Source organism: Acomys russatus, chromosome 2, assembly GCF_903995435.1.
Source record: "Acomys russatus chromosome 2, mAcoRus1.1, whole genome shotgun sequence".
Lineage (NCBI taxonomy): Eukaryota > Metazoa > Chordata > Mammalia > Rodentia > Muridae > Acomys > Acomys russatus.
The window spans coordinates 80,856,904-80,926,675 of NC_067138.1; the positions used below are offsets into that span (position 1 = coordinate 80,856,904).

Genomic DNA, 69,772 nt, shown 5'->3' on the forward strand with positions numbered 1-69,772 from the left:
TGTGTAGCAATGTACTATGAGATAAAGCAGTCTACCTTGGATGTAAGGCATCCTATTGGGACTCTAAATGAGAGACGCATGGGAGAATAGCAAAATAAAAGGATACAGAGGGTCCTAGAAACCTACAAGTAGAACAATATGATAGGCAGATTTGGGCCCAGGGGTCCCGCTCAAACTAAGGCACCAGCCAAGGACAATACAGGAGGTAAACTTTAAACCCCTTCCCAGATCTAGCCAATGGTCAGAATATTCTCCACAGTTGAGTGGAGAGTGTGATATGACTTTCTCACGTACTCTGGTGCCTCACATTTGACCATGTCCCCTGGAGGGGGAGACCTGGTGGCACTCAGAGGAAGGACAGCAGGTAGCCAAGAAGAGACTTGATACCCTATGAGAATATATAGGGGGAGGTGATCCTCCTCAGGAACAGTCATAGGGGAGGGGAATAATGGGAAAATGGGGGGGGGGGGCGAGGAATGGGAGGATACAAGGGATGGGATAAACATTGAGATGTAACAAGAATAAATTAATAAAAACCTTCTATCTCCTGAAAAAAAAAAAAAAAGACACAGGGTTTTAATGGGGTGGTAAAACAACAGGATGGTTTAAGACAGTGGTACTCAACCTTCCTAGTGCTGTAATCCTTACCCTTTAATATAGTTGTTCTTGCTCTGCTGACACCACTGATAAAATTATTTACATTGCTGTTTCATAGCTGTAATTTTGCTGCTGTTATGAATTATAATGTAAATATTTGTGTTTTCTGATGATCTTATGTGAATCCTGTGAAAGTGTCACTTCACCCTCCAAAGTCTTTGTGATCCACAAGTTGTGAACCCCTTGTCTAAGAGGAAGTGAAACATTTCATCGTACAGAGAAGCTCATTAATCTCAGGAGCTCATTAAGCTCACAAAATAACTCTAGAAAGTACCTAGAACTGACCATATTTACTAGTCCCCCTCCCTCCTCAAGCACATATAAGCAGTAAGAACTGCTGTGAGACCTTCTCAGACAAGTGAGCTGCTGGGAAAAAGAACAAATAAACTTTAATGGTTTAAATAGTCTCCATACCTAATGTATTTGAGTGCCTGGCCCACATTTGTAAAACCATCTATGCAGGATAAGGAGGTGTGGCTTCTTTGGCAGAGGTATGTCACTGCAGGTGGGCTTTGAGGTTTCAAGAGCTCATACCATTCCTTGTTTTTCCTCTCTTGGCCTTGTGGGTTTTGTCTCAACATTTAAGCTCTCAGCTGTTGCTCCAGGATTATGTCTTCCTCCTCCTGTCTTGATCCTCACCATAATGGTCATCGACTATGAAATTATAAACAAGCTGCCAATAAACTATTTATTTTATAAGTGGCCATGGACATTGTATCTCTTCACAGCAATAGGAAAGTAACTAAGACATCAACTCCCTTGGAAGAAACAGAGACCAACTAAGCTGCCTAGGCAGGACACTCTGAAATCATTGATTTAACTGAAAATTTTGTAAGCTATCATCTATGTTTTTGGTGGGCTTTGATGATACAACTATCTTTGAGTCATTTCTGCTGCTGTAAATTACCCCAATAAAAACTCACTGGTACACGTAGTTGGATTTTGGTGGTATCTGTACTTTGGTCTCCCGTCAGTTTCCACTGTGATGGGAGTGGATGTTTGTTCATGTCTTCCCTAGAAGAGTGTAAGACAGCACTGGCTAGTCTGTGATTTGAACAAAAATTCACTCTATGTTAAAACCAATTTTCTGAATGTTAAGAAATTTTTTTTCTAGAAGGCTAGAGTAACAACTCCAAAGATTATTTTAAAATGTAGTTTCAAGGTTGTTTTCTATGATTAAAGAGCTTTTATAACTTAATAGAATCTATATCTAGAAAGTTAAGAATTAATGCTAGAATTGCTTATGAAATTAATACCATGCTCTCCTTCTCTCTCCCTCCCTCCCCCCCTCTCATTCTCTCCCCTTCTCTCTCTCTCTTTGTGTGTGTGTGTGTGTGTGTATGTGTGTTTGCTAAGTGATCTAATACTTAAAAGTTTTGCTGTTGATTACAGGAACAGACTGACTATCAAATTTCAGAATGCATAATACATAATTGAATAGATGGTTTTTTTCTTGTAGGCTGGCATTTGTGTCCAATAGTCTGAGTCCTAGTTCTCTTAATGCTGCAGGCTATGAATAAATGACAGCTTAGTATAACTCGGTTCCCTAATAGCATACAAGTAGACAATCCACTGCTGCATGCTATTTCCTTTCCTGCACTTGCTGTCCACATTTCTGTGACAGAGTGTGTACTTTAACTCATGCTTGTATCTGGTTCTTCACAATGTATATTTATTCCAGAGATCCATGACCAGTCTTATCTCTTCCAACTTTAACAATAGAATTGTCACTTTAACTATCTCCTTTACAGTGGAGTGTTCTTCAGCCTCCGTGGTAGTCAGTATTTTTTTTCTTTAAACTAGATATATTTGACAAGTGTCTATGGTATCACCTAGCCAGAAAGACTCAGACTGTGATTTATATATAGTATTTGATTCTTAATGATCATGTAATACAAGTTTGACATAATTTAGTCGATTATACTGACACAAATTAAGTGTAACACCAAAAGGTTGCATAATAAACCGCTATTTTTTCACCAAACTTTATTGTAAATCCCATTAAAATCTTAGCAAACCCTGAGGGACTTATTATCTAGACTTCGTTCCATAATTTCTGATCCATGAAGAATCTAACTTTAAGAATTCTATAGTATAAAATAACATTAAAGTTAATATCTTTCTCCACAGTTGAGTGGAGAGTGGGGTCTGACTTTCATATTAACTCTGGTGCCCCATATTTGACCACGTCCCCTGGATGGGGAGACCTGGTGGCACTCAGAGGAAGGATAGCAGGCTACCAAGAAGAGACTTGATACCCTATGAGCATATACAGGGGGAGGAAGTCCCCCTCAGTCACAGTCATAGGGGGAGGAGAGTAAGGGGAAAATGGGAGGGAGGAAGGAATGGGAGGATACAAGGGATGGGATAGCCATTGAGATGTAATATGAATAAATTAATAAAATAAAAAAGGAAAAAGTTAATATGCATTAAATTATTTAATTTAAAATATTCTGCATTAAATTAATTATACATGACTTTCAACTGGATAAACTGTGAAATATAAAAGCACTAAATGTGCAGTTTAAGCTCTATATTTTAAAATCATTAATCTAGAAATCTTAATCTGCCATAGTTTTCACCACTCAGTGCAGCTTCTCAGAGGCAGACGCTGAATATCAAAAGCTACATTTAGAATTAACAATAGCTCTTTACCCCATTTTAATTGGATTATTTGATTTTCTGGCCTTTAATTTCTTGATTATTTTACATATTTTGGATTTTTATCAGATATAAGGTTTGTGAAGATCTTTTCCCATTCTGTAAGCTGCTGTTTTGTTCTGTTGACAGTATCCTTTGCCTTACAGAAGCTTTTCCATTTCATGAGGTCCCATTTATTAATTGTTGATTTTATTGCCTGAACTATTAGTGTGCTGTTCATGAAGTTGTTTCCTGTGCCAGTGAGTTCAAGGCTGATTTCCACTTTCTCTTCTAATAGATTTAGTGTTTCTGGTTTTATGTTGAGGTCTTTGATCCACTTAGACTTGAGTTTTATGCAGGGTGAGAAATATGAATCTATTTACACTTTTCTTCATGTAGAAGCATCCAATTAGACCATTTGTTGCAGATATTTTCTTTTATCCACTGTATGGTTTTGGCTTATTTGTCAAAAATCAAGTGTCTGTAGCTGTGTGGGTTTATGTCTGGGTGTCCGATTCAAGTCCATTGATCAAGCAGTCTTGGCGGGAGACTCCACTTTTCAGAGTGATGGGAAAAGGAAAGGAAAAAAGGGAGAGACTGGAAGGAGAGGAGGGAGGGGCTATAAATTAGATGTAAAATAAATAACTAAATAAATTAATTCAGATAAATGTAAAAAAAAAAAAAAGAATGAGCAGTAACTGGACATGGTGGTGTGCACCTTTAATCCCAGCATTCATGAAGTCAGGGCTAGGTGGATGTCTATGACTTTGAGGCCAGCCTGTTCTACAAACTGAGTCCAGGACAACCAAGGCTACACAGAGAAACCCTGTCTCAAAAAACAAACTAAAGACTTAGTAATGACAACTCATGTCAACAGAAACACACCTGATCTTCCTGCTTCCTCCATGACTTGCCTGTTAATGCAAACAACTGGGCTCAAGGAGCATGCTATTGCAATCGTATATCTCTGTAGAATCATAGGGGAAATTTTTTACAAATTTGACTATATGCAGTGTTTTATTCAAAGATCCTATTCCCTTCATAAACCACCTATTTTGTATATGAAACCAGCACAGTTACTTATATTTCTGTAGCCTTGACAAAGCTACATCTTAATGGAACATGGAAGTCAAAGAGATTAATATGTTCTATTAAATTTATAAAAAAAAATTATTTTCTATCTTGTTATAAGATTTACCTTTACATTAGAAAGTTCAATATAATTATTTATTCTTCACAAATAATCTGCATGAATAAGATTTTATGGCTTAAAAAGATTATATGGCTTATAATAATTTCTATTGTGAAATAAAATTATTACCAAAATAAGTGTGAGACTGAAAAACTTAAGTTAATTTTTTGTCAGGGACTTGGTAAACTTATCAGTGCTTCGTGTTTCAAATTTCTTTCATTCTAGAGTGTTTTTCTTTTGACATTCCTTTTAATTAAAATATAATGGTAAGGAGGTCCCCCTAAGTCACAGTCATAGGGGAGGGGAGTAAGGGGAAAGCAGGAGGGAGGGAGGAATGGGGGAATACAATTTAAATGCAATATGAATAAATTAATAAAATATATAAAAAGAAAAAATATTATTCATAGAGGGTACAAATATATATAATGGTAAAATTCTCCCCTTTCTCTCCTTTTTCTACCCCTCACATATCTAGTGTCTCCTCCGGGGTAAAGTCATAGCCTCCTCTTTTTTTAAACAATTTTTGTTACATATACATGTAAATGAGTAAACAGAAATATGGTCTGCTATGTCCCTTCAGTGTTGCCTGCATGTATATGATTATAGGACTGATCACTTACTATTGATTACTCAATCAAGGGTCTCATCCTTGATGAAGACTAATAATCCCTTTCTCAGCAGTTTGTTAATTGCTTGTCACTCTTCATATAGAGGTAGGGCCCTGTGAGATTTCCTCCTTCCATGTTGGGATGGCAGGTTTTTTTTTTAAGTCAGACATATTGTTGAGATTTTATGAATATAGCTCCCTTGTCACAACTAAGACACACAACATCACAGAAACTTTCTGGTCCTCTGGCTTTTTACAGTAAGTCTAGCCTCTGTTCTGGCATGTTCTCTGAGCTTGGATGGAGAAGCTGTGTTGAGGCAAGGTACTCTTGAGACAGTGCCAGTGAAATTGGGTATTGCTAGTATATCAATCCAGCCTTAGCCCATTTTGACAGCCTGTCCCCTTAGAACCCTATATGTCTATGAACTAGGGAAGGAAAGTAGTGGAGCATCTGAAAAGTCCCAGGCAAAGATGTCTTGATTTCCTGCTGTTCTTACTTAGCATTCCACTCTTCAAAAACACAAATAGTTTTCATAATATTATCTACAGTCATTTGAAAGAAAAGACTTGAAATGGAAACCATAATCTGATATTACATAAAAAGTATTTTTAATACTGTGTGTGTGTGTGTGTGTGTGTGTGTGTGTGTGTGTGTTGGGCTGTTCTGATTTCCTTTAGCTGTAGTTGGAAATCTCACATATACACATATTAGAGGTTTTTTTCTCCCTCAATTTTCTCAGCTTCTTTCCAAGGATGTCCTTGGCCAACTGCTCAGATTTCTATGGTTCATGAGCTAGTGCTTTTATATTTTCCTTTTCTTCTCTTATCGTCCCTATGAATGTTTTTCATAGAGGTTTTTCTATATAGTTTAAGATTTCTCTTACTCTCTTTGGTTTTGCCACAGTACTTCTGTCTTTGAATTTTGATTTTGTTTTAGAAGTCACGAAACTCAAACACTGGACTTTGGACATGCTAGGCCAAGACTCTGTCATAGTGTTGCAGCTCTGGCTCCCTTTGTTGCTTAGGAAATGGATTTTTATTATCTCCTTTTTACAGTCTGGGCAATTGCTTCCATTAATATTATCTTTCAACTTCAATTAGCTACAGTTAAAATACATCTTTCTTAATTTTCTGAAGCTCTTGCAGTTTTTGAAAATAGAAGGGCTTCTCGATATTTTTTCTGATAACATCTTATTTTATATTTTGTTTGCATCTTTAAGCAATAAATATTTTATTTCTTAATACTACATTTACATAAAGTTTGTGCACACTTATCCTTTAATAAAGATGCCTGACAATTGCCAGATAAGAGGATCCATGTATTCTTGGACTCTCTCGATTCAAGATAAAACCTAAAAGTACAATAAATTTGCAAGTTTGTAGCTTTAAGTTATAAAGTTTGAAAGACATTTTTCCATCTCCAATCTACTTTATTGAAAAAAAATCACCTTTCTAACTGTGAGCTATTGTATTTGAATCAGGATGCAACTTTCCCAATGTGGCGAGCCAGAGTAGGACAGGAACGGGCTGTAGCTCAGGGGGAGCGTGCTTCACTGATATATAGGAAGCATAGAATTTAGGGGGAAAAATCAAAACAAATTAACTACAGAAATAGAGCCTGTGGATATGTAAACTCGGAAGTGTATCATTTCCTGTTTCTGCTCTCCATTTATAGGGAACTTAGTATCACAAGGTACCCGACATTATTGCGTATACAGAGCCTTTGACCTCACACTCAAGATCAGTGACTGGGTATTAAAAGACTTGGAGGAGTTCTCAGAGTAAAAGATCACCACAGAAGCAAGTGTTTAATGTCATGGTAATTTCTTGTGGCTGTGCAGCTCCTTAGATTCTCATACACGAGATTGTTGACACAAAAACACAACTCTTACTAACAAAGAGGATAAAGGCTAGTTTATTCTGGCATCAGATATGAAAGATCATGGCCCAAATATACAAATCCAAGTCATCAGGGTAACAGTTTAATTTTTTATAGTGACTGAACACAAAAGTTATAAAGTAAACCACCTTAAAATATGTGGGTTGAAACATTGGGTAGCTTGGTCTAAAGAATGTAGGGAAAGTGCTACCATTGGCCTCAGATGCTATCAGATGACATTTTTAGCTGTTTGGATGGTGGAAATTAATGTGTTTTTAAGGTAATCCATCTCAAGAGCTTCTACCTTTCAGTCACATGGACGTAAGATTAGACACAGAGGTAAGCAGGGAATGGCTAATAAGGGGATGAAGACAAACCAAGATAAATTGAAGTTAGGTTCCAGATCTGCAATATTCCCAACCTTCCCACTAGCACTGATTTTCTTTTTCATATCGATTTTATATTTAAATGTAAAACTGATTTTATATTTAAAGCAAGCTAGAAGTACCATACATTCTGTTGCTCTCATCAGATGAGTGCTATGAAGCCTTTCGTTAATGAAATGCTTTAACTAAAACTGACATAAACCTGTATGCCCATATTCTTTAATTCCCTTATAGAAATACTTTAAAATATATGTATTTTATTAATTTATTCATATTACATCTTAATTGTTATTCCATCCCTTGTATCCTCCCATTCCTCCCTCCCTCCCTCCCTCCCTCCCTCCCATTTTCCCCTTACTCCCCTCCCCTATGACTGTGACTGAGGGGGAACTCCTCCCCCTGTATATGTTCATAGGGTACCAAGTCTCTTCTTGGCAACCTGCTGTCCTTCCTCTGAGTGCCACCAGGTCTCCCCATCCTTGATTCATGGCTTCAGGTGCTAATTCTAGGAACTGTGTGATTATTTAATGGACTACTTCCTATGGGCTGCAACAAATGGAACATTCTTTTAAGGGAAGAAACATCACAAAATGTTTGCAGTAACAAAAGAGTGATAACTTTTTAATTAAAAAGTGAATAAAGTAGATAGGCTAGTGTCATGCTATGGGAGCACATTCTAGTCCATTGAAATCTAACATCAGAAAGCACTAAGGATTGCCCCTTCCTACTATGATGGGGCAAAGGTGCTAAGTTACAAGCAGGTCCTAGCACATTTACACTGACCATTGCTTTAACTACTACCATTCATGTTCAAAGAAACTGTTCCCTTTGCCCAATATCTGTGAAAGTTCTGAGAGTGTGTGTGTGTGTGTGTGTGTGTGTGTGTGTGTGTGTGCGCGCGCGTGTGTGTCTGTGCATATATGTTTACATATAACTTGAAGTGCATATTTATAACATTCAAAGCGAACAACCCATTTCATCCCTGTAGCTTTCCCATTGTGTACAATTTTTAAATTTTTATTCACTTTATATCCTGGTCATAGCTCCACCTCTCCTCTCCTCCCAGTCTCACTCTCCCTCCCCTCCTCCATCCCTCCTTCCCTATTCCTCAGAAAAAGGGAACCCCTCTTCCCATCCACCCCAATTCATCAAGATACATCAGGACTTAATGTGTCCTCTTCCCCTGTGACCTGACATGGTGATCAAAAAGCTGGCAACAGAGTTCATATCACAGAGAGCCCTATTCCCCTTACTAAAGGACCCACATGAAGCCTGAGCTGCCCATTGGCTACATCTTTGTACGGGTCCTAGGTCCAGTCCATGATGCATGGTCCTTGATTGGTGCTTCCATCTCAGCAAGCCCTTCAGGGCCCTGGTTAGTTCGTTCTGTTGGTCTGCAGAAGCAGTTTTTAAGTGAATAAATATTTGTTGAATGATATGTCAGTAAAACTTAAAAACGTTAAATTTCAAGATTGCAACAAAAATTAAGTTTTTCACATGCATATTATTCTAAAATATAAATGAGATTGAGCCTAAATATGACATATATAGCACAGAAACTACCATTTTTAATTAAAACTAATACCACAGAAAAACAATATTCACCAAAAATTTGCTTAATTATTTTTATTCTAAAAATGCCTGCACTAAATTGTGTCAGATATTCAAAAAGATTCTTTTTAACATTTTTACACAAAAGAGACCAACATAAACTAGCCAATTTGATTTCTAAAAGTTCAAGTTTTTTTATTATATATAATAACATTAATAAGGCTCTGTTGAACTCTGAGTGTTTCCTGAGTGGTACTAGAAATTTTTAACTCTTAAAATCCTATTGGATCTAATTTCTTACATAAGTCAATGGCTTACTCAAAAAACTAGCACTGATTTTTCTAATAAGTAAATCATCAGGATAAATTGTATAAGAAAAGAATCTATTTTTAATGAAAAGAAAATACAAATTTGCAAACAGTTTAATAAATAGTAACATTATATGAGCATATGAACATTATGTGTAAAAATTAAATAAAGTATATTTCTATCAAAAAAAAAACTTCAGTGGAAGGCGCAACTATTTGTGTGTGGTAGGGTGTTGGGGCTTCACTTTTGTCTCAGTTTCTATTGCTCTTTTGGTTTCTCCACTATTTTAGGATTTAAAGTGGGAGAATGGAAATGACTCAGTAGTTTTCATATACATTTCAGAAAAGTCCATTTTCTACCCTGATTTAAAAGAGAAAGATCTTGGAAGAGTGTGTGCTAGACTTCTGATCTCATTTTTTCCATGTATAGCACTCCTCAAAGTTGAACAAAATCCCCTTATGCCTTCTAAGATGCACGTAATGAGTTTCCAACAAGTTCCCCAGTGATGGTGACACTGCTGTTATGAAGAGGATAATGTGTGCAAAGGGTGTGTGCTGGCTTGATAAGCTGAAGTTCAATTTGCTCTTTTGATTGCTATTCAGGAAGAGTTAAAGTGATCACATGCTACACCACTGACGTTGCTAGGTACACTGAGAACCTTGGGTTTAGTGAGCTCTGCCATCGAAGCAGAAACTGTCACCCAGTGACTGCTCTGATAATTGTGTCACTTCATATTCAGAAATGTATGGCCATTTTATCTGGAAAGATATTGTTAGAGCCAGGAGGTGGCAACCACATATAATGATAATATTACAAGCAGTTAAAACAAATGTTAGGGTCAAAACATGGAGGTTAGGAACACTGAGGAAATAAACAAGAATAATTCCGACAGGCTACAAGATAACCAACCTGACCAGATTATAGAAAAGAAAGAACATTGCATGGGGTGTGGCTAGGGGAAGTTTCTTTCAATAGATTCAAGTGGGTACCCATGTATCATGTCAATATATATATATATATATATATATATATATATATATATATATATATATATATACACATACACACACACACACACTTGGTTTTTTTGTTTTTGAAGCTAGGGTTTCTCTATGTAGCCTTGGATGTCCTGGACTATCTTAATAGACTAGGCTGGCCTCATCTATCTCACAGAGATCCACCTGCCTCTGTCTCCACAAGTGCTGGGATTACAGGCCTATGCCACTGTGCTGGCAACAATTACACCTTTATAAATATGTTTGTATCTAATTGTAACAGACTATTGTAAGTAAGGACAGATTCCATGAAACTGTATTTCTATTCCAGGAATTAGATCATTCATGACAGCCTTAGAAAATAAGTGGTAAGTCATGGTGCTGTTCCTCAGTCCCATGCAGCCTCCACTCTGGAGGCTACACTTCACTTTTTATTAACTGCTGTTCAATACGAACCTCAATGGTCTCTTTCTTCTACCCGTGTGCTGGTGTGAATTCTTCTCTTTCTGAAGACAAGAAACAAAACTACTGTCAAGCTTGGGCTCTGGTAGAAGACAAGAGTAAGTGTCTTCTCATCCACTTCAATAAGACTTCTGTCTCAGGACACAAGTCATAAAATAAGAAAGAAATAATTATAGAATTTGAAGGTGTGTAGAGAAACATTAAGTTATCATTATAGTCACCAATAACTTTCAGTAATGTTTAATTCTGAGAGAAAATTATTCTACAAATACAACTGTCATTGGAGCTTTTGGGATATTTTATAGACTCCAATGGATTAGAATAAATGTCTGAAATTTATTTTGAACTATTAATTTTATTCCAACTAGAGCTTGTGATTCCTAGAGAATTTCTTTTAAATTAAAACTATATTTACAAATCAAAATAAGGTGGTATAGCCATATTTACATCTAACAAAATAGACTTCAAAACAAAACTGATCAGAAGAGATAGGGGAAGTCACTATATACTCATCAAAGTAAAAATCCACTAAGAGGACATTGCAATTTTTAGCATCTACGAACCAAATACAAGGGCACCTGAAGGGAACCCCAGAGACTCTAAGAGACCTCTTGGAGACTCCACACTGTTTGACTAATCTGATCCCATGACAGGTTTCAGTTCTGTACCCTGCCTGATTGGCCTGAATTTCTGTTTCTTACGATTCAGAAAAACAATTCTTAAATAAGCCACACAAGGGCAGACAGGTCAGGTTGACTGAAAACTATGTTTACATTAATTATTTTATTGCCTGTTATTCCTTGAAAAGAACATAGAGGGCCTAACCAATCAAATTAATGGTCATCATCTGACTAGAAGCCAAACCTCCATGACTCAACAGAATCCTCAGTAACTAGGAAAAGTCCCCAAACTAATAGCCTATCCTGAATACCTCCATGTACTCTCACTTCTAATCAATCAGTTTAAAGGTTACCACAAACCCTCCTAGCTGTCTAGAAATTGAGCCTGAATGCTCACATCCGGGTCGCCGTTTTTAAAAGAATGGCGATCCCTGCAAGCTGGGATTTTTTTGCAGAATAAACACTCTTTGCTTTTGCATACTACTTGAGTCTGGGGTACTCCTTTAGTGATTCTCGGACCCTTACATTTGGGGGCTCAACCGCGATCACTAGAGACCCTCTACTCAAGTTGGTGGAGCATTGGAGGGGACTGTTTTTTCTCCTGGACAAATTGGTAAGCATTTTGGACACACCTTCTGTCTTGTATGATGTCTTTGTGTCTCTAACTTTGAATAATAGCTCAAGTTCAGTAAAGGGGCCATAAAAGACTTGACATATTCGTGCAAAGTCCAAAGGACAGGGGACACCAGAGGACACTCTCTGCTCCAAAGAGAGTCTCTCAACTCTTGGCAGAGTTTGGCAGAGTCCGATGCTCCAAGCTCACAGAGAGAGCTGTTTGTCTCCCTGCAGGTTCTGGGAGAGTCAGACGATTCTCATGTAGTTTTTGAACTGCTTCGCCTGCACACAGTCCGAGACCAACTGAAGCTGCGTTCGGATTTGGCTTTTGTTTTCCCTGGAACGTTCCTCTGTGTCTGTTTGTGTGTACGAACATCTTGTTTGTTGTATTGTTGCTTTGGCATTTGGAGTGAAGTGTTTAACTGTGGGTCAAATTACATCTACCACCTTGATTCTAGTAGTAGATCACCACAAAGACTTCTGCCAAATTGCGGAAGATTAGGGTTTGCATGTTTGCCCAAGTAAACTAACCATCTTTTGCAGAAACGAGTGACCCACTTTTAAAGTGGCATAGCAAGAGGAGGGAACACTTCAAGTACCCGTTATTTACATGGTTAAGGCTCTCAACTATGACCATCCAGGACACCCAGACCTGATTCCATACACCACCACCTGGCAATATCTAGTAGAGCACCTTCCATCTTGGAATAAACATTTCCCAGCCCCTATTCCCTCTCTCCTTCCCATTAAGAAGGTGCCTCTCAACTGTGGAGAATGTCCTGTCCATTGGCTAGATCTGGGTACTGGTTTGAAGTTTACTGCCTGTATTGTCCTTGGCTGGTGCCTTAGTTTGAGCGGGACCCCTGGGCCCAAATCTGCCTATCATAATGTTCTACTTGTAGGTTTCTAGGATCCTCTGGATCCTTCAACATGGCCATTCTCCCATGCTTCTCTCATCTAGAGTCCCCATAGGATGTCCTCCCCTCTGCCCCTTGGGCTAGTATGCAGATATAAGTGAGTATATACCATTTAACTCTTTCTGCTACTGGGTTAACTCACTCATTATGATCATTTCTAGTTCAATCCATTTGTCCACAAATTTCGGGAATTCCTTGTTTTTAATAGCTGAGTAGTATTCCATAGTGTAAATGTACCACAGTTTCTTTATCCATTCTTCTACTGAGGGACACTTAGGCTGTTTCCATATTCTGGTTATTATGAATAAGGCTGCTATGAACATGGTTGAGCAAATTTTCTTGTTGTGTGCTGGAGCATCTTCTGGGTATATTCTGACTTTCACACGTACTCTGGTGCCTCATATTTGACCACGTCTCCTGAATGGGGAGACCTGGTGGCACTCAGAGGAAGGATAGCAGGCTACCAAGAAGAGACTTGATACCCTATGAGCATATACAGGGGGAGAAGTCCCCCTCAGTCACAGTCATAAGGGAGGGAAGTAAGGGGAAAATGGAAGGGAGGGAGGAATGGGAGGATACAAGGGAGGGGATAACCATTGAGATGTAATATGAATAAATTAATAAAATAAAATTTTAAAAATACTTTTAAACTATAAAAAAAAGGTGCCTCATACCTCCCTCACTCTTGTTTCCACCGTCAACCCTGGAAGAGGAGGATTTTCATCCCTTATCTTATGCCCCTACCCTGTCGGTTAACCCTGCCCTTCCACCAGCTTTTGGCAGGCCATTGCTACAGGACTTGGAAGGCAGGCTCCCCCACCAGACCCCCTTAGTGAGCTCACCCCACACCAGGTCTCAAACAGCTCATCAAAGGGTATCAGACGTTTTTGATTTTAGCCATTCTGATGGGTGTAAGATGGAATCTCAGAGTTGTTTTGCTTTGCATTTCTCTGACGACTAAAGACATTGAGCATTTCTTTTTTCTCTCTTTTATTTTTTTTATTAAGACGCTACAGCACACAAAAATGGCATATGCTCAACCATGTTCATAGTGGCCTTATTCATAATAGCCAGAACCTGGAATCAACCTAAATGTCCCTCAGTCGATGAATGGATTAAAAAAATGTGTACATTTACACTATGGAATACTACTCAGCTCTAAAAAACAAAAGAAATTCCAAAATTTGTGGAGAAATGGAAGAAACTAGAAATGATCATACTGAGTGAGTTAATCCAGAAGCAGAAAGACTCACATGGTATGGAAGTCTACACTTAGCTGGAGATTGGGATAGTTGTGAGGACATCCTTTTGGGACTCTAGGTGAGAGAAGTATGAGAAAATGAGGAAGTAGAAGGATCCAGAGGGCCCTAGAAACCTACAACAAAAATATCATGATGGGCGGATCTGGGCCCAGAGGTTCAGCTCAAACTACTGCACCAACCAAGGGCAATACTTGCAGTAAACATTGAGTCCCTTCTCAGATCTAGCCAATGGACATGACATTCTCCACAGTTGATTGGAGCTTGAGGACTGTCTCGCACACGAACTCTGGTGCCCCATATTTGACCACTTCCTCGTGGTGGTGTGGCCTGGAGGCACTCAGAAAAAGAATAAACAGGTTACCAAGATGAGACTTGATAGCCTTTGGCCATATAGTGAGGGAGGAGGTCCCCCTTGGTCACAGACATAGGGGAGGGGTATAGGGTGAAAGTGGGAGGGAAGGAGGAATGGGAGGATACAAGGGATGGGATAACTGTTGAGATGTAATATGAAGAAGTAATTAAATAAAATTTAAAAAAATAATATCAGAAGCTGACTCTATATGTCTTCCTTTGCGGGCTATGGGGCCTCCCAATGGGGATGGGAGACAATATTATACTCATTTGCCTTTTGCTAGTAATGACTTATATAAGTTAAAATTGCAAAACTCTACTTTTTCTGAGAAGCTGTCTAAATTATTGATCTCTTAAATTCTGTCATGGTCACCCACCAGCCTACATGGGACGAATGCAAACAAATGCATCAGTTCCTTTTTATGACTGAGGAGAGAGACTGTATCCTGATGGCAGCCCAGAAATCAGTTCTGGGCACCAACAGAATACCCACTCAGGTCCAGACTGAAACCGATGCAGCTTTTCCACTCACTTGCTCCAATTGGGACTACAATGTGGCAGGGGGTAACGAGAAGCTCAGGTTCTACTGCCAGATTCTTATGGGGAGGTCTCCAAAAGGGCATTAGACAGTCTCTAAATTTAAACAAAGTTAAATAGATAGTATTGGGCAGATAGGAGAATCTGGACACCTTCCTGGAAAGATGATTAGAGTCATGGTGCACTTACAAACCTTTCAACCAAGAAAATCACACTGCCATCACAATGGACTTTGTCAACCAGTCTGCAATGGACATTTGCAGAAAGCTCCAAGGTCTGGATGGATTCCAAGGAAACGATTAACTGAGTAGGTTGCCATAGCAGAAAACGTTTATAATAATAGAGAGACTCCAGAGAAGAAACAAGATCCTGCTGAAGATCCTGATCGTGGCTCATTGTGACGTGGACACTGAGGCACTGAAGAATCTGATATATATGAGAGAAAAATGTAGGCAGGCCCCACTCTGGGTCTAGTCCAAGCTGAAGGATAAACCCAAAACCCACCTTCCCAAAGGGAAAAAAGCAATGCTACAATTGCAAGGAAAGAGGACATTGGAAGAATCAATGTCCCAAGAGAATCCAGGCCAAGAAATTGAAGGTTTATTGGAGTCAGAAGATCTTAATGGGTGAGCATGTAAAGGCGCCAGCCCCCTCCACAAGCCCTGGTTAACCTTAAAGGTGGAAGGGCAGTAGATGGCCTTCTTGGACACTGGAGCTCAACATTCAGTTTAAAGCAATCGATGGTCTCTATTTCAGATAAGGGGCAACAGGCACTAAACTCTACTAATGGACTGGAAGAAATGTGGACTTTGGAATGAGTCAGATAACCCAATCATTTATGGTTATACCATTGTGCCCCAACACTCTCCTTGGGCATGATCTTTTAAATAAATGGGAACTCAAATCTACTTTGGGCCTGAGAGAGTACAGGTCATGAATGAAAATGGCCTGATTTATGTTTTGACCCTGGCCCTGGAAGATGAATATAAATTGTACACTTTACCACCATAGCCTCCCAACCTCGATACCTTCTTACAAGACCTAAAATTGACTATGCCTGTAGTATGGGCTAAAATGAATGCAGCTGCCCTGGCCAAACACTGGCCACTAGTTATAGTGCAAGTGAAGGCAAATGTCCTCCCTGCCAGAATCAATCAATACCCCATGCCTCGGGAGGACAGGGCAGGTATTACACTCATATTAACTGCCTTTGGGGATAGGGAATCTTGGTCCTTTGCTAATAAGCTTGGACACTCTGCCCCCATTGCTAGTGAAAAAGCCACAATCTAGTCTACCCCATACTGCAGGACTTGAGGCAAATTAAGAAAAGGGTAGAGACTATCCTCCCTAGAATGCCCAATCCATATACCTTGCTAAGTAGCCTGCCACATATACGGACTGTGTATACAGTGCTGGATCTTAAAGATGCTTTCTTCATCCTGCCACTGGCCCCTGTCTATCAGTCTCTCTTGGCCTTCAAGTGGTATAAGCCAGAACAGGGCTTTCACCCACCATTTGTTGGGGGTGATGTTCAAGACAGGGTCTCTTTTGTAATCCTGGGTTCACTTTGTAGACCAGGCTGGCCTCAAACTTACAGAGATCCACCTGGCTCTGCCTTCTGATTGCTGAGTATTAAAGGCATGTGACACCATGCCGGGCTTACCCACCATTTTTGGTGAATCATTACATGAAGAGTTGGGTGGGTACAGGTGTGTCCACCCTAACATTAGTCTCCTGCTTAATGTGGCTGACCTCTTAGTGTCTGCTTCAGATCTGGATGCCCATCATCAAGCTACCATAGACCTGCTACAAGAACTGCCCAGACTCTGTCATCTAGTATCGGCTAAGAAAGCTCAACTCTGCCATGAAGAGGTAACCTATTTCTAGTATGTTCTTAAGGGGGGAAGGAGAATATTGTCTCACATTCAGAAGAAGAACATCTTAAACATACCACCCTTTCCATGAGAAGACAGGGATGTGAGTTCTTTGGGGTCATCAAGCCTCTATAAACTTTGGGTACTGGGATTTACTGGAATTGCCAAGTCACTTTAGGAGGCCACTAGAGGGCAAGAAAACACTTTAGATTAGAGACTTGAAATGAACAAAGCTTTTAAAAGATGTAAAAGGGATTTGCTTGAGGCACTGGCCCTGCCAGACATTTACAAACCCTTTCATTTGTTCATAGATGAAAATAAGGGTAAAGCAAGAGGAGTCTTAACTCGGGCCTTAGGCCCTTGATAAAGACCAATTGCATACTTTTCTTAACAGCTGGACCCAGTGGCAAAGGGTTGACCACCATGCCTCCACATAGTAGCAGCTACTGCCCTATTAGTTAAAGATGCAGACAAGATTACCATGGGGCAAGAGTTTGTCCTAACTACCTCTCATGCCATTGTAAGGATTTTGAAGACTCCTCCAGGCTGATGGCTTTCTAATGCCCAATTAGTCCACTATCACTCCTTATTTCTCAATCTACCCTGCAGCAGCAGCAGCAGCAGCAGCAGCAGCAGCAGCACTTAACCTAGCCACACTTTTGCTGGATCCAGACATAACTATCCAACACAGCTGCACCATTGTACTGCAACATGCCCAAAATCTCCAACCAAATCAGACTGACATCCCATGACCAGACAGGAGCAGCTTCATCCGGAATGCCACAAAGTGTGCTGGGCAACAATTGTAGACTTCAAATGGAAAAGCGTGGGCAGAAGATGCCCAGAAAGATGAACTCATTGCTCTAACTAAGGCCTTGCAGTTGGCTAAAGGGGACATTGCTAATATCTATACAGACAGCAGATATGTGTTTGCAATGGCACATGTGCATGGATCCATTTATAAAGAAAGAGGCTGCCTCACAGCAGAAGGAAAGACTGTCAAAAATAAAAAAGAAATTTTAGCCCTTTGAGAAGCTTTATGGCTCTCTCTCATTATTCATTGTCTGGATCATCAGAAAGGAACTTCACTAGTAGCTCAGGGAATTCAGGAGGCTGATCAGACAGCCAGAGAGGCCACATTAAACCTTTCCCAAACTTTGGTAACCACAATGCTGCCCAAACTCCTAGTCTCACTACAATATGATGAGAAGGACAAAAATGGATATGGCCAAATGCCAAGCAGTCTATCGAAAGGATGGAGGGCTTCACACTGACAATGATTGGATCATCCTCCCGAAATACTTTGCTCAACAGCTTATCCATAAGATTCACCAGAATACTCACCTGGGCCAAAGTAAAAGCAAAGAATTATTAAGAAGGGTCAAATATAAGATTTTTCATCTAAGAGAGATGGCTGATAAAATCGTCTCTCATTGTCCTGTATGCCAGGCTATTAATGCCACTGATTCAAATCAAGAACTCACTCGGACTAGAGTAAAAGGCCAATACCCAGGGGCCAATTGGGAAACATATTATACTGAAATAAAGCCAAGAAAGTATGGCTGTAAGTATTTGCAAGTCTTTATAGATACCTTCTCAGGATTAGTAGGAACTTTTCCCACCAAGAGGGAAACTGCCAACACAGTGACCAAGAAGATACTGGAAGACATAGTACCGAGGAATGAATTGCCCACTCTCATAGGATCATACAATGGACTGGCCTTCATCTCTCAGGTAACCCAGCGACTTATAAATACATTGGGAATAAATTGGAAACTTCATTGTGCTTATTGTCCCCAAAGTTCAGGTAGTTAGAGAGGATGAATCAGGCATTGAAGGAGGCACAAACCTAATTAACCCATGAAACTGGTGGTGACTAGGTGGCCTTGCTTCTGTATGAATTGTCCAAGTCTAGAAATATCCCTTCTTTATGCCTCACTCCTGTTGAGATGTTCTATGGAAGAGCCCCCTCCCCTTCATCCCAATATTCAGTTTGAGATTCTTGCTGAATTTGATAGCCAAAAATGTTTGGAATCTCTACAAGTATTGCATAGGACTCAGAAGAATTGTTGGCCTTTCATGAAAGAGATTTATGAGTCTCCTCACCTCCTAAGGCACATTGCTTTGAGCCAGGTGGTGAAGTCTGGATTAAGAGACACAACCATAAGACTTCGAGCCTCACACAGTGATCCTAACTACACCCACTGATAGAATCTGGACCTGCATACACCTTTTCCACATCAAGCAATGGAGCACGAAACTTCCCAACAATTGAGATGCAACCAAGAGCAAAATTCCAACAAAGGACCGACCAGAGATGCTGGAGGCTACGGCTCACTCTATAGAGCCCTTGAAGATTTGATTATGCTCACATTCTTGGTTTTGCCGATTCCCCTTCCTTTTGCTACTACAAACCACCATTAACCCCTTAATTTCACCTGTATAGTACCTCACATCGTGACTGGTGATGTTATCTTTCAAAGTTCTCAAATTGCTCCAAAAGATACCTGGTTCCTGGACATTGAGCTAAACACAAATGGTATCTTAACCTGTTCAGCATGGGAAGGCACCATGGGCTGCTTTTATATCTGTCTAGAGCATAATCTAATTAGGGACAAAAGATAAGAATGTGAGGGTCTGGCAAACTATTTCTGTGCCTCCTGGAACTGTGTTTCCATGGGCCACATTGCATGGACAGCACCTGTCACTACAGACATGATCGCTATACCTCTGAAGGACGATCCCCGGAGAGGTGGTACTCAACTACACACATATGCTTGTAGGAGTGGTAGGGGTGGTGTGGACTGGTCACCATAATCAAATTCACTGAAACTGGTAAAAAAAAAAAAAAAAAAAAAAAGGAAAATTGAAATAATGGAAAAACTTGGTGGTTATATGCATATTATCGATGGACAGGGGCCATTGATGGGAAGATAAGGGGGTTTCTGATTAGTACCCAACTAACAAGCCGAATGTCAATTCAAAAACAAACTTTAGGTCCTAAGAAGAGACTGTCTAAACCAATTCAAAACCTACACCAAGTAAGACCTAAGCCCACCTTAAAACAAGAGTTAACTACTGAGTCATCCTGGACAGGCCCCATACTTGTCTCATGCCCAACTCCCGATTTTGGGCCTCTAAGGCTCCTAGAAGCTACCTACCAGGTTTTAAATATGTCCAGACCTTACTGAAGATTTCTGGCTATGTCTAGATGTTAAGCCACCTTTTTATGAAGGTATTGCTGTAATAGGGAATTATTCAGTAATGTACAGTTTTCAGCCTGTAGATGGCAACAATCAGGGAGAGAGACACTCACTCTTCAAGAAATTACTAGAAAAGATCTCTGCTTAGGAAGTTCCATTCCAGAAAGATTCTCTCATCTCTGTAACAATGTCTAGACACCTAAGGATGGCAGGTATGCCATCCCACCTGAAACTAGTTGGTGGCCTTGTACCTGTGGAATGACTCCTTATGTATACATGATAATCCTGAATGGTACCAATGATTTCTATGTTCTAGTCGAGCTGGTCCCTAAGGCTACCTATCATCCTAGAAATGAGATTTATCCACATCAAAGTGCAGTCACAACTAGGGTAAGAAGAGAGTCTATTACAGCGATACTCTTACCATCTCTCATAGATGCTGGGGTGGTAGGAGCCCTAAGGAAGGGAACCTCAGCCCTTGTGTTACAAGACAAAAATTATCAATAACTCATTTACAAGAATCACTTTCTTCTCTAGCTGAAGTAGTGTTGTGGAACAGAAGAAGCCCAGACTTATTATTTTTACAACAGGGAGGTTTATGTATAGCCCTAGGAGAGGAATGTTGCTTCTATGTTGACCATTTTGGCATAGTAAAGGAATCTACAGCCCTTGTTAGGAAAGGTTACAAGAAAGAAAGACAGAATGAGAACAGTCTCAAAGTTGGCGTGACTCTATGTTTACCTGGTCCTCCTGGCTTACTACATTAATCTCAGCCCTCACTGAATCTATAATCCTACTGTTGCTTGCTCTCACTTAGAGCCCACGTATTATTATCAAAGCTTTGGTTATACTTGTCAAGGAATGCATCTCTATGGTGCAATTATTGATCTTGAAACAACAATATCAACCCATAGGTACATCTCAACTATCTGAGATGGAACATTTTCTCAAGGGGGAGGTGAGGGGATCACCAGAGACCTCTCAGAGGACCCATATTGTTTGACTAATTTGACTCCAAGGCAGGGTTCAGTTCTCCACTCTGTCTGACTAGGCCTAAATTTCTGTTTCTCAGGATTCAGAAAAACTATTCCTAAATAAGCCACACATGGGCAGACAGTTCAGGTTGACTGAAAACTATGTTTATATTACTTTATGGCCTTGTTATTCACTGAAAAGGCCCCAACCAATCAAAAGGCCCTAACCAATCAAATTAATGTGCAACATCTGAGTAGAAGCCAAGCCTCCATGATGCAACAAAATCTGCAGTAACAAGGAAAAGTCCCCAAACCAATAGCCAATGCTGAATCCTCCCATACACTCAGACTCATTTCTAACCAATCAGATTAAAGATTACCCCAAAACCTCTTGACTGTCTATAAATTGAGCCTGCATGTTCACTTTGAGGGGTCACGATTTTGAAAATAGTGGCAATCTCTGCATGCTGCATTTTCTTCAGAATAAACAGTCTTGGCTTTTGCATACTACTTAAGCCTGGGGTCTTCCTTCAGTGATTTTCAGACTCTTACAACCCAAGGTCTTAAAAGAAACACTATTACAGATAAGATCTCATACCAACCCTTACATAATGATAGTAAGTGACTTCAATTCCTATTCTTGCAAATACACATGTCACTCAGAAAAATGCTGGAGCTAAATGACATCATAAATAAAATAGACGTAATAGATATTTATAGAAAATTTTACCCAAGCACAAATGAGTATACCTTATTCTCAGCATATCATGGAAATATCTTCAAACCTGACCACATGCTTGGACACAAAGCAAGTGCCAAAAGATATAAGAAATTTGGAATATGACTCTGCATTTATCTGATTAAATCTCGATGTCACCAACAACAGAAAGCTAAGAAACTCCTGGAAACTGAACAAATTGATATTGAGTTGAAAATGGGTCTAGAAAGAAATTTAAATATATATATATATATATATATATATATATATATATATATATATATATGTCAAATTGAATGAAAATGAAAAGTCAAGGGACTCAAATGTATGAGTCATAATGAAGGTGATTCTAAGAATCAAGTTCATAGCACCAAGTGTCTTCATTAAAAGAAAATTCATTAACTTAATGCCACACCTGAAAGCTCTAGAACAAAAAGAAAAAGTACTGTCCAAAAGTAGACAGACAATAATCAAACTCAGAGCTGAACTAAATAAAATAAAAACAAAGAAGCAAAATCAATACAAAGACTCAATGAAACAGTTGGTTCTTTGAAAAAAATCAACACGCTTGACACTTAGTCAAGTTAGCTAAAAGGTAGGGAGAAAATAACCATATTTTAAAAAAATTAGATCTGAAAAGGGGTGATAACATCAGACACCAAGAAAACATAAAGAATTGTAAAAACATTGTTTAAAATGTATACTCCAATAAATTGGAAAATATAACAAAAATGGCTTCTTATTTCTTCATACATACCACTTACCAAAGTTAAGTCAAGACCAGATAAGCAATTCCAAAAGACTTATAAGCAACAGTGAAATTGAGTCAGCCATTAAAAAATAAAAAAGCCCAGGACCAGGTTTTAGTGCATAATTCTACAAGGCATTGAAAAAGAGTTATACCAGTAATTCTCAAATTATTCCACAAAATGAAACAGATGAAACATTACCTAATTATTTTTATGAGATCCAGTTACTCTGATACCTGGGCCACATAAAAACCCAACAAAAAGAGATTTATAGGCCAATTTCCCTTATGAGCACAAATGTGAAAAGTTATCAATAAAATACCTGCTAACCCAATATAAAAACACATCTAAAGAATCATCTTTGGTGATCAAGTAGGCTTCATGCCAGAGATGCAAGGATATCCCAATATACAAAAGAATTAATAAATGTACTCCACCATATAAACAAACTAATAGAAAAAACCTACATGATCGTGGCATTAGATGCAGAAAATATTATCGACAAAAATCCCACACTCTTCATAATGAAAAGTCTTGCAGGGATTAGGGATACAAGGGACATATCTAGTATAATAATGGCAATTTACAGCAAGGCTACAGCCAACATAAAAATTAAATGGAAAGAAACTCAATGCAATTCCACTAAAGTTAAAAACAAGACAATGTTGTCCACTCTCTCCATTTCTATTCAATATAAAACGTGAAGTCTAACTCAGAGCAATAAGACAGCTGAAGGAGACCAAGGAAATACAAATTGGGAAGAAAGCAGTTAAAGTATTTTTACTTGCAGATGACAAAGTATACAAAGTGACTCTAAAAATTATACAATAAAGCTCCTAAACTGAAATGAAAGTGAAAAATGGGCTGAAAAGTAAATCAGAACAATAGTTAAGTTCCACAATAGCCTGAAAAAAATACATTTGTGTTAACTCTAACCAAGCAAGTAAATACTTGTATGATAAAAACTTCAAATTTTTGAAGAAAGAAATTGTAGAGGATATCAGAAAATGGAAACATCTCCCATGTCCATGCATAGGTAGAACTAATATAGTAAAAATGGTCATTCTACCAAAAGCAAATTACAGATTCAATGCAATCTCCATCAAAATGGAACACAATTCTTTACAGATCTTGAAAGGACAATTTCCAGCGTTATATGAAAACACACACACACACACACACACACACACACACACACACGATAAAATAATCCTGAATATTAAAAGAACTACTATAGGTATCATTGTTTCCAATTTCATATTGTACCTCAGAGGTACAGGAATAAAAACAGAATGATATTGGTGTAAAAAATAGACATGTTAATCAATGGAATTGAAATAAAGACCCAGATAAAAGTCCACACACATCTATGGCCATTTGATTTTTGAGAAAAAAGCCAGAAATACACACTGGACAAAGAAAGCATCTTAAACAAATGGTGCTGGTCAAACTGGATGGCTGCATGTAGAAGAAAGCAAAGAGATTCATACTTATGACCCTGTACAAAACTCAATTCCAAATCAATCAAAAGCCTCCGCAGAAATCCAGATACAAGAGGTGATATAAGAGAAAGTGTGGAATAGCATTTAATTCAATGACACAGCAAAGAAATTTCTGAGTATCACTCCTTTTTGTTAATACTTTTATGTTATTACGCATGTATAAAACAAACTACATACAGCAGGGAGAACCACATGGCAATCATGAGAATAATGAGTTCTGTACATGTTACATTCATAGTGAATTGGCCATCAGCATTTGTCCCATTTGAAGTAAGTGTCTTTCCTGTCTTGTTGGGTCTAGATTTCCAAATGAAATTCAATATCTATCCTATCTCAAATCTAATAGACTAATTTCTTTAACTTAATCTAAGATGATCTTGTCTCCTAATCAACTAAGCTTGGTTGTAAAACTTTACTATCTTGTCTTCAATGCCTCTCAGAGACATGAGAAGGAATAAAACTTAAATTCCTGAGTGAACCAGCAGTGTGGGTTAGCAGCTTCCAAAATGTACAAATTGACTTAAGACAGATTACTGTCTGACCAGTCACGCAATACACTTTATAACGTGGGAGCCTCATCTTCAGCTTTCTGGCCTAATATCTCTGCCAGACTTGTTCGCAGGGCAGGAACTATTGAGGACTTGCTTACCCTGACTTGGCAGAGTGCAGCCGTCGACTCTGCCTGCATCTAAGTTGCCCATTTTTAAGCAGATTCTGTTTGTGGCAAGAACAAGGACGTTTTGCTGCATGATTGGTTTGCACCTTTGAAGCCATCTCCATAAGGAGATTCTTTGATGCTCATCATCTTCTTTGAGGTTGGCTGGGTGTTATCAGGAGTTAACTTGTCTAGTTGTTGAAGAAGTTCAGGATTGTGAGAACAACGTTAACTGCCATATTCTGTGTGTCTCTGAGGCTTTTGAAGACCGTATTCAACTAATTTGCCACATATATCGATAGACTCATATCTATCTGTTAGAGTTAGGATATATATTCTTGTGTTAAAATCTGCCAAGTATTTGACATGCTTATGTTTTGTATCAGTATGCTAAATTCTATGACAATGACTTAGATACAACCGTCATTATAAGTAACAATTAAGGCCTTGAGTTAAAGAGTAGGTTCAATCATCTACCTTTTGCTGTATCCTCCCTCTATGTTCCTAAATTTCTCTTTCCTTCCTTTCATCTCCCATCTCCTTGCCTATGTATTCAAAGTAAAGGCAAAGAGAGACATTGCTGCATTTCCCCTAATTTATTCTCTGTACAAGATCAATAATGACTTATGACCACCTCCTGATGAGAATAAGCATTTGTAGATCAAGCAAGCAAACAGCAACCTATTCAACCAGCCCCTGCTCTGAGAGAATGGGACATCGTTCTCTTAAGGTTTCTTCAGGTTCCATTGGGGCAAATAATATCTTGGAATGAACCCCCCAAAATTGGAGAGAATGGTTAAGCAATCTAGTGATTGCATTTGTGGTTCAGTTTCTAAATGTTGAGAGATTCAAGGCTTAGTAGGAGATTGGAATGGTGGTCCAAATTGGATGAGAAGTTTCCTACAATGTTGTCCAGGAAGCTGTCCAAATCTGATGGGTAAAAGCAACAGAATCATCCAGGGCTGGAACTAGGATCATGCAAGATGTCAGTGTCCATCATGCTGGGAGGAATTATTCCTGTCAGATCTGATCCAGCTGGTTATTTTGTCCTGAAAACAATTTCTCACAAGCATTATACAGTTCTAACATTATAATTGTACAAGATATGCGAGATGTACAGAACAATTAAAGCTAGTTTTCTGGGCATTGTATGGGTGGACGTAAGGCATTTGCAAATCTTCCTTGTGTCTAACTATTAGATTACTCTAATACTTAGTCACAGAGAATCTGTGGTCAACATGAGGCCTCACTATGCCTTTACTTTTATATCTCTGCCAGACTGTGTGTGTGTGTGTGTGTGTGTGTGTGTGTGTGTGTGTGTATAGAGGAAGATGAGCTACATGTAATCACACCAAGTACTGGAGAATACATATGTTGACTTCAGTTCTGAAAATGGGTTACATATAATTGAGTTGTTGACCAAAGGACCATCACTGGAACCAAAAAACAACCCAGGCTATTGCCAATCCTATCTGTTGCTCTCAAAAACCTGAATGTGAGGCTATGAAACACCTACATAGATCACTGAATATGGAAAAGTTGAGCTGGCTCCTACTTAGAGCCTTTCCCCTAATGGTGCGTATTCATCATACTGGTAGGTACTCTGCATGCTACCAAAAGAGAAAGGTAAACATCAACCCAGATTTTTTAAAAAAATGATGACCTGCATACATGATGTACTAGTGCAATATAGGAATGAAGCTTTTGGTAGTGAGTAAGCAATATCTGATTGGATTTAAATCCTACTGCATGAGATGGAACCCATTCCTGACCCTGCTTCGGTGGTCATTAACTTGAGACTAGATAGGCAAGGGACATCGGGGAAAACAAACTACCACCATTCTGATAAAATAATGTAGCAAAAGAGATGTTCCTAATGGCATACTCATGTCAGTGTCTTGCTTTGCCGTCATCAGAGATTCTTCCTCCTGAAGAAAATGAGAATAAATACAGAGACCCACAGCTGGACAATGTGTAGAAATGAGAAACCTTGAAATGCTTGGTACTAAATTTGATGCTTCTTTACCCATGTCTAAGGGAAATTCTATGGAAAAAGAACTCAAGAGTGTATGAGCCTGAGGTGATGGAGGATATGAAGGAAATAAGACCATCTAGACACAAAAGGACTGATGCAAATATGAACTCACAGACTGTGGCAGCATGCACAGGGATTTCACAAGTATAAGAAAGATGGGGTCCTAAAGTTGAGACAGAAATGGACACAAGCCCTCATCCCTAATCCAGAAATTATCTCCAATTGATAACCATTTTCAAATCAAACAATTGACTCTCCCATTATTTCCCTTTTAAAAAAGGAGGCCTCCAAAAGATACCATTACCAAATACCACAAAATTAGATACAATAAGACAAGACAAAAAGCCCTCATATTGAGTTTAGACAAGGCAAAGCAATAAGAGAGAAAGAGTCCCATGAGCAGGCAAGTGTCTGAAACACACCTGCTCCCACTACTAGGAATCCCACAAACCCACCAAGCTAACAGCTACAATATATACACAGAGAACCTGGTGTAGAACTTTGCAGGGCCCATGCTTGCCTCTTCGGGCTCTGTTATCGCATAGGAGTCCACTTAGTTGACTCAGGGGGAGGAGCATTCATATTCTCCTGCTATCCTCCATCCTCTCTGACTCCTACAATCTTTCCCTCCTCTTTTACATGATGTTCCTTGAGCTCCAAGGTGAATGACCTGATGGAGACCTCGAATTTAGATTTTTCTCTCTGCATAATGTCTGGCTCTGGATCTCCGCACCTGGTCCCATCTGCTGGTGAGGCTAGACAAGCCTTTCTTGTAAAAAGTGGACAACACAATGATTTATAAGTATAGCAGAATATCACTAAGAATCATTTCTTTATTATTTACTTACTTACTTACTTTTTTATTGCCAGTTGTATGTGGTTTTGCCCTGGGTCTGTAGGGTACCCTCTCTGTGGTTCCTGGTGACCCATGCAGTGTTGGGCTTGGGCTCACTTTTGTCATGGTGTGGGCATCAGGTTAAATCAGACAGACATTGGTTGGCTACTACCATAAGTTCTGTGCTACCTTTTCCCCACCATGTCTTGCAAGCAGGACAGATGGTAGGTCAAGTGCTTTTGGCTAGGTTGATATACAGGTTTCTCTGTCTGTATCTTGCAGAGTACCTTATACACTCAAAACAGAACACACACACACACACACACACACACACACACACACACACACACACACAAAAACAAAAAAAAAACTAGAATATAGGCTTGAAGACTCCATGCAGGTATCAGCTCAACCTCTTTACATTCAATATGGATGTTTTCCTTTGCAATGGGAACCAGACATGAGTTTCCAGAGAATGACCCTCTATTCTAACATTAGCCTGGGATTTTTAGGGATCTCAGTAAGACCCGCTTTGCCAATAACTCAACTGAATGCAACCCGGTCCCACCACTAGAAGCCTTGCTTACCTGCAAAAGATGGTCAGTTCAGACTTTATATCTTCCACTACTCAAAATCCTCACTAGAGCCATCTTCAGAGATTCCAGAAAGTTTTCACTGCACTAGCTTTCTATACTGCTCCCCAAATGCTCCCTAGTTTCAGCTGCCTCTTCCAGCAATCTTTCCTTCAATCCCTTTTTTCCTGAACTTAATCCATCCCACTCTGTTCCTCACACATCTTCAGTCCATGGACAAATATACCATATGCCCCATTTCTGAGGAGATCCATGTGTTCCTCTCCCAGAATCTTGCTCTTTCCCTAACCTTTGTTGGTCTGTAGATTGTATCATGACTATTATTTACTTATCAGCTAATATCTACCTATAAGTAAATACATACAATGCATGCATAGAACCTAGACCCCCTGTTCAGACCCCTTGGTGGGGAAGCCTTGCAGGGCCACAGAGGAAAAGGATGCAGGACATTCTAATGAGACCTAATAGACTGAAGTCAGATGATAGGAGAGGGTCCTCCTACCCCTGCAGAGAACTAGGTGAGAAGAATAGGGGGAAGAGAGAAGGAGGGGGGAATATGATAATATGAGAGAAAGGGTAACAAACTGGAGGTGATGTGAATAAATTATTGAAAAACAATTAAAATAAATAAATATCATTTTTGTTTTTCAGGGCCTGGGTTACCTCATTTGGGATAATTTCTTCTAGTTGCTTCCATTTGCCTGCAAACTTCACATTGTCATTAATTTTAAACAAAGGAGTAATACTCCATTGTGTAAATGTACCAGATTTTCTTAATCCACTCTTTGGTTGAGTGACATCTAGGTTGTTTCTGTTTCTGGCTATTGTCAGTAGTGTCACAATGAACATATTTGAGTAAGTGTCCTTGGGGTAGGATGGAGCATTCTTTGCATATATGACAAAGAGTGGTATAGCTGAGTCTTGAGGTAAATTGATTCCTAATTTTCTGATGAAGTGTCATGTTGATTTTCATATTGCTTGTACAAGTTTGCACTCCCACCAGAGTCAGAGAAGTGTTCCCCTTGTTCTACATTCTTGCCAGCTGAGATGTCACTTGTGTTATTGATCTTAGCCATTCAGATGGATGTAAGACCAAATTGTTTTGTTTTTTTTTTTAAAGATGCCCATAGTTATGAGACCTTGGATGTTTTAGAGAGACTGACAATTTTTAAAGAAACTGGATATTTTAAAGAGGCTATGCATTTAAAGAGTATAGGATTTTAAAGATTATGAGATTTTAAAGATTTGGAATGTGATAAAATATTGTGGTATTGACATTAATATGAGATCTTAGGGATAAACCAAAAAGGAAAGGTTATACTTTAATAATGAGTTGGTATTTGAAGCTGACAAGGGTAATTGTCCTGGTTAGATTATTTTGTCAATGTGACATACTCTAAAGTCATCTGAGAAAATCAAGTTTCAGTTAAGGAAATAGGTCCATTAGACTGTCCCACTGGCAAATCTGTCAAGCATTTTCTTGATTAATGATTCATATGAAAGGACCTAGGCCAGGGTAGATGATGTTACTTACGGGGCGGGGTAGTACAGAATTGTATAACAAAAATGCTAAACAAGCCAAGGGGAACAAGCCAGTAAGCAACCCTCCTCCATGGCCACTCATCAGTTCCTTTCTCCAGGTTCCTACTCTGATTTTTTTTTCTTTTGCCTTAGCTTCTGTGACGATGAATATAAGCAAAATGAACCTTCTCCTCTCTAAGTGGTATTTTGTCCTAGCTTTTTATCACAGTAATAGAAATCTAAGCAAAGCAGATAGACTATATGTTAATTCTATGCCTAGAGATTTATATGGCTAGACAGTGAACATTGGTGTTATCTGATTTGCCATTTGAGGAACCACGAGGTCAGCCATGTCAGGAAAGTCAGACTGACAAGACAAGGTGGAAATGATTCGTGCCAATAAAATAAGAGTAGACTGGTAGCAGAACGCTGAATTTTTAACTTCTTCCAAAGAATGTAGGTGGCAAACACTATGCACACAGTTTTTATTGATTTTTTTTCTTTACTCTGAAAATTTGATTTCTTAGAAATTCTATGATTAAAACCATAATTCTGTGAATAAGAAGAATCAAGGTGATTTATATTAACTGAAGAAGGTACTGGAACGTAAAAGATGTGATTTGAAACATAGTAACCACAAAAGATACCTCTTAATTTTATGAAGATTATTTTTGTAACCGTAAGAATTGCCTTTCTGGCCTTTACTTAGAGATATTTTCTGTAACTAAAGGTGCATAATAGGGTTGTACGTCTCCAACCAACCCTCCATTATAAACTGATTCCTAATTCCTTCTCTTTGGTAGAGGCTGTGAGATCCCTTGTGTGTGTCTAAGCCTCAAGCAAAAATAAGCTTCTCAATCACTTCCTTGTTGTGAAATTGTAGGTTAAAAGACCTAAGTATCAACCACAATAGTGTCACCATTTAATTTTTCAGTGTATAAAAGACACAATGTCCAGAAGAGGGTTTAAATCAGTTTTACTAAAGGATGGGTGAGTACAGCAGGAGCCTGAGGCCCAAGTGATGTTTCTTTCTTCCTCTCTGAAGTGACGACAGCTGAGCTTCCCTGAGCTCACTCATGAATTTATCTACCCAGTCAGAAACTGAGCCTGGAATGTGGAAAATGAATCTTGAATGGGTCCACCATGTGCAGGTCCTGATGATTCTGGCTATGGCATAGAGACTGGAAGTCCAAAAGCAGGTCCAAGGCAGACAGGGAAATAAGAAGCAAGAAGATAAGTAAGCAGAGACCTTCAGCAAGTATCTTCCCCAAGTAGAGAAAAATTGCCCAAAGATGCTCAAGTCCCATCAGCGACAACAATCCTAGGAATCATTCCAGAGGTGAAAGCATCTCTGAGTACTTACTCTTTACTGTAAAGATTGTGAGAGAGCCTTCTATTTGAATCAGCAGAAAAAAAGAGAAGTCTCATGGACAAGACATAGCAAGACACTGTTCTGCCTAGCATTGGTTTTGTTTTGGGGTTTTGTTTGGGGGGGGTTGCTTTTTTTTTTTTTTTGTATGTGTTTGTTCAGTTTTGTTTGTGTCTTTGTTTTTTGAAACAGGATTTCTCCATGTAGCCCTGGCTTTCCTGGAACTTGCTTGTACACCAGGCTGACCTTGAACTCAGGATCCACCTTCTTCTGCTTTTGTCTCTCCAATGCTGGGATTAAAGGGGTGTCTCACAATACCCAGCTTGGACTGTTTTCAACACTCATTAGGTCTCACTAACTTCACCAGAGTGTGAGTTTCCTCTATTACTGAGGAGTCTTTTCAGGCTGTCATCACTAGAAGTGAATGTGTTTCCTGCTCCTATCATACATCCTTCTGCAGTTTCTAACAGACTGACTCCACAGCTTCATCATAAATGTAACTGAAGTACAAAAACTTTCTCTACCCTAAAGTATTTCTTAAGCATCCTGCAATTATATCAATGTATTAAACAACTGTAGAAGTGCAAATATCACTATAATAAGATACAGCTCCAAGCACAGTAATGTGGATTTCATATCTTTTGTAAACCTGTGAAATCGAGCCATTGTAAATCATCCCCAGACTTCAGGAATGTTAGATAAACTACAAAATATACTACAAATATATAACATTGTACATTACAATTCATGCTAGGAAGACAACATATAATACTTTACCCACATCATTCTAGTTATATAGTTTGCAGTATTATTAAATACATGTTGTGGGTACATGTCCACTTCACTGTGTATATGAGTGTGTGGAAAGGTATGATTTTCATGAAAATTTTAAATCCTTGAAGATATAGGCTTTTCCACCATAAAATTTAAGAGGAAAAAACACCAAACAAGCATAAATAATTATATGTGAAAATCATATAGCACTTATCTATATACACATATAAATGTGTCATTACCTAAATCCCATGTATCCATAATATGAAACCTGATCTACTCTCACATATGCCCTGAACTCTGACTGTTATTATGTTGCATCATGACTACCAGTCTGTTGTATCATATCCTGATCATCTGTTAAAGCAATGTTTTTCTTTATTTGATTCAGGCAAGTGTTTACTGCCTTTTAACAATACAATTTTTTTTTAAGATTATGATTCAATTAAATAATATTTTAGAGTCCCAGAGTTACTTTTGATAGCTGTTACTTAAAGTCATTAGGACTTACTCTTTCCTTACTCAATAACATTTTTTTGAAAATACTATTCAGTTCGTATTTGCAATGTGAAATTACTTCCAGAATTTAAAAATATTAATTTTAACATATTTTTAAAATGTGAAGACTAGGTGATTTACCGAAGACAAAACTTGAAAGAAAAAAGGAAGTAATTAGAAAAATTGACTACTGGAGAGCCCCTATATTAATAACTCCAAAGTCATAGGAGAGAAAAAATGGAAAAATTAAAGCATCACTGGAAAAATGTTCTACTTGCAAACTTCCAAAGCAAAATGTTTTCTGGTTCTATTGAATGTAAATGCACTTCTATATCAGTACAAATCACCAAAAGCCTTTAAGAAGAAATCTGCAGATGTAGTAGCAAGTGGCATAACTCAAAGGCCAAGAAGAGACTTGATACCCTATGAGCATATACAGGGGGAGGTAATCCCCCTCAGGAACAGTCATAGGGGAGGGGAATAATGGGAAAATGGGGGGGGGGGGAGAATGGGAGGATACAAGGGATGGGATAAACATTGAGATGTAACAAGAATAAATTAAGAAAAAAAGAAAAAAAGAAAGTTTCAGTTGTTATATTAAAAAAAAAAAAAAAAAAAAAAAAAAAAAAAAAAAGGCTCCTGAGCTAACTGAACTAGCAGATTAGAAGCTCACTTTGGGAATCAGTTACTGATAGTGTTTGAATTTTATTAGAATTAGGGTTCTATTATATACTTAATTACTGAAGGCAATTAAATATTTGAATATAGGTGGAATCCTACATTCTGTGCTGTAAACTCAGCATCATTTTCTCTCTTTGTTCTGACAGTGTTGATAATCACTCTTAACAGAAAACACAAGGCCCTTTTGTTCATGAAATTAATGACACAAAAAAATGTACTGAAGGATTTCTTCCCTCACCTATCTTCTTTACCTAAACTAAGTTTGTATGCCATCTGATGGTCCCTTCACTCTTTTTAATGGAAGACTCAATTATGAATAAGATAAAATAAGATCTTAAGGAAACACAGCAAAGAAAGGCATATATTGCCCATCCCGAAAATCAAGAATATATCTATGGTTTCTCTCTCCCCCTTACCTATTTTTCTGTCTTTTCCTCTACCACCCACACAGACATACACATATACTCACATACACAGAAGCACATACACACAGAAATAAACACAGACACAATTAAAGATACATACAGATGACCAGACACAACATAAACACACACAGAGACACAGATATCTTCAAGTATACACACCTACATATGTACACAGAGGCATACACAAACACACATATATACATATGTACAGTCCCACATGCTTACATATATATGTGTGCACACAAATACACATAGAGACGTACATAGATATACACAGATACACACTCACAAACACACAAATACACATATGTACAGAATACACATAAACATTGACATATATCCAAGCAAATACACTCAGAAATATACACACCGAGATACACTCATACAAACACTGATGTACATGTAAATATGTACACTCATGGGTACATATATACAGATACACTCAAACATACACTTATACACCCATATCCACCAACACACACAGTTTTGATTTTTTTCACAGATTCACAATGAATGTTGTGAAGGATCAAAAATATTTTACTTTAAAGTTTTTACACTGTCATTTAAAAATCACTGAAATGTGCTGTTGTACACTTTAAAAGCAGTAGAGCAGCTCCTTCCATTGTTTAATGTCCTCATCACTATCACTTCCACATTAGAGGCTATTTGCCCACAAGGATCATCAGAGTTCTTTTTTGATGCCTTCCACCTGTCCAACCCATCTTCTTTCACTCCCAATTAGTGAACAATATGCAATTAACTAGTGTATCTTTGTAGTATTTCTTCTACAAATTTCACTTCATTGTCAAACATCCTGACTATCCAGGCTATAACACATTGCTATAATACGTTGCTATAACACAAATGGAAGTACAGGATTATCATGTCTAAATGGTGAAAGATGCCCTCCCATGCCAACTCAACATTCTCTGTCTATTATCTCCACTTCCAACATCTGTTTGGACAACTTACTACAATTTGTTTCTACTTTTTTTTCTATACCATGTACACATACTTATAAAGTATTGGATTTTTCTGCCGAAAATATATTTTATAATAATTGGTGCCATAATATTAAAAATTCCTGATACATCTTTGTGAACCTAATTTTACAATATGTAGGCTTAAGTAATTCAATTGGACTTATTTTCCAAAAAAAGTTTATAAAAATTCTTTGAATATAAAAATACTTCTTATGAACGGAAGAAAAAGCCCAGCATAAATTTAGCTGCATAAAAATTTGTGGAGAATGCAGCTATAACTAAGAATTATATTGAAAAGTATTCCTCTTAACTTTGACTAAAACTCTAGTTATTAGCATTGTCTTTCATAATAATGACAGTGGCAAAGAAACAGTAAAAGGTAACTCACTCCAATGTAGGATAAGGAAAATCTGCATGGCAGTAAAAATAGCCATGGTTACTTAAAGGCTTCCTTTGTAACATACAACTAAAGTAACCTTTTTCAATAAAAACTGGTATTAAGTACATTGAAGTACAGAAAGCCAACTTAAGGGTTTGACATACTGCTTTATGACTGACTATTTGGAACATGGCACCAACTGAAAAAGATAATACTAATATTAAATATTAGTTGACTTTTCTAGCCACCCAGTGCTTTAGGAGATAGTAGTATTCATAATGAAACTACTCAAATTCTGGTTTCTTTGTAACAGGGAAAGATCAATACCTGACTCCAAAAGGAGGAGGAGCAGGGGAAATACAAACAGAAGCAGTCCCAGGCCCACCACAAGGAGCCTGGAGCAATGCTTGACCCGAGGATTGACCCAGATACGGCCCGTCAGGATGGAATAGCTCCATGACAAAACTTGACTAGTTTCCTTCACCTTCTCTTCTTCAGCCATCAAAAAGGCATTTTCATCTACTTCCTCAAATACATCTGTGTCTTCTCTTTCTAACTCAAGCCTAGATAGACAGTCAAAGAGCTTTTCTACTTCATCTTCATCCACTGGGGTAGGGAGCAGGCTGACACTGGGATTGTATGCTAGTTCAGAAATGGTCAAGAGGTCATCTTGTACTTTATCTTCTTCTTCATTTGAAGAGTCTGCACACCAAGCTCCCTTCCTTGGTGAGCTGGCAACCAGAGGCTCAGAACCATCCACTTTGGGCAATGGGGCACCTGGAAAGAAATTATTTCATAGTTTAAATTTCAGATTTGCTTGTTTCACAAAAATCTGAATGTAGAAACAAACGGAGTTCAAGGAATACATGGAACTGTTCTGTGGAGTGTTTACTTTAAACAAAGTCATGTTAGTATCAGACCTTACACTGCAAGTTCTCAGCTCAAAAAACCTAAATAAACAACGATTATAGGTTGTAAGAACATTTAGGTTTGTGACCATGGTGTGCAAATCTCCAACTATAGTCAGGTTTTTAAAATAATATGAACATATAGTTAGGAAGGAAGTCTTGTAGTATTCAGTACTATAGCACAATAGAGTATTTGCAAAGAATACTAGAATAGAACTATAGAATCTACTGTCCCAGCGTAATAACATTATACTTCTGAGGAATGTTTTATAGTCTTTATTCTAGACACAATTTTGGAATTTCTAGTTGTCATATCACAATTTTCTCCAAGTTGAAACACTGCCCCTTGGAGAAAAGCTTGTTTGAGGCTCACGATGGTCTGGAGGGATGCCCAGTATGACTCAGTAACTAAATAACTCTAAGCCATCAAAAAGTTCCTGAAAGTAACAGGTATTTGAGGCCTCTTTTTCCCCAAGCTTATACAAACATAGATTCTGAAAGATGCTCCTAGACAAGTTGAGCTGCTTAGAAAAGTCTTAGACCAACTAAGTTTACTGAAAGAGAATGACCAGTTGTGCTGTCTGGAAAAGGATCAGACTAACTGAGATACCTGGAAGGGACTGTTTCTACCCTGTCAAGCTGCCTACATGTCATACAATGAGTGGTCTCCTGTGTTCCAGATTTTGTGAGCATGGGCTTTTAATGGGCTAGCTGTCGCTGAGTCATTTCTGTTCCTTAAGTAACCCCTCACCCATAGTCCTGTAAATAACACAACTAAATTCATTGACCAATTTTAGTCTTCCATGAGTCTCCATCTGGGATTAGTGTTACAGAATACTTATATTGAATATAAGTTGACTTCTGATGCATAAACCCAAAATCTGAAAAGTTCTGATATCCAAAACTTTTGAGCATATAATGTTCAGAAATTGAGTCCATATAAAGCTTTAAATTTGAGAGGATTTGAAATCTCTAGTTTTCAGTTTAGAAACAGTAAATCAGTAAAGTCCAAGAAAATATTTCAAAATGTGTGAAAACCCCTGACCTCTAAAATACTTGTATACCACCTAACTTGTATACCATTTTTAGTGAAGAATATTTAGTCAATAATTGTAGCCACACTGTGTGCACAATCACCTTTTTCTCTTTACACTTAACATTTAAATTTAAACAATTTCATGTTGAAAGCTGTTTTTTATTAACATGAAAAATTAGTTGTTCTTAGTCTACTTGCAAAAAGTGTTCCAGAAGCTACCTTTACAAACAAAGATTACTTCTATTTTATTTCAGTCCATTTCTCTTGAATGGATTTCCAGAAGGCAAACTCTTGGTCAAAGGTATGTACTTTAAACTTTTTCACAGGGAAAATTAGATGTGTTTCCCAGTGCATGGAAAATGCAGCAACCTCCTTTCAAGATTAGAGCCTGGCTCTCCTAACTGAGCCTTATGTTTTTAATGAACACTAAACAAAACAGCAAAGATGTTCTCTCTAAGATATACCAGCATGGAATTGAACTCCCTCCTCCACCCCAAAAAAACCCCACTGGTAAATGAGAATCATAAAACAGTTTACAACTTCTTTGTCATCAAAAAGTATAGGAATGAGCTTTTGCTTTTTTACTTTTATCTTTCAAGAGCCAATGGATATTTTTTGGTATATCTGACCTAAGAGCAACACTAGATGAGGTTTGACATGATTCATCCCTCTCGGCAGGCTGGTGGATGACATCCTGCATCCTTCAGGTTGCTGTTCCTAATCAGAATGGGAAAGCTCCCAGGACAGCTTTGAAGAAAGCTTCTGATCCCAACTGGCCTAGCATTTCAGACTGTTCCACATAGAACTTTAATTAAGCCTAGAATTTCTCAACACTTAGAAACTGGACCACAAATACTATTCCTGGCTTGGTTAATCATTTTTCCCAATTTTAGTTGGGTCCCTACAAAGGCATTATTCACCCCAGATGAGCCAGAAGAAACCTTAAGAGAATGATGCCCCATTTTCCATAAAGGGAGTTGGGTAGGTTTTTGGTTACTCTTTGGGGCTACAGATGATTATTTTCAGGGGAAATTGGTTATAAGTTACTATTAGCCTTATTCAGAGAGAAAACGAGGTTAGGCTTAGGGATGTATCTCTTTTCCTTTTTCTTTCTTTGGTATGGAGATAGGGGTTGAAAAGAAAGAAGGGGAATATAGAAATATACAGGAACGATATGACAAAAAAGTAGATTATTAAATCTACCCCTCAACTTAAGGCCTTAATTGTTACTCACAAATGAGGTCATTTTTAATTTATTGGTCTATATTTTGTATATTGATGCAAAATAAGTTTAATATTGATAGATGTATATAGAATTCAAATTTAAGATTAGTCTTCACACACTACTCTGCTATGAGATATTGTACCCATACAACTCAATTATAGTACAAGGTTTACTTCCTTCCAATATTGAAAGTGCTGTTGCAGGGAGTTTAGGATAGTCAAGTAATACAAGCTAATTGTTAGTTGATCAAATCATGTTCATTTCAATTACTAGTCTATTTTTATCACCAGATTATACATCCTAGGTTTAACAGATAGATATGATTCTATAGAGAGATGAAGTAAAATAGTTATATAAGGTCTTCAAAAACCTCAGAAACATAAAGAATATGACATTTAAAGATGTTGCTGGTGGGAATGCAAACTAGTACAGCCACTTTGGAAATCTATCTGGTGCTATCTCAGAAAAATGGGAATAGGGCTTCCTCAAGACCCAGCTATTCCACTCCTTGGAATATACCCAGAAGATGCTCCAGCACACAACAAGAAAATTTGCTCAACCATGTTCATAGCAGCCTTATTCATAATAGCCAGAACATGGAAACAGCCTAAGTGTCCCTCAGTAGAAGAGTGGATAAAGAAACTGTGGTACATATACACTATGGAATACTACTCAGCTATTAAAAGCAAGGAATTCCCAAAATTTGTGGATAAATGGATTGAGCTAGAAATGATCATAATGAGTGAGTTAACCCAGAAGCAGAAAGAATCAAATGGTATATACTCACTTATATCTGCATACTAGCCCAAGGGGCATGTCCCACGAAAGCCTTCACTTACCAGGAAACTGGGACAGAGGGGAAGGCATCCTATTGGGACTCTAAATGAGAGACACATGGGAGAATAGCAAAATAAAAAGATACAGAGGGTCCTAGAAATCTACTAGTAGAACAATATGATAGGCAGATTTGGGCCCAGGGATCCCGCTCAAACTAAGGCACCAGCCAAGGACAATACAGGAGGTAAACTTTAAACCCCTTCCCAGATCTAGCCAATGGTCAGAATATTCTCCACAGTTGAGTGGAGAGTGTGATACGACTTTCTCACGTACTATGGTGCCTCACATTTGACCATGTCCCCTGGAGGGGGAGACCTGGTGGCACTCAGAGGAAGGACAGCAAGTAGCCAAGAAGAGACTTGATACCCTATGAGAATATATAGGTGGACGTAATCCCCCTCAGGAACAGTCATAGGGGAGGGGAATAATGGGAAAATGGAGGGGGGGTGGAATGGGAGGATACAAGGGATGGGATAAACATTGAGATGTAACAAGAATAAAAAAGAAAAAAAAAGATGTTTTATTATTTTAAAGATTCTCTGACAATAAGACAGATTAATTCCTAGCAACATCCAGCCTACCTCAAATAAGATGATGAGCATCAATGAACCTCCTTATGGAGATAGCTTCAAATGTGGCAAACCATCCACTGGGTAAAATGTCCTCATTTTTGCCACAGACAGAACTCTGCCTTACAATGGTCAAGATTGGATGCAGGCAAAGTTGAGGGCCAAACTCTGCCAAGACAGGGTAAACAAGTCCTCGGTAGTTCCTGCCTCATAGATATGCCTGTCAGATATACCGGGCCAGAGGCTGAAGATGATGCTCCAACATCGTAGAGGGTTTTGGATGATGGTTCAGGCAGCAAACTGTCTCTGTCATTCTTTTCATTTTGGAAGATGCTAACCTGCACTTCTGGTTTATTCAGATAATTAAGTTTTATTCCTTCTCAAGTCTCTGATGGGGTGGAAAACCAGATAGTTTAGTTTTACAGTTAAGCTTAGTTGTTTAGGGGGTAAGTTATTTTTAGGTCTAGAGAGCTGTTTTAAGTTGATAGAGATGAGATGTGATAAATATTGATTTACATTCAGAATTTTAGACTCACCAAGAAAGGAAAGATGTTTTTTTCAAGGATGCCAAATACAAATAACCAAAACACTATGAATGTAACATTTATATAATTCCTGATTGTTTCATGGTTATTCTTGTTGTATGGAATATATTGTATTTATGTGTAAAAATTTAAAAAAAAACTGTTATAAATTTTAGGAATGTTTAGTGTCTTTTAATGAGAGGATTTCTCCTGCCCAGGAGGTCACTAGACTGTTCTGCTTAGAAAACAATAAAACCCTGCCTGAGTATGTATGTTCACTGCTCTGCAAATACCACCCCCTTTTGTTCTGTTTCCATTTGTATAGTCATGAAAATGGAGCATCTGCTTTCTTGTTGTTGTTTATAAAAGAATATTCTTTTTAATAATTTTTTAAACATTTTTTATTTTTTACATATACATTTATATTACTACACATATATACAATAAACTACCTATTGCAAGAAGAACCGTGACACAGTCAAGAATTATATAAATATTATATTCTTAGTGTTTTTGACTATTTGTATTTGACAGCCTTGAAGAAAACATCTTTCCTATCTTGGTGCATCTAAAATTCTGAATGTAAATCAGTCTCTATCACATCTTGTCATTATCAACTTAAAACATCTATCCAGACCTAAAAGTATCTTAACCCCTAAAGAGTGAAGCTTCATTATAAAACTAAGCTACCTGGTCTTCAACTCCATCAGAGACTTGAAAAGGAATAAGCTTGATTACCTGAGTATGCTGGGATCTAAAAGAATTTTCATATCCTCCTTATGTACTTTCCATACCTTCTGCTTCTTGCATCCCTCTACTGTAGCCCCAAATAAGGAATAGCTTGAGTTTACAGAGAACAGCACATTTTGATGGCAACCCACACTCTACTTGCTCAGACCAAGACCTTTAATATCCTTATTGACACTCACACTGGGCCTATGGACGGCTTCTGTATATCTGCCTTCAGAATGTGCACAGAATACCATGTCCAGGACAACTTCTTAATCTCTTCATTTGGACTACCCAGCTCAGATCTGATGTCCTTTCTTATGTAGATTCCAGCAATAATACCCTATCACCTTGTTTCAACCTTTTCCTACTTCAGGGTTGCTACCAACATAGAAACATCACTGACTATTTGTAAACATAAGGTGGAACAGACCTTTAAAAATAGTCCAGTGCTAATTCTTTACAACTGTGCTTGGGTCCTGCACAGTGTCTTCTCCCTTGCACTCCTAACACCTCTAATATTGGTCTCCTATCACCTGTCCCCAGAGCCTGACTGAACTTAATGTGAACTGTATGGGGTAACAGGGAGCTTTGATAGGTGGAAAGAGCTAAATAGATTTGCTATAACTAACACTTTTAAAATCCTATTTTTACAAATGATCTTTGCAATCCACACAATATACTTTGTAGTTTTATTAGGCAGATAGTTTATTATTCATAAAACTTAAAAATTATCATCCAGACTTCCGATATTTCAACTTGACCAAGTATTCCAAGCCACTGATCCTGATAAAAGTAGTCACTTCCCTTTCCCCAAAGAAGGGGTTAATCAGAGATTTGTTCCTAAGAGTGTCTGGATCCAAAGTCCAAAGTATTTTCTATTCCTCTGTTATTGAACTAATTTTTATTCACTAAAACCACAGCCTTGTTACACATAGAGTGACCACTCATGTAATTTGCCTGGATCAGATCCATTTTGTGCCTGTACTTTATATCACGATTAATATGTTCTTTACTCTCAGTTCATCTGGTGTCATATCACCTATTATTGTATCATAGACAACATAGAGACCAAAGCAATATAGAATTTGCTATTTGTAGTTGCAACTTAAATGTGAAATAAAATGAATTAAAAATTTTTACTATACAGTGCATGTGGTATCCATCATATAAAAGTTTTCTATTCATATGAAGCAGCATATACTTTAATCTTTCAAATGAAATTCATGATCCATGGGTTGAAATTTTAAATTCTCTTGAATGTCATACATGTTCTTGGGAAAGATTTTCACTTTCAACTGGTCATTTCAGAATATCTCATACCAGACATTCTTGGAATGCAACTTGTTTATTCTAAGTTCAACCTATGAAAACCTATCCTTGTGATTCCAAACAACATTAAAAAATGGAAAGTTGGCCAAACACACACACACACACACACACACACACACACACACACACACACACACACACGCACACCCGCATGCACATGCACACACAGACACAAACACATATGCATGCACACACACACACACACACACAGAGCAATCCTAAAGTCTTTCTTGTTTCTGTATCTGCTGCTTCTTAGGAAGGTGGTAGTCTCTCAATACCTCAGTAATCTTTTTTTCTCCCCCTTTTCTATTCTAGGAAACTTCATCTGGCATAATGAGTTCTCTTCTTGTGGCCACCACCTATTAACTTCACAGTTTCACCTCTGTTCCCATTGACTCTTCTCATACCTAAAATAACATTATCTTTTGTGATGAATGTCTAGAACTCATGAGGAGAAATTATATAGTCCTTTTGTCTACATTTCTCAGTTATTATTTTCTGCATACTGCCTATTGAAATGGCTTTCATAAAGTCTTCAATGACTACAGTGCTAAGTTCAATGTGTGTGGGGGGGCATGCATGTGCACACACGTGTGCACGCAAATGCTCACACATGTGGTATATGCATATTCATTCTGTGTCCTCATCACTCAGCCTCCATGAGTTGACAGGGTTTTTGTTTGTTTTGTTTTGTTTTTTTGCCTTTCATTAACTGACTTGAGCTACGTCAGTCCTCAGTTCACTCAATCTCTGTACTGGCCTCTATAGAAAACTCCTTGTAGTTCTCTGCTCTTCTCACTCTACCTTCTTCCTGAAAGTGTCAATCATATGTTTAGTTCCATTATGCTGATTAAGACTTGCTCAGCCTGGGACTACCAGGTACTACTATCCTTGAAAATGCTGCCAGCTTTTCCTCAGAATGAATGTTCTATGTTAAGGAAGTTTGGATAACTATGCATCCTTTATTACCCACTTGGAAATTACTTTTGTCTTTAAGTATACAAATTCTGACATCAGTTTGCTGGACTCTGACTTTTTACTAATTCCAAGGAACCAGTTCTGACAATTGATATGTTCTTACTTCCTATGCATAAATTAGGAGAAAATTCAAGTCATAACTGCATGAGCTATGGCAGGCGAATGAACATATGTTAATGTATGTAAAGTTCCTTTCATAACACAAGGATTACATGCTATTACAATTAGCATACTAAAACACTTGGAAGGAGCATGTCCAGTCTGCTAGCTATATTTATTTTGAGAACTGGTGTGTTTCTCAATCTTAATAGAAATAAAGAAAAGGTTTTTTCTTCCTCCTCCTCTTCTTCTTCTCCTCTTCCTCCTCCTCCTCATTCTTCTTCTTCTTCTAATTCTTCTCCTCCTTTTAAAGACAGGGTTTCCCTGTGTACCCTTGGTTGTCCTTAACTCACCTTGTAGATCAGGCCTCAAACTCAAAGCAATCCTCCTCCCTCTTTCTCTCTAGCCAGGCTAGGTTGTTGTTTCTTAAAGCACACTGGATCTATTAGTCTCCTTGTGGCACTCCTGTCCCCTCCAGATCCTTCTATCCCCCAACACTTCCATAAGACTCCTTGTGTTCCACCCCAAAGTTTGGTTGTGAGTCTCAGCATCTGCTTTGATCCCCCACTGGGTGGAATCTTTCAGAGAACCTCTATGATGGACTCCCATCCAGCTCCTTCTCTTCAACCAATTGAGTGTCTATTTTATTTGCCCTTCTGAATGAGAATTAAGCATCCTCCCTAAGGGCTTCCTTGTTATTTAGCTTCTTTAGGTCTGTGTACAATTGGGATATAAAGGTAAATAAATTAAAAATGAACACACTGGAAAGGTAGTGACTCTGTACTATTAGGGGTTTTATTGCTCTGATAAATCATCATGGCCATAAGGAACTTGGAAAGCAAAGGGTTTCATTTATTTTACAACTCTCAAGTCACACTTTTCACTGTGGGAAGTTGGAGCAGGCACTGAAGAAGAAGCCATGGCAGGCACTGGTAGGGGCAGTGCTACATTCTGGCTTATTCTTCTTTGCTTTCCCAGCATGTGCATCCAAAACATAGAACCCAGCATAGAACCCAAAACAGTTTCACCCCCTACAGTGGGATGGACCCTCACACATCAATCATTAACCAAGAAAATACCCAACAGACTTGCCTATTGACCAATCTTTAATTTTTTTTTTAATTTTATGTTTATAGGTACTTTGCCTGAACATATATCTGTGTACCATATCCATGCTTGGGGCTTACAAAAGACAAAAGAGGGTCTTGGATTCCCTGAACTAAAGTTAGAGATATTTTTCATCTTAGCCATTCTGATGGGTGTAAGATGGAATCTCAGAGTTGTTTTGATTTGCATTTCCCTGATGACTAAAGAGGTTGAGCATTTCTTTAAGTGTTTCTCAGCCATTTGATACTCCTCTGTTGAGAATTCTCTGTTTAGTTCCAAGCCCCCTTTCTCAATTGGGTTATTCGGTTTGGTGGTGTTTAATTTCTTGAGTTCTTTATATATTTTGGATATTAGACCTTTGTCAGATGTAGGGTTGGTGAAGATTTTTTCCCCATCTGTAGGCTGTCACTTTGTTCTCTTGACAGTGTCTCCTGCCTTACAGAAGCATGCTCCAGCACACAACAAGAAAATTTGCTCAACCATGTTCATAGCAGCCTTATTCATAATAGCCAGAACATGGAAACAGCCTAAGTGTCCCTCAGTAGAAGAGTGGATAAAGAAACTGTGGTACATATACACTATGGAATACTACTCAGCTATTAAAAACAAGGAATTCCCAAAATTTGTGGATAAATGGATTGAGCTAGAAATGATCATAATGAGTGAGTTAACCCAGAAGCAGAAAGAATCAAATGGTATATACTCACTTATATCTGCATACTAGCCCAAGGGGCATGTCCCACGAAAGCCTTCACTTACCAGGAAACTGGGACAGAGGGGAAGGCATCCTATTGGGACTCTAAATGAGAGACACATGGGAGAATAGCAAAATAAAAGGATACAGAGAGTCCTAGAAATCTACAAGTAGAACAATATGATAGGCAGATTTGGGCCCAGGGGTCCCGCTCAAACTAAGGCACCACACCAGCCAAGGACAATACAGGAGGTAAACTTTAAACCCCTTCCCAGATCTAGCCAATGGTCAGAATATTCTCCACAGTTGAGTGGAGAGTGGGATATGACTTTCTCACGTACTCTGGTGCCTCACATTTGACCATGTCCCCTGGAGGGGGAGACCTGGTGGCACTCAGAGGAAGGACAGCATGTTGCCAAGAAGAGACTTGATACCCTATGAGCATATACAGGGGGAGGAAATCCCCCTCAGGAACAGTCATAGGGGAGGGGAATAATTGGAAAATGGGGCGGGGGGAGGAATGGGAGGATACAAGGGATGGGATAACCATTGAGATGTAACAAGAATAAATTAATAAAAAAATAATAATAATAAAAATAAATAAATAAAATAAAGTTAGAGATAGTGATGTGTGTGGGTGTTAAGAATTAACCCAGGGTCCTTTGGAAGAATAGCTAGTTCTCTTAACCAACTGACCCTCCAGGCCAGTCTTACAAATATTTGTTTCAAATTGAGAGTCTCTCTTCCCAAAAGATTTTAAATTGTGTCACATTTACATAAAACTAACAAAACTGACCCCTTGTTAGAGTGACACAAAAACACATCATTATTAAACCATAATCTCTCCTTGTTCCCCTAAGATGTCATATTAATATCATGATTATAATATAAACCATTTCAACTTTTAAAGGTCTTTATGCAATCAAATACTTTAAAAGTTCAATCTCTAAAAACCCAAGGTCTCTCTAAAATATAAGTCTCAAAAAGTAACTAAAATCTCTCTAATATTTCAAAGTCTCTTATCAGGTTTTTGGGCTCCTAGTAGGGGCAAAAAACAAACAAACAACAAACAAACAAAAAATAAAACAAGTTAAGTACTTTCTTATTCCAAGAGTATCAGGGCTTAGTTATAATCAAATCAAATAAAAACAAAACAAAAATCCAACAGTGTAAAGCTTGGTGTCATATGTCTGTGACTTATGATCCTCTAGTCTCCAAAGGGTCTGGCCAGCTCCACTTCTCTGGGTCTGTCACACACAGCACTTTATATGTCTAATAGGCCCAGGCAGGCTCCACTCCACATCTGCTGCTGTCCTTCATGGTCATCCATGGTAGTTGTATCTCTAATATGATGGGGTCTCCCTGGCAACGGAGGGTACACTCCCATCAATGGCCTCTCCTGGCCTCTCTTTGAGGATTCTGACCCTGCCACATAGTGCCATACACATCATTAGCATCAGCCATATGATGCCCATCAACCACAATTTCTGTTTGCCCACATTGAGGAAAAACTTCCCAGAAGATTATACATCAATGATGCTTGTCTCTTCTTAATCACAATCCATTCTTTACCCCTTGCTAACCAGTATTGACTATAGTAGCAAAGCTAAGGTCACTATAGTTGTTCTGGTCTCTTGTTAATTACAGCCCCAGCTCCAGCTGACCAAAACCATAGAATCTTAACTCAAGGTATCACATAAATGGTCCTGAAAATCTTGGCTTGTCTCTGAAATGACAGAGGCAGGGACTCCATCATCTGGACTGCTCTCACCCTTATCTTCCAAGTTCCCAAATAGCCCATTAATCTCTGTAGACTCCATGTCTTTTCTAGCTCAAAGTTCCAAACTCCTGTAATCTTCTCCACAACACGTGGTTATGTCTGTCTTTCACAGCAATATTCTACTCACTGGAAACAACTTCTGTCTCAGTTCAGTTTCTACTGATGTAACGAAAGGATTTGTTTTATCTCACAATGCTCAGGCCATTGTCTATCACAGAAACAAGTCAGGGCAGGAACTCAAGGTAAGAATCTGAAGATGGAGGCCACAGAGGAATGTTGCTTGCTGAGTTGTTTCTCTCAGCTTGCTCTGCCTCCATTTAGAGTTCCGGTCCAGGGCTTTTACCACTCACTGTGGGCTTGATCTTTCCACACCAACCATTGACAGAGAATTAATCAACAAATTAGTTATTCAAATACTAACCTGTGGGCTAGTTGTATGGAGGCATTTTCTTTTTTTGTTTGTTTGTTTGTTTTTTGATTGTTGTTATTTGCTTGCTTTTGTTCTTTGAGACAGAGTTTCTGTGTGTAGCCATGGCTGTCCTTTACTTGCTTTGTAGACCAGGCTGGTCTTAAACTCACAAAGATCTGCCTGCCTCTGCCTCTCTGAGTGCTAGGATTATAGACAATCGCCATTGTGCCCAGAAAGAAGAAGAAGAAGAAGAAGAAGAAGAAGAAGAAGAAGAAGAAGAAGAAGAAGAAGAAGAAGAAGAAGAAGAAGAAGAGAGGAAAAAAAGAATGGCTCTAGCTCGTAGCAAGTTGACATAAAACTAACCTAATAGTTTAACAATGTTGGAAGTTAAGGAGAAGCCAGAAATCATAGCCAAGTTCACTGTTTTGAGGTGAACCCTGCCAATTAGAAGAGTTGGGAAAAGAGATAATAAAACTTACTCTCACAATTTGTTTCTGGAATTTATGTTAGATTAAAAACTATTATCTTATTATTTAAGCCAGTGTCCATTAAAATTCTTTCTTAATTGTTCCCAATCACAACTTAACTTCAGAGCTACCATTCTATCTTGTGAATTTGTTTATCATTATGACCAAACACGATACTGTGCTCTTTTTATTTTGGCCCCTTTTGCATTAAATCTTTACCTCTGAAAAGGTAAAGACTTGAGATTTCTACCACAGAAATGACTTATCTACAATTATCTACACTTTTTTGGAAACAATAAAAGAGGAAATATTATAGGAATAATTAAAAGTAAAAATTTGAAAGTAATCAGTATATCCAATTAAGTTATATAATTCAATTTTAAAATGATGTCCTGGATAAATCTTAGATATTTGTAGCTCAAAGAAAGAGAAGAATCTGCATCTTATATGACTCTACTAGGCTACTGTCTTGAACAGGTGATAGAGATTTCTTTTCTTTTCTTTTTCTTTCTTTCTTTTTTTTTTTTTTTAAGTGTCAGCCAGTGGTTTGGAGAAAACAGTAATTATAAGAGTAACACAGAGAATTTTAGGTCATTCAAAGCGTTTTTTGGGGAAGCCCTATTCCCAGTTTTCTGAGATAGTGCCAGATAGATTTCCAAAGTGGTTATACTAGTTTGCATTCCCATCAGCAATGAAGGAGTGTTACTCTTTCTCCACATCCTCACCAGCATGTGGTGTCACTTGAATTTTTTATCTTAGCCATTCTGATGGGTGTAAGATGGAATCTCAGAGTTGTTTTGATTTGCATTTCTCTGACGACTAAAGACATTGAGCATTTCTTTAAGTGGTTCTACCCAGAAGATGCTCCAGCACAAAACAAGGACATATGCTCAACCACATTCACAGCAGCCTTATTCATAATAGCCAGAATCTGGAAACAGTCTAAGTGTCCCTCAGTAGAAGAATGGATAAAGAAACTGTGGTATATTTACAGTATGGAATATTACTCAGCTATTAAAAACAAGGAAATCCCCAAATTTGTGGACAAATGGATAGAACTAGAAATGATCATAACAAGTGTGTTAACCCAGAAGCAGAAAGACTCAAATGGTATATACTCACTTATAACTGGACACTAGCCCAAGGGCCATGTCCCATGAAAGTCTTCACCTACCAGGGAAGTGGGATAGATGTGAGGACATCCTATTGGGACTCTAGGTGAGAGAAGTATGGGAATATGGGAAAATAGAAGAATCCAGAGGGTCCTAGAAACCTACAAGAAGAACATTATGATGAGCAGATCTGGGCCCAGGGGTCCCACTCAAACTATGGCACCAACCAAGGACAATACGTGCAGTAAACTTCAAACCCCTACCCAGATCTAGGCCATGGACAGGACAATCCCCACAATTGAGTGGAGAGTGGGGTCTGACTTTCACATGAACTCTGGTGCCCCATATTTGACCATATCCCCTGGATGGGGAGGCCTGGTGGCACTCAGAGGAAGGATAGCAGGCTACCAGGAAGAGACTTGATACCCTGTGAGCATATACAGGTGGAGGAGGTCCCCCTCAGTCACAGTTGTACGAGAGGGGAGTAAGGGGAAATGGGAGGGAAGGAGGAATGGGAGGATATAAGAGATGGGATAACAATTGAGATATAATATGAATGAATTAATTAAAAAAAGAGTTTTTATGATGCAGTGCCAACATGCACCTCTACAGATTCATAACATGTACTAAGGTATACCAAGAGTGAACCCTAATATAAACTGTGGAAGCTAGGCAATCATTTTGTGTCGTTTAGAAAAATATATCACTCTGGCAAATGACGCATTTAGGAAATGACTGTACTTCTGTTTTCAGGTAAAGCAAAAAGCTGGAACTTTATTTAAATCCCTGGGTTACAGAAATTAGAGCCTAGTGCATAAGAAATGACTCTACTACTGACTTACATTCTCAGGCATTTTGCCTGCCAAATGCTACATACATGGTCCTAATAGATTTAGTAGTTATGTGGAGAGCAAACATTCTCATACTTATTTTGATAGTGTTTTTTAAAGATAATTGTATAATTTCAATAAAATCTGTATTCTATACCCTAACAAATATATATTTTAGGAATCATAGAGAAATACTTGTTTCTAAGTTACCTTCATCACTATCCATTATTACCAAAAAAAAAAAAAAAAAAAAAAAAAACCAAAAACAAAAAAAAAAACAAGAAATGCTGATTTTTGTGATTATATGAATTGAATTATTATTTTTCTACATTAGATATGTATTCTCTCTATTATCTGGTCCATTTTGAAAAGATTCATATTAATATCCATTACTATGGAAATTCGTTATCAATCATAAGTTTAAAATGCATCATAAAATACCATACCCAGAACAATTCTATTCATTAAAAAACACATTATGTGATTCTTTCAGCATTTCTAATTTGTTATTGAGAATATTAATGCACAAGAAAATGTTCTATACATTTGTGCTTCTAAAAATAAGATGAACATAATGCTTGCATATATAAATCACATAACTCATGAAGTTAAAGGAGGATTGTGAGTTCCAAGACACCTTTGTATGACACAGAAAGTTACAGACTAGCCTAGGCACACAAGCCTCCATCAAACAAAACAAAGAGTGAATATATAGGCTTTAAAACAGAAACACATCACTCATAGTAACATAAAATATAGTTAATCTCAACTAAGAAGTCAATTTTGTAGATATTTCTCAGCTATGACTAATTCCAGCAACTTTTCAAAATAAATTGTACTGTCATCAGTTGCTGACAAAACACACACAAACATAAGAACATATATAACTTCAGCAGCATTGTAGCTGTGGATCTGACTTTAAAATTCTATTTCAATTTCTATTTCACTTTCTCAAACCATGAAATACCATTAAACTTAAACATGATAGTTATCTGGAAAAGAAATTGGTATAGCAGCAGCCTGAATGTAGTTATTTAGCTATTTATTTTTATTCTATTTTAATTTTACTTATGTGGATTGCATGTTTTGTTTTTGTTTTTGTTTTTTGCTGTGTATAAGCCCCCAGAGACCAGAAGAAGGCCTGATATTGTACTTTAGTAAAGTGCTGCTTTGAAGATAAAATTCAGACTCTGTCTCATACTCAGAAACAGACCCGAGATCCCAAACTCTCATGACAAGAGGCAAAGAACTGTTTTGATTGCTCATTTTATCTTATCAGTATCGTCTCTCGTTACTGAACAATCTGGAAGAATACACAGCATCACTCCTCTTGGATCTGGTGAATAAAGGTAACCTTTATTATTTTGTTGGTCAATAGAACTTGGCTTCTTATTTCCCTTCTTACTTCCTTGTTTACACTTCTCAATGTCTGTCTCTACTTCTCTTCTTCCTATTTTTCTCCCTTTCTTCATGCCTTATATAAGAGAATATATGTCACATTGTCCTTAGCTTCTCTCTGGATCACCAACGGTGAGCATGCAGCTGGAAGCAATCACACTTACTAGGCACAGAATGACAGATGGCTCAGGGCAAAGCACGTACCAGCATTTCGAGGTGTGATCTTGGAGCCATGTTTCAGCAGACGAACAAACACATTACTGCTGCAGTGGTTCATCATGTGCAAGTGGAGGCTTCGTTGAGTCCTGATCTTGACCAAGCATTTTGCCATGTTTAATATTGTGATCTTCCTCAGGCTCTGTTGTCAGTTGTGGCCCTGTACATATGCAACCAGCAACAACAGCTTTGACCTTTTGCTTGCTGTCCATTCTGTTTCAAAGGACCAAGGCAGGACACACTGAGAATGAATCAAATGTCAGGTTCTTAACGTAGCCAACAAAAATAACTCATGAGGGATAGACATTGGGCAAGGAGGAGGGAGGGTGCTATTTATAAACTCTCACCCCTCCTCTGATGAACAATAAAATTTTATGCATAGTCCTCCCTTGGCTTTTTCCTAACCCATCCAGTCAGTGATCTTTGTCAAAGGTCAAAAGCCCCCAAGATAAAAAAAAAAAAAAAAAAAAAAAAAAAAAAAAAAATCCTAATTTTGCAGTATAGGAAACAACCTAATTTGGTTTTGTTTTTTTTTTTTCAGATATATTTAATAAGCTTCTATTATGTTCTAGAGTAGATTTGCCAGATTAATAATGATACAAATGGGGAAAAATATTTAAGCAGTACATCACAATTATGTTGATAATGTGTTTTATTTGAAAACAGGATATCCTGGTTTTCATAGTATTGCTTCCACATGAAATGATTTGTTAAGCAGTTCACATTGCTCAGTGAGACTGCTATGTGTTGCACATGTACAGAAAGTTTCAAATGGGCCCTGCAACGCTGCTACTGGTGCTCAGCAGCCACATGGGACAAGGTACTAGACTGCACAGCTCTCACCAAAGTCATGAGTTCTTTGCATGCTTCCTCTGTATCCCTATCACCATGACAATATTTCATTCATTCTACAGCAAGGCTTATGAAGAAAGTCGACCTGGACAAATTCATAAATTAGTAAGTGGCAATGCCATGTGGAACCTTGGCATTTAAATAATAACAGTTGACTAAACTATAAATCCCCATACTGGCAGCTGTTAGTGCTTGAATTGCAAGCTGTAATGTGTCTTAAATGCAGGAGTCAAGTATCACATTCTCTTTACACTTTGAAGCTCTTACACTTGTGCACATGACAGAAACATGCTTGCACTCTAGCATGCCACTAGGGTTACAAACATTCTCACTGTTTAGTGCATGCTATATAAGTTAAAATTTTAATTGATCAGTAACAATACATAGAACACATTCATTTGTATGTTTTTGCTGATATATTTTTCCATGGATTTGAGAAGAAAAGTCTTTGAATTACATAATCATTTATGTATTACTGTTTCAGCTTCTAATAGCTAAGTTATCAACAAACAAAAATGTTGTAATAAAGTAGATTTTTCTTTCCTTGTGAGACAAAGGGCTACATTTAACACCATCATTTCAGATTCTAAATATCTGAGAGAATAGTCAGAGAGATTGACAAAAAGTTCATTAGAGCATCATTTATTAGATCAATAAAAACATTAATCTAAATTTCCAATGAGAATATTACTCAATATATGTAATAATTCACAAACATTAAAATTTATGTTCATAGAAATTTAATTATGTGAGAAAATGCCGGCAATATACACCTAAATGAAGAAAATATGTTTATATCAGCAGAAAAATTCAACCATGTAATCATACACTCCAGAATAAAACAAGAGTCAAGCATCAGTTTTGAAAGAGAAGGACATAGTACATTATAATGTGAGGTAGAGGAGGGTGTACCTACAAGCATCACAGGGGCCTCCTACTCCATTTCATGGGTTGGTAGTTCCAGACACTGGAGAGCAAATCCTATGCCAATAGTGTAAGACAGTTTTCAAATTACAGCCTTGAACCAAAAACTTTACAATTTCAAACCTCAAATTGTCACACTATAAATTTATATATCATCAACCATTTTCAACTCCCTGTTGGATATAATTCTGAGTAATATCCCCACATACAAAATAGACCTATAACAAAAATATAGGTATGGGAACAATGAAGTTAGGCCTTCCTCACTTGCCACCAACCATCATTCATAAAGATATTATTTTTTAAAAACTACACATCATAAATGACTTTTATTTACACTGTTTTTATAATAAAGTTTAGTTTTAAAATAAAATGCATAGAAATTTTTAAAATATTATTGGAAATTTTTTAAAATTAAGAATCAAGTTTGAAATCAATTTTATATGAATTTCTGCCTTTTAGTAAAATATATCCTTTTGACCTCTTTGAGAAGAATTGATAAACCAAAAGGTGCCTCTGTACATATTTTAAGTTGAGACTAAAATTCTGCTAATAGTGACTCCCAACTTGATATGTACGCTTGAAAAAAAGGTCTGGGTCATATCAAATTACAAACCAGCTGTTCCTTCCATGTTCATATAAGACAGATGTGAGCTGTAATCAGTCAAGTTGTCTTTATTCACTTCTCTTTCATGTGCTCACTTCCTCTTCCGTGGTGATAAAAATAGCCATCCTATGTAGTAAGCCAATGAATTCTGAACTATTTTTGGTCCAGGCTATCAGCTGATTCTAGAACCACGAAGCCAATTATGATCTACAAAACTAACTTTGCTGCAATGTTGACATCATATAGAATATGAATATACTTTTCATCATCTATTATAACAACATGTGGGGTTCTGGAACACATGAAAGAAGCAGACTTTCTAAAAAACGAAACAGTAAAGAAGTAAAACACCTGAAGAAAATCCTTGCCATACTTCTCTCTTCCCTAATTCTCAAGCACAAAAATCTCACCATAGTTTACATACCTTCTTTCTTCATTATATTTTATTATTTTATCACATATTATGATTTCTAAACAAGGTACATCACTATATTTACCATTAACTACATATTTCATTTAATGTCTCAAATTTGAAAAATTTATTCTCTGCTGTACTTTTCAGCATTCTTACATAGACACTTAATTAAAGTCCTCTGAGGAGCTTCTACATTTATTTAGAGGGAAAACCAACAAGACTGGCCTTCTACATTGTCCTTGCTACTTTTCTTTAGCTTGTCAGACTCGAGACAAATATGCAGGTGTCTTTTGGAGGAAGAAGAAAAGGAAGACAGAGATGTGCAGCCCTTCCATAGACTCTGCACACATCACTGCTTGGAGCACAGTGCTCCAAAGAACATTCATAAGCCCTTGAAAATAAATTTTCTGTTTGATTCATTTATTTGAAAACTTTGAAATTCATGCTCAGAGAGTGCCAAAGTCAGAGAGTAGTATGTTATTTTCTTCATTGAGAGTAAACACCCAATAAAAAGCAAAATAAGGGAGGAGAGTTTATTTTGCCTCACAACTCAGAGAATACAGTCCATCACAGCTGGGGACAGTATGGTGGGAACACACAGCAACTTCTGCACACTTCTAAGTAGCCATGAAGCAAAATATGGTGAGTCCATGGGATGGCTTTCCTTTTTCTACCACAATGGTCCACTGAACACTACTTACAACATTTTAGGTGGTATATGGCTTCTTGGGAATACATGAAAAAAATGTCTACTCACCAGGTCTAGCTTTGTGACCTTATGAGTGATTTGGTTATTGCTTACAGTTTGGGTGAAGGGTTACCTACAGAGTCATGGAAGACTCAAAGGTAGTTGTATCCCAGTAAAGCACCTACTAGTGAGGCAGTCCAGGACTCTTAATGAGATACACCTTCTCTGCCAGCTAAAGAATTAAAAGGCAAAAAAAAAAAAAAATCCAGTGTAACAGGTAGCATCAGAGAAATCCCCAACACTGATCATAGAAGGAGACAGAATCAGCAGTTGAGCAATGGCTTTTATTGGGGTGAGGAAATACACACTTGCAGTAGACATAGAGAAAAAAGACCCTCTGAAAAGCAAGGGGGTGGTGGGGTGGGGTGGGGTGGGGGGCGGGAGGGTGGTGAGCGGACTCTGGAAGCCTAAAAACTTCAGTCTCTTCTCCAAAGTTGAGTTGGTTTTGGTTGGTTGGTTGGTTGGTCACTTGGTTGGTTTTATGTCTTTGAAAAGTTTTTCTCCCCTAATTTAGGACTTGTTAATTTGAAGAATGATTGGATAATTTATTGGCCCACAGCTCTTGAGTTACCTATCGTGATCAGGCCTTGAACTTGTTAATCCATCAGCAGGGGGACGTGACTGGGGAAATAAAAGCCTACAAGGAACTTGTCTTTTGGTATTTTTTAAAAAAATTTATTTATTTATTATGTATACAGGGCTCTTTCTGCATGTACATCTGAACACCAGAAGAGGGCACCAGGCCTCATTATAGATGGTTGAGAGCCACCATGTAGCTACTGGAAATTGAACTCAGGGCCTTTGGAAGAGCAGCCAGTGCTCTTACCTTCTAAGCCATCTTTCCAGCCCCCAAGGACTTTGTTTTAAATGTCAGGCATTTGTCTCAGGTCAGGAGGGTGAGGAAGAAGCTAGCTATCCTGGATGTTCAGCATTTATTACCCAGCCATGGTCTCTCTCCTTTTCTGTCTACCTACCATGGGACCTGTGCATACTCTCTTCCCAGAAAGGGTAATGACTCATAAAATCAGCATTGTTGGAGATCCCTGATGCTCAAAGATGCTTCTCTTTGAGGATTATTACTACATATATAACCTTGTGTAGGGGTCTTATGAATTCTGTAATTTTCAGCAATCTCCTGACCTTGTAAATTCCATTTACTTCTTGAGTCCTGAATATTTTATTTACTGTCCAAGTGCTGTAAGCCTCCATCTAGTAGTGAATGTTCCAATTCAGAGAAAATAGCTTACAGCACTATTGTTTGGCTACTCCACAGCTCTAAACTCTTCTCTCAATTGGAGCTCTAAATGCTTAAGAACTACATGGTCAGGTTTCCCACAACAAAGCAGAGATCCTAGGCTTTGGCAGCAACGTTGTGTTAGCTCTTTTTCATAGCACTGTGATCAAATACAGGCAAGAACCAATTTAAAGGAAGAGTTTATGTTGACTGAGATTTGTGGGAAACAGCCACAAGGCTGTTTTCAAAGGTTGGATACATAGTCAGTGGTAGAATGAGGTAACTGCTCTCACCTCAGTGGACAATGAAACAAAGGTCAGAAAGGGAGCAGGGTCAATCTTTAAGCATCAAGAGCATTGCTCCCCAAATGCCTACTCCCTACAGCTAGGCCTACACTTTAACTTCATACAACAGTGTCACAATGTGATGACCAAATGCTCAAACACATGGGTTTATGGAGAACATTTTACATCCAAGCCACAATGCAAGGATATTTGAAGGAGAGAATTGATATGTCCATAACATGATGTCAAAAACACGTTCAAATCAGAAAGAAACTGGAGAGAATATGTATAACCCAACTATTGTAATAAGTTCATGGGCCTGAATTCCATGTCTGTTGGAGCTATGAACTCTGTGATGTATGTTTAGAGTAAGGATGTTCTGCTGATAACTCAAACTGACTGGACACTTGGGAGTGCTGGTGCCTCCAATTGTAAAATGAAGACTAGGGATCCTTCTGCTTTTTTTTTTTTTTTAACAAGGAAATGAGTTAAACACATTAGTATTAGTTGCGGTGCTGCCTGCTGCCTGGTAAACTAGCCCTTGCTAAATGGATATGGAAAATAAAGCTTATGGCACAGGCTCCAAAGACATCCTTGGCTGCTAATCTTGGCTGCCAGGGTGTGCTACTTTTTTTTCTCTCAGCCTCTGTTTGCAGTGCTGCAATATGAGCCTTGGACAGTTTGTACCTCCAACAGGGTTATTATGGTTGAATAATATATGTGTATAATTACTCATATCATTACCAGATGTTAAATTATTAAAGAAAACTTAGAGATCTTTCTCAAAACACAATCATTTATTATTTAGTTCTGTTAATGACACAAGAGAAATAATCATATCACTTTAACATGTTGTTCCTTCTGTCCAGATAATAGTGAAACCGTTTTCCTTGGTTTTGCGGATTTACCTGACCTGTTTGCTAACTTGGGAATTTGTGTCATTCAAATTCCCTTGGTCGGTATTTTACCTGCAAGTTGGTGATAGTATTAGTACCTGTATTGATGTATTAGATTTTTGGTAGCTAATAGATTTTGCAAGTTTAGTAGATTTATGCATTGATTCAAATAGTTATACTCACTGAAATTTTAACTTTGAATCATATATACTTTATGTTGTATTTTCCACATATTTTATACAACAAAATATTTTTATATTACTTCTTTACAATTTTTTAAAAAAGATTAACACTCCTATTCAGAGGCTCAGGGCATTTTAAAATCCAATGAATAAGAGTACTCTTTGGGTATATATACAGTTAGCTCCATTCTAGGGAGTGGCAACATAAGACAGGGCAATATATCACAGCCATCTGCCTTTCATGATGTTGTGATAAAATATGCTAGTGAGAGCCACTTGAGGGAGAAAGAGTTTATTTTGATGCATAGTTCCAGGGTATAGTCCATCATAGTATATATTAATGTAAAAAACAGCTTTCATGTCAAAAGGAATAAGAGTTTATTCCAAAGCCATGGCCTAAGAACACAGACTTAGGTTACTCCAAATTCTTTATTCTAATTCTCAGTTTTACAAATTTTTAATATTAACAGAACAAAGAAAGTCATGAATCAATGTTTATTTTTTCAAATATATTTGTGGAAACACTAAGACAAATAGGTTACAGCCAAGCTGAGGAATCTCAAGTATAGGGCTCCTGTATTATTTGATAACATTCTTAGTACTTTGGTTGGAGAAGAATTGGATTTTCTTAAGTTAATATACTCCAACATTTTTTATCTGCTCATCATGATGTTAGGTCTGACATAGAAGTGGACAAGGAATGACTCTTTAGGCAGCTAAATGTAGCCTAAGATATATTGCATTTGGACTCTGGACCCACAACTTCTCCACATCACTAAAGTCTTAATCAGTTAATCAGACTTTAAAGACTCATATTTTCCTTCAGAAAGTCTTGTTTACATAAACTGGACCCATCTCATCTACAACCAAGGATAGAGCAATGCATGCACACTACTTAGTACTGGGGTCACAGTCTCCTTTTCATTCATTGTATGGCTGAGTCCATAAAATGAAGCTGCCCACTTTCAGGGTGGACACTTCCACTTCAGTTATCATAATCACTATAAACTCTCACAGACATGCCCAGAAATCAACCTAACGTAGAGAGTCCTTCGATGAAATTTTTCCAAGTAGTTATTTTGAATTGACAATTAAAACTAAACACTACTCTGACCATAAAGTTTCTTAACAGAGATTAGGCAGAAAATGATACTATCGTGAGTATAGTGTGTCTCTCAGAAATATGCATGAAGAGTTCCCTTTGAGTGGATTTCACGTTGTCTTGCTCATTAGTATTTTTATAATTCAGATTCCTCCTTCTGTACAAATAATGTTTCTGTTCTCTATCCTGGATGAACATAGAACTTTAATAATGCCTCATACTGTCTAACATGGATATATCATGCACTCTACTGGAGTTTCATTGGATAACAAGATGATCTCCCAGCAGCCTCGGTGGATGAACAAACACGACGCTGCTGTGCTGAATAGTTTCCTGTCAGCTTGACACAATCTAGAGTCATTTTGGAAGAGGGAAACTAAATTGTGTAAATCCCTCCTCCATATTGCCCTGTGGTATGTTTTCCTGGTTGATGATTCATTGGAAAGACCCAGCTCACTGTCTGCAGTTCCACCCTTGTGCTTCTGGCCCTGGGTGCTATAGGAATAACCAGAGCAAGCCAATAAACAGCAATCCTCTGTGGGTGGCCCCACAAATGCTACAGCAGGCGGGAGAAATGACCTGTGTGAGGTAAGAAGTAAATCCAGTTCAGCACAACTTACCTAGCCTGTGCTGGTTCAAACTTCTAGAGTCTCACCCCAGGTAGTTTATTTTAGATGCATTTAAGTACAGTATAATTTGGTTTAAAAAAAAAAACTTGAATACATCAAAACTCTTTTGCATAGTACACATAAAGATGGGGGTCTCTGGTTTAAGGGCTAAGGATCTGGTGTGATCTCAGTCATATAGATAGTAGAGTGTGTAGGTATAAGGTCATTGTGTAGTTTAAATTCTAGTTTCCTGTCTAAATGTTGTATAAACTCGACTCCGCAATTGTTTCCCTGATATGCCAACAAAACAGCTTACAGTCTATCAATGAGCAGGGGAGGGAATAGGAATGGACTTCCTGTCAGCCAAGGGAGGAGAAGTTAGAAGAGAAAGCAAAAAGTTTGGTAGCATAATAGCTCATAAAATATTTTGTAGATACCCATGAACTTTCCTTTTTCTTGATAATTTTCTCACAGAGTTCTTACAATATGAAGTCCCATTTTGGTTTCACCATCTGTCAAGCTAAAAAAGAGCAAGCAAATTTTTCCTAGTATAAATGGATATTAGGAAGTTTGTCTTTGGACAGTCCTATACATTCTAAAACATGAACTTTAAACTTTAAAAAGATAGTTCACTTTACATATCATCACAATGAATTTTTAGAAGTTCTATATCACGGTAGCTTTTTAAATCATAAAATATATGTGCAGTTAAAATTTTGTATTTTTCTTTTTTTTTAATTTTTTTTTAATTTATTCTTGTTACATCTCAATGTTTATCCCATCCCTTATATCCTCCCATTCCCCCCCCCCATTTTCCCGTTATTCCCCTCCCCTATGACTGTTCCTGAGGGGGATTACCTCCCCCTGTATATTCTCATAGGGTATCAAGTCTCTTCTTGGCTACCAGCTGTCCTTCCTCTGAGTGCCACCAGGTCTCCCCCTCCAGGGGACATGGTCAAATGTGAGGCACCATATTACGTGAGAAAGTCATATCACACTCTCCACTCAACTGTGGAGAATATTCTGACCATTGGCTAGATCTGGGAAGGGGTTTAAAGTTTACCTCCTGTATTGTCCTTGGCTGGTGCCTTAGTTTGAGCGGGACCCCTGGGCCCAAATCTGCCTATCATATTGTTCAACTTGTAGATTTCTAGGACCCTCTGGATCCTTTTATTTTGCTATTCTCCCATGCGTCTCTCATTTAGAGTCCCAATAGGATGCCCTCCCCTCTGTCCCAGTTTCCTGGTAAGTGAAGGCTTTCGTGGGACATGCCCCTTGGGCTAGTATGCAGATATAAGTGAGTATATACCATTTGATTCTTTCTGCTTCTGGGTTAACTCACTCATTATGATCATTTCTAGCTCAATCCATTTATCCACAGATTTCGGGAATTCCTTGTTTTTAATAGCTGAGTAGTTTCAAGGTAATACTACATATGGTAACATATTGGCTACACTCATACACACTGTGTTTGCTTATTCATTGGGGTTAATACATATTCACTACTAAACTGCATATTTAGTATTTGATAAACAAGATGTATGTAGACAAAATAGAACTTAGGAAGCTTTCTCAGCAAATTTTCAGTTCAAATCAGAGCTGTTTTGTGGATACCATTTTCCTGATACTATAAGTAGATTCTTGATTTGGCAATTTGTCTTGATCGTGATTTAGTTTTATAAAACCATTCTTGCAAGCTTAACAAACACAAAATAGTTCTCCAAAGTAAGGAAAATCATCTTAATCGATAGCCAGAGCCAGAGGTTTCTCTGTGCTCTTTTCTTCTTTTCTCTGTTCTACTGTGTATTAAGAATGAACTCTAAATGTCCCTCAGTAGAAGAATGGACTAAGAAACTGTGGTATATTTACACGATGGAATACTACTCAGCTATTAAAAACGAGGAATTCCCAAAATTTGTGGACAAATGGATTGATCTAGAAATTATCATAATGAGTGAGTTCACCCAGAAGCAAAAACAGACAAATGGTATATACTCACTTATATCAAAACACTAGTCCAAGGGATACATACCATGAAAATCTTTACTTACCAAGAAAGTGGGTCAGAGGAGAGGATATCCGATTGAGACTTTAGGCAAGAGTAGCATGGAAGAAAGAGGAAATAGTAGGACCCACAGGGTCCTGGAAACCTACAAGAAGAACTTTATGACAGGCACATCTGGATCCTGGGGTCCTCCTCAAACTAAGGCACCAGCCAAGGAGAATATAGGCAGTAAGCTTCGAACCCCTACCAAGACCTAGCCGAAGAACATGATACTCTCCACCGTTGAGTGGAGAGTGAGATCTGACTCTCACACGAACTCTGGTGCCCCTTTTCTGACCATGTCCCCTGGATGGGGAGACCTGGTGGCACTCAGAGGAAGGATAGCTAGTTACCAAGAAGAGACTTGATATTCTGAGAGCATATATAGGAGGAGGAGGTCTCCCTCGGTCACAGACATAGGGGAGGGGAGAAGGGGAGAAATGGGAGGGAGGGAAGAATGGGAGGAAACAGGGGAAGGGCTAACAATCGAGATGTAATATGAATAAATTAATTTTTAAAAAAGGTCATTTTCAAAAAAAAAAAAAAAAGAATGAACTCAAAAGGTAGCAGAATGTTGAACCTCTCCCTTTCAAGTAGTTTCTTCCACTTTTTGTCAGTATTTACTCAGTCAATGATCTCATCAAAGCTAAGCCCTTCTAGTCAGATGATTGACAGCCATCAAAATATAGCTATAGAATAAAAGCTACATGGTGGTGGGCTCTTCTAAGGATGTATCTGACTCCAGACATCTGGGTGGATCCTGCATGGATTCCACCATCCTTCAGGGTGGTAGAAAATTTAAATGATATAAGAGGCTAAAATACATTTATACCAACATTTTCATACCAAGATTACAGACTGTTTTAAACTTTGTTTTTCTTCTTTTGGAATTTTAAAAATTATCTAGGATATGGTATACTGGTTTTTACTTCATCATAAAAAGCAAACTATCAGGTGTGGTAGTACAGTGGACAAGGTCTGAGAAGCTGTGTGTACAGGCTCTTACTTACTAATTAGACCTCACTACTATAGAAAGACTGTAATATTACAGGCCCAGAAGCTTAAACTGTATCTTGGGCTAGCTTTAGCCTCCATCAGAGCCATTCCTTGACCACCTCTCTCTGGAACTAACATCCTGTGACTTTATCAGATAACATCTTAAGTCTATAGAAAAGATTCCCCATCTGGCTCTAAATGACTCTTTAAACTCATTCTGAATTTCTTACATTATTCTGTAAATCAGTAAAATTTATGAAACTGCTTCTACATTGGAAAATGGAATTTGGGGTAACCTAAATCCATGATCTTGGGTCATGGTTAGTCAAAATGGCTCTACAAGAAATCATCTGCTTCTTTTAGAATAAGAACTTTTTTTTTTTTTTTTTTTTTGCACTGACAGCATACATGTATAATCTTAATACTTAGAAGGCTGAAGTGGGAGCATTCTCAACTCCAGTCCTCCTTGGGCTACTTATTGAAACTTATCTCAAGAAAAAAATGAATAAAAGTAAAGGGGAAATGCTTTGTTTCTAATAAACTTCATGTTCAGGAGAATATCTTTGTGATATGATTTCTATTACATAATTAAAATTTTGCCTTTCTATTTCAGTAGCCATGGTTTGATTGTTCACTGATTCAATAAATATTATTCAGAGCCTACAATCATCCATTGTAGGAGTCTGCGAGTGTAGCATGAATAAATATCTGAGAAAGTTTTTTTTTAATAGTGTAAAGTACTCTAAGGAAATAAAGAAATGAAATAAGGAATTAGATATCCATAAAAATCTTCCAAAGAATTGAAGTTTGAGCTAACACTTAAAGAAAACAAAATAAGCTACACAGAGCCTATAGAAAAAGTCCTTTAGTAAAGAAAGAGTTTGTGAAGATCCCCTCAGGTTCCAATATGCCTAGACTATTCAGGGAAGAAGGTTATGGAGTTTGTAACCCCTGGGAAAAAAACCATAGATTCAATCCAATTTTAATTAAAATAGTTTTTGGCTGGCTGTTAGCAGGATGACAGCCTTAAAGCAGAATCCCATACATGTTGTGAAGGAGAGGTTTGGGGAAGGATTTTTTAAAAAACAGAAACCAGAAGAAGACCTTCAATGTCTATGCAACTAAGCAAAAACTTGTCTGTTCTGCAGAGTTTAAATGGTGACTCAAAACAACCTTATGGTATCTATGTAAGTTACAAACACCAAAAAGAAGTTAGTCTTTTAACACATTTTATCATAGCAGTTCTACATAAATAGGTAATAGTCAATGAGTCAAGATTCCTTTCTACTAATTCATCTTTCTGGAACTTTGAGTCTAGGGCAAACAGTTACTAGGTACTAAGATGGAAATCTAGCACAAAATGGAGTTTTTCTAGCCTGGCCTTTACAGGAATAGGAAGGTAACTCTGGAAGTAACCTTAATAGCATATGACAGAATCACTTAAATAAGTCTGCAGAAATACAAGCAAAAAGTTAAATGAAGTGATGAGAACAATTCAAGACATTGAACTAGAATTTAACAACAACAACAACAACAACAAAAATAGAAGCACTAAAGAAAATCCAAAATGAAATTAAAATGGAAATAAGTTATAAAATGTAAAAGAAAACCTCAGAAAGTCATAAAACATAGAAGAAGGAATTTCAGATGTTGAAGACAAGGTAGAGGAAATGGATAACTCAATCAAACACAATGTTAAATCTTAAAAAAATATATCAGTCCTGAAACATCCAGGAAATATGAGACACTATGAAACCACCAGAGCCAGGAAAAATAGCATGAGAGTAAGGGAAATCCAGGCAAAAGAACAAAATAGATTTCCATCAAAGTATAAGAAGCCTACAGAATAACAGACAGGACCAGAAAAGAATTTCCCCGTGAACAATAATAATCAAAACATAGAATGTACAGAATAAAGAAAGGATAATAAATGCTGCAAGGAAAAAAGAACAAGTAATACATAAAGGCAGATGCATTAGAGAAACACTGAACTTTTCAATAAAGACTCTGAAAGCAAGAAGTGCCTAGAAGGATGTTTTACAGATTCTACTATACCTAAGAAAACTATCATTTCAAAATTAACCAGAAAGAAAATATTCCATGATAAAACGAACTTAAACAATTTTTATTTACCAATCAATCTCTACAAAAGGCAGTAGATGGAAAATTTTTGGGCTAAAGAAGATAACTACCAAAAAATACATATGGGACAAATAATTCCAGGTCAGCAAATCAAAAGATGTGGGGCTACAAGTTGTCTGCCTTGCCCTGCTGTGGGCAATGGTGAGGTGTCCTCTGGCCCCTCAACTCTTCACCACCTGCAGGAGATGCGCAGAGCTGGCCCCCATGTCATGACTGTGAGAAAACCAGAGAGGATAGACGACACCAAGGAAACATGGCCCTCTAAATCAATAGGATTGAGTTATATATAAACTCAGAGACTGAGGCATGAGAATAGGGCCTGCTTGGGGCTGCACCAGATGGAGTCCTCCAACTGAATAGAGAAATAGTCACATGGCCCCATCTCTAACACAGAAGTTATCTGCAATTGATAGCTACTTTCAAATTATAATTTAGTTTTCTCTACTGGGAAAAGAAACTACTCTTAAGGGTGGTGATAGACGCTCAGAAGTCAATGGCCAACTGAAAATTAATTCAATGGGATCTTTGTAGGTTCCTTGTCTCATAATGACTCCAGGCCTTTTTAATGAAATCTTACTTTTTATCTATATACCTTTTCTCCCCTTATATTCTCTCTTTTTATCCTCCAGTTTCGTGTTTTTATGGGATTCCTGAGTGTTCAAACAACTGGGTCTCTAAATCTATATCTGTTTCTTGTGTCTTTTCTTTCTTTCTTTCTTTCTTTCTTTCTTTCTTTCTTTCCTTTTTCTTGGGCTCTTTTGCTTCTATTTGTTCTGTCTTATTTGAATATGCTAGCATTGTATTTATTATATTTTATTTATTTTATTAGAAGCCTGTTTGTTTGCTTGCTTGTTTGTCTTTGTTTTTCAAGACAGGTTTTGTCTGTGTAGCCTTGGCTGTCCTGGATTTTGTAGATGAGACCAGCTTCAAACTCATAGAGATCTGACTGCTTCTGCCTCTCTAAGTGCTGGGATTATAGCTATGCTCTCCACTGCCTGTGAGGTTTCTAAATAGAGAAGTACAGGAGGTAGATCTGGATAGGAGGAGAGGTTGAGGAATGAAGAGGAAACTGTAATCAGGATATATTATGATATATTGTGCTATAAAAATATTTATTTTTCCATAAAGGGAAAAAATGCCCATGCCAGCAATGAGTTATATCTTGTTGAGTCTTTGAACACAGAGTCTCATGAAAATGCCCAAACTTCACAGGCTATTTCTAAGGCTACTTGATGATGAGGCCCGATTACTGAAGATAATATTTATATTATCAAACATGGATTGGTCAAGATGGTATCTGACTAAAAGCTTCACCCTTACTGACTAAAGTTCATTGCATTGAAAGGCAATATTTCCAAGTTTCAAACTTTGGAACCTACAGCAGTGATCTGCCTGCAAGCTACGCTCTATACTCTGTCCACTTCCAATTGTCAGTGCTGGAACTTTGTGTACACTGGCACAATAATATTACACATGTTATGAGACAAAACAGGTACTTTTTATACTAAAGATCCATGTCATAAGATAGAACCAGAGCCAAGAGCCATCCTCAAACACCAGATCGGTCTGCCTCTGTTCCTCAGGTGCTGGGTTATAGGCATGGGCCACCATATTTAGCACGTTATTCATTTTTTAAAATGTGTCTGTAACACACACACACACACACACACACACCACGCATGCTCACACACACATACACACATGCACACACATGGGTCCTAGGGAAAAACCTATTATTGTTACTCTGCTAAAAGATTATAGCAATAAAATGGCTTCTAATATTGTACTGAAGTACTCATAGATCCATGCCTAACTCAGCGTCACTCAGCCCTCATCAGAGAAGTTTATTCTTGCAGTAGTTGGTAAATAACACAATTATGCACAACTTGACAATGTGCAAATAATGAAGGACTTTAGAACACTCACCCATAAACGGAATTTCTTCATAAAATCCTTTTCCTCAATTCTCAGAGGTGTATATGTGAAAGAGAAGGTGGATATAAGAGCACATACAAACTTAGAGTAACTGTAGAACATGCACAAAATCCCAGCACTGAAAAGGGAAGTGCACAGAGTTATCTCACCCATAACTAAGAATCTGTCTAAAACTGATACCCACTGACAAAGGAAAAAACACTTTTCTCCAATAGGGTATCACTGAGCATATTAACCACAGTTAAGGACAGACCCATGCCCATGAGTAGTTGGTCAACACACAAATGAGCTCACTGGTATTTTTGAAGACTTTTTGTCTCAGTTTGTATTGTTTGTGGATTTTTTTGTCTTTTGCTTGCTTAATTTGATTCCTGTTTTAGTGTTTTGTGGGGGATTTTGTGTGTATATGTGTTTGTTTGTATTGGGTTTTTTTCTTCTTTGTTATTCTTAAAGAGATAGAAAAGGAACATAATGTTGGGTGGATAGGAAAGTGGAAAAGATCCAGAAGTAATTGGGAGAAGGAAAAACGTGATTAAAATTTTGTATAATTTTTAATGTTAAAAAAATATAGGCTATGAGCAAAGAATGTCAATGAATACAGGGATCTGAATTTCCCTTGTACAGAATCATGCATGCTACCTTGTGTTAAACAATGGCCAGAACGAAAAATGAGAATAGAATAAGAAATCTCCAACAAGAAGTAACAATTGTGTCACAGACACAGATGACTGGACATAGTTGTTATGAAACTCTCTGCAGTTTCTCCTGGGCTCAATGCCAGTAACATTATCAGTTCCGATGATCCCAAAAGGGAATAATCCAGGTAAGACACATCAGTAAAGAAGACTGTTAAATGTTAATTATAGGAAGCAACGAAGCAAGAATACATACTTTGGAATCAGATTGGGTTAAGAAGTACAACACTGGACCAATTCTTGAAGGTGTGCGGCTAATATTCTTCCTCCCATCACCTCCTCCATTATGTTTCCCTTGTGGGAATATTTCAGTAAAGAAGTGTGTTTTCTTGAATGCAGTTAGTCACATCCAGAATCAAGAGCAGCTAGAATGAATGAATGCTGTTCTTCATTCAGATTTATATGGTCCAACATCCCCTGCTATTGGAATGGAGCCACCCACAATGAGCAAGTCTTCCCACATCAATTAGTGCATTTAGTACAGTCTTCCATAGACATACTCACAGGCCAAAGTGATATGGACAATGCCTCATTGAAAGTTAACAATTAAAGGGCCAAGCCAACCTGATGTAAAAAGTGAGTCTAGGACATCCAAGGCTACACACAGAAACCCTGTCTCCAAAAAAAAAAAGATAACAATTAAACTTGCCATCACAGAATTAGATGTCAAGTGCCTCTTGCTGAAGACACTGCATATTGTGGTTGCTGGAAATAGAGATGCCATGCTGGAGTTGAACTAAAATCTTCCTTCCAGTTCATTAGTTCAGAAATATGCTATGTAGGATGCTTAGGGAGGAAAGCCGTCAACAATTTGACCCAGCTGTGAATTATGTGACTTTTTATGCCAACCTGCGAAGCAACATGAGCTAAGAGTTGATATTAGAAATAGGAACTATGTTTCTTCCTCCTCCTCCTCTTCATCCTCCTCCTCTCCTTGCTCTTTCTTCTGTTTCTTATTCATTCCGTCTTCTTTTTTTCTCCCAGAGTAGACCTTCCATAAAAGAGATATTTTTTTTCAAAGTCCACTTTATATAAAATTTACTCTAAGTAGTCATATAAGATGCAGGAATGTGAATAAATATTGAAATGTTTCTAATATTGAAAAGTTTTCCAGGAGAAAGCATAGCACCCTGTATGTTCTTTCAATAAGCAATTCTCTGAAGCTGGTGTGACCTTCATAGTTAAAGTAACTACTACTATATATCATTTACACCCTGTGTGGAAAACTCTGAACTGGCCCAGTTGGAAAGCCTACCACCATTTTTTTTATATATATAGAACTTGTGATAGCTTAGCCAAAAAGATCACCTCCACATATTAATTATTTAATATCAACTTTTTGGTCAGACCTTGTTAGAATTATTCTCCTTACTACAATTGGGTTGGTTCCATGGTAATGAACATGTGATAGATATAGAAAGCTAAAATGAATAGGATTTTGTTAACAATTGTGACAATTAAGCCTATAGCCAGTGGCCAATAGGATGAGCTTAGCCATGGGATGTCAAAATCTGATTGTGCTCTTGAGGATGATCTGGATAGACTTGTTTTGTGAAGTAAGGCAACATGGCCCTGGAAGGCATAGGCAAAAGTGAGGGCTAAGCAAGTTATCAATCACCAGAGAAGGGGTAAGGCTCCAAAAACATTCAAGGTCAGGATCAAAACCCAGTGCTGAAAGAAACATTAGGTGCTGGGGACCAGAACACTGGGGACCACAGAGAAGTTAGTTAGGAAAAGAACTGGAATGTTAAGAGGGACATAAGGTAGGAAAGAGAAATGAGCAAAGCTACACTAAAACCCTACTCTAAAGGGCTTGGCTTGCCCTGCTCAGACCCTGTCCATGAATGTACCACTCATTCAAAGTTTGATAGTAGGCCAAATCTCTATCCTGGGACCAAATTATTCAACTCTATGGTAGTGAACTTTTTGGTTCTGGACTTTGCTTGCTCACTAGCTTATAAAGGACTTACTGTACCCCTAATTGGTTTAGTAAGATCTGTAACTTTCTCACATAGATTATTTCACATTATCATAAAAAGCCAATTTATTTCCTTTTAGGCCAAACAACTGTCTGCCATCACACTCATAATGTTGAAATAGAGATTTTAATAAAGTTCCCAACCAGACATCTACAGAGTTCCTTCAGATGTTAGAGCCTGCAAGTCATCTGTGAAACTTCAGTCAGACAGTGGAGCCGCTTTTGTCACTGTTTCAGTAACCAAGATCCTCCACTATTACTCTATGTACCCTGTCACTTAACTCAGACACCACTCATCATTTTATAAAGGCAAAAATCCAAGCAATAAGTGAAGAGGCCTTGTAGCTAAATCACATAAAAACTATTAACCTTGGGTTTTTACCACATCCAAATAGTCTTTGCTGGACCTGCATGATTCTTGTTCTTATCAAATACATTCATTCTTCTCATTAGTTCTAAAATTCTAAGCTTATTCCAACATGAATTCAGAATGTTTCTAAATATAGTCTAAATGAGGCATGTATGAAAGACACATTTTATCTTAAGGAACACTGCTTTCTAGTTATAAGCTTATAAACCAGAAAAATGTGTGTGCTCCTAAAGCACACTGGTGGACCAGGAAAAAAATCATCCTTCTTATATCAAAGAGATAAATAAAAAAGAGTAAAATAACCAATGCCTAATAAACTAAAACTCCCATATTAACTTGTGTTAAATTCCTTTGACTTCATGTACAGCCCTGTTTGTACACAGATGTGAGACTGGGCCCCCAAGGCTTCAGGAAGCTTATATGTATGGTCTTGTTGGGTATATTTCTATGTGTTAGCTTCATGTGAAAGTGCCTTTCCCAGGATGTCAATACATATGCCACTAGAATTCTTATATTTCAGCATGGTTCCAATTCTTTGGGTCCAGTAGCTTTGTTCTAATATCTCTGTAGTACTCTGTGTTTCAGATTTTCAACAGCATTCTTTAATACCTGGAAGGTACACATGTACTGAATATGGCCATAGAAACAGAACAATGTGGTGGACACTGTCACACTGCCTATGCCCTCAGAAGAGTGACCTGAACTGCACCTTGGCCCACTACACTTTTGTCAGAGGTGGCCAAGTAGTACTGTGCTGAGTAA

The 69,772-nt window shown here is 37.9% G+C and overlaps 1 protein-coding gene across 2 annotated transcripts; it reads right to left on the reverse strand.

Annotated features, from left to right (window-relative positions):
* Positions 1 to 30,584: 30,584 nt before the first annotated feature.
* On the reverse strand, positions 30,585 to 51,264 carry LOC127204370 (FERM domain-containing protein 3-like). Of its 2 annotated transcripts, XM_051163333.1 has the most exons (3): positions 50,987 to 51,264; positions 35,076 to 35,525; positions 30,585 to 30,820 (listed from the first exon to the last, which is right to left on the reverse strand). In XM_051163333.1, the coding sequence occupies exons 1-3, from the start codon at positions 51,111 to 51,113 to the stop codon at positions 30,807 to 30,809; spliced, it is 591 nt and encodes a 196-aa protein (XP_051019290.1). In that variant the 5' UTR covers positions 51,114 to 51,264; the 3' UTR covers positions 30,585 to 30,806. The 2 variants fall into 2 exon arrangements, with proteins under 2 accessions (XP_051019290.1, XP_051019279.1); XM_051163322.1 differs by lacking the exon at positions 30,585 to 30,820 and having other exon boundaries at positions 35,005 to 35,525.
* Between the last annotated feature and the right edge of the window lie 18,508 nt (positions 51,265 to 69,772).

What these genes read in the sequence shown, in the direction of transcription:
- LOC127204370 (XM_051163322.1), bottom strand. Translation starts at nt 51,113, where the DNA reads ATGGCAAAATGCTTGGTCAAGATCAGGACTCAACGAAGCCTCCACTTG. An exon ending in GATCACACCTCGAAATGCTG is followed by an intron (nt 35,526 to 50,986) that starts GTACGTGCTTTG and finishes ATTTCTTTCCAG; the next exon opens with GTGCCCCATTGCCCAAAGTG.